Source organism: Lutra lutra, chromosome 8 (genome assembly GCF_902655055.1).
Source record: "Lutra lutra chromosome 8, mLutLut1.2, whole genome shotgun sequence".
NCBI classification, from domain to species: domain Eukaryota; kingdom Metazoa; phylum Chordata; class Mammalia; order Carnivora; family Mustelidae; genus Lutra; species Lutra lutra.
In genome coordinates this window covers 90546006-90618094 of record NC_062285.1, presented here as the reverse complement: position 1 = coordinate 90618094, position 72089 = coordinate 90546006, and the positions used below count along the sequence as shown (strand labels likewise).

The 72089-nt window shown below is 35.3% G+C and overlaps 3 protein-coding genes across 7 annotated transcripts in view; 1 reads left to right on the top strand and 2 right to left on the bottom strand.

Annotated features, from left to right (window-relative positions):
• The window catches only part of LOC125107465 (natural killer cells antigen CD94-like), a 12968-nt gene extending 8717 nt beyond the window's left edge, over nucleotides 1-4251 (top strand). Inside the window, exons 7-8 of the mRNA XM_047742581.1 lie at nucleotides 498-625; nucleotides 3752-4251. Of these exons, the coding sequence (XP_047598537.1) occupies nucleotides 498-625; nucleotides 3752-3872 (249 nt within the window). The 3' untranslated portion in view covers nucleotides 3873-4251. The remainder of the gene's footprint in view (nucleotides 1-497; nucleotides 626-3751) is intronic.
• Nucleotides 4252-13705: 9454 nt separating this feature from the next.
• KLRK1 (killer cell lectin like receptor K1) lies at nucleotides 13706-36229 on the bottom strand. 5 transcript variants are annotated; one of them, XM_047743261.1, is made up of 8 exons: nucleotides 36064-36225; nucleotides 34976-35085; nucleotides 33662-33769; nucleotides 28046-28138; nucleotides 27571-27606; nucleotides 27056-27207; nucleotides 19862-19965; nucleotides 13706-13866 (listed from the first exon to the last, which is right to left on the bottom strand). In XM_047743261.1, exons 2-8 carry the CDS (start codon nucleotides 35013-35015, stop codon nucleotides 13749-13751), a joined length of 651 nt encoding a protein of 216 aa, XP_047599217.1. In that variant the 5' UTR covers nucleotides 35016-35085; nucleotides 36064-36225; the 3' UTR covers nucleotides 13706-13748. The 5 variants fall into 5 exon arrangements, with proteins under 5 accessions (XP_047599217.1, XP_047599216.1, XP_047599219.1 ...); XM_047743260.1 differs by having other exon boundaries at nucleotides 34976-35082; XM_047743262.1 differs by lacking the exon at nucleotides 13706-13866 and adding an exon at nucleotides 14428-14496 and having other exon boundaries at nucleotides 34976-35082; nucleotides 36064-36229.
• Nucleotides 36230-54333: 18104 nt separating this feature from the next.
• Nucleotides 54334-69255, bottom strand: LOC125107356 (NKG2-A/NKG2-B type II integral membrane protein-like). The gene is made up of 6 exons (XM_047742344.1): nucleotides 69034-69255; nucleotides 68542-68619; nucleotides 68012-68065; nucleotides 67344-67489; nucleotides 54759-54862; nucleotides 54334-54487 (listed from the first exon to the last, which is right to left on the bottom strand). Exons 1-6 carry the CDS (start codon nucleotides 69236-69238, stop codon nucleotides 54367-54369), a joined length of 708 nt encoding a protein of 235 aa, XP_047598300.1. The 5' UTR covers nucleotides 69239-69255; the 3' UTR covers nucleotides 54334-54366.
• Between the last annotated feature and the right edge of the window lie 2834 nt (nucleotides 69256-72089).

The window sequence follows — 72089 nt, the reverse complement described above, 5'->3', positions numbered from 1 at the left end:
CCACCCAAACTGTCTTCTCTTGATTAATGCATCACATATTTAAGATTTTAACTTATTAGGTAATCCCCTCGGAAAAAGCCTTGGTTCATCAAGGCCTGTTAAAATCACCTGCTAATTTTCCTTCTTTGATCTTGTATTTTCATTCGTGTTGTACGGATCACTGTTTATTACATAGACTCAATGAAGGTTTTACTTTCAAGTATCTAATTCAAATGACTACATATATATGACTTTTGCTCACTTTTGCAGTCCATAGCTTAAGAAAATGCCTAGAACATAATGTTTACTGAAAAAAAAATTGCTTGGTGAACAAATGAGTCATTAACTACTGCATCCCTTTGTCTATGGATAAAAAATCTAGGGTTAATTCCTCCAAATTCCTTTGATACATTAGAGCAAAAAATCCACAGGGAAGTCTATAAATGAAACATTTTTGAACCATTATATTCTTACTCAGGGAATGTTCTGCTTTTTAATTTATTTTCCTCACTCCGCAGAATTTTGTAATAAAATTGTCAAAGATGCAATGTGGTCTATTTCAAGCAAAGTTTTGGATCAGTTTATACTACAACAATGAGCAACTAAAATGGGTCTGGCTAGATGGCACAGATGTTACCCTGTACAAGTAAGTTTCTTGCTGTTTTAAAATTTCAGTCCAGAATAATGTTTTTTTCTTTGAAATCTAAATATTCAGTGTGGATGTGGACAGATGTTAGATTTTGTAATAGCTATCTGTAATAAATCAACCAGGAAAAGACGGGACAGATGGACAGAAGGGAGTCAAAAAGGGAGACAGAAGGGAGTACTAAACAATTTTACTTTCATAACTTATTTCAATTGTTTATTAGTTCATGACTAAGGTATTATACTTTTGCATTTTGTTAAATGGTTATTAAATAAACAAACTTGTACAAGATTATATTAGATTTGTCACTTTAACTTTCATGTGGTTTGTTTGACTCTAATACATGTACATAATGAATTTTCTTACAGTGTACTTCCCACCTCTCTGGGACCCACCAAATGTATTTTCTACTTGTTTGCTACTTGCTTTCTACTTCTTTGCCATCGTAACAAATTATCACAAACTGAGTTGCTCAAAAGAACAGAAATTTATTCCCTCACAGGTTAGGTTGTCAGATGTCTGAAATCAGGGTATTGGTGGAGTTGGTTTTTTCTAGAAGCTTCATTCTCCTGAAGGAGCTAGCTAAACTTTTCCAGGGAGAAAATTATTTATTATAGATGATTAACAACAAATTTGTAGTATTGTATATACTGTAGAACTTGTTTACCAAAATGCTAATGTATAAAGAAAATATTGTAAATCTCAGTGAAAATGGAAGATATCCTTAAATCCCTGAGGCCACAGTGATGGCAGTTCTTGAACTAATTCAAATGTATACCTTCAGTTTCACATTGCTACCTTCGTTGCATTTCTGTGTTCCCATTTCTCTCTCATAATGATACTGTCATTGGATTTAGGGCCCAATCCAATATAATTTCATTGTAATTTTTAACTCAATTATACCTATAAAGAACCTATTTCCAAATAATGTCACATTCTGAGTTCTGGGTAGGCATGAATTTTAGGGACACACTATTCAGTCCATATACTATCTAAAAAAGATTTCTAGGCTTTAACTCAGAGGATTTTATTAGGTTATCTAGAAGTGGGAGGTATAAAATTACATTCTAAAGAAGAGTTCAATAAAATTTTAATACACTGAATATCACAAATATTTTGATCATGGCATGGAAGCTTCATCCAATGTGAAATCAAACCATCAACAATTGAATGGAGTGGTGGAGAGAAGAAACTTCACATCACTAGTGACAACATTAGCTAAAATAAGTGATTCAAATATTCAAATATTCAAAACAATAAAATTCTCCTACTGATATGTTTGAAAAAGCCAAACATTCTTATAAAACTCTCCTGAAAAAGTGGTAACAACTGTCTACAATTCTATATACAGTTAGCAATTTTATTATCAGATTATGGATGCAATAGTGGCTGAAGGTTTGAAACAATACAATGATTCTGAATCAACACATTGAATATCAGGTGTCCATACATCCACTCCATGCTGTACTCTATTGTATCATGAACACATTTTTGAAAAAACTAAAAAAAAACCAAACCCCACATTTATGAAACTTAGTGATAATTATGCAGCAGAAAGAATTAATTTTGAAAATCAGAAAAATTGTAATATGTTGCTTTGATGGATTGTATTTTTCAAGATCATGTCTTTCCAATCTACCATTCTAATTGAAATATTTATTTCAAACACCTGTATATATAATACATAGTCAAATATATTACAAAAAAAGTTCGTAGCCATCAAACTATGAAACTGGTGATAAAAATCTTAAAAAAAAAAAAACAAAAACGGAGGGGGGAGCCTGGGTGTCTCAGTCATTAGACATCTGCCTTTGGTTCAGGTCATGATCCCAGGGTCCTGGAATCGAGCCCCACATCAGGCTCTCTGGTCAGCAGGAAGCCTACTTCTCCCTCTCCCACTCCCCCTGCTTGTGTTCCTTCTCTTGCTGTGTCTCTCTGTCAAATAAATAAATAAAATCTTAAAAAACAAAAACAAAAACTGATGAAACTTCCCATCCTGTATTTTCCGATTAAGTATCTGATTCACTGTATTTATCATTACTCTTCATCACCATGTTTCCTTTTTTATGTTTCATGCTTCAGTAATTGATGCTTTCTGTCTCCAGCCTGGATCCCTATTTGTTGGTATTTCATTTCATTTCCTGTAAACACATCTCTACACGAGTCCCTATGTGATTCCTAATATGATCAGCTAGACCACTTTTGTGTGTTAAAGCCAGGTTAGCAAGATTTGGGGAAATACCAAAATTGTAATACCCTGGTTTCCCAGTTTTAACTTCCAGAGTTTAATATAGTAAGTAATTTATAGCACAGACTCTGAAGCTAAACTGCCTGGATTTACATCTTGGTTCTGCCACTTGGGTGGTCGTGGTCTTGTTATTCAAACATCCTGTTTGCTGCACTTACTATAGTAAATGTATGCTCCTCTTCAGGAATTACAGCACATATTTTGAATCGCTCTGATTCTCACTGATGTATTCATATACTTGATCTTCTGAAATTGTTGCTAATACTTGCTAACAATGAGGATTCTGGTCTTTACTCTGGAAGAAACAAACTAAATTTTTCCAGGAAAGAATGAACTTTTATTGATGATTAATGTTGTGTTGTATGTGCAACAGAAAGTATTTATCAGAATGCTAATGTACAAAAGAACCATGGTAAACCTCTGTGAAATTGCCTGAGGTCGCAGAGATGATTGCCAGAATTAAAGGCAGTGTTACCATCCCAATTCCAGATTTAATATTAAATTTTGATGATACTTAATATATTCCTTATTTGCATTGTTAGAGAACCGGAAAGCAACATTCTGCTTCTTTCTTTTTTTTAAAGATTTTATTTATTTATTTGACAGAGAGAGAGATCACAAGTAGGCAGAGGCAGGCAGAGAGAGAGGGGAAGCAGGCTCCCTGCTGAGCAGAGAGCCTAGATTCAGATTCTGGGCTCAATCTCAGGACCCTGAAACCGTGACCTGAACTGAAGGCAGAGGCTTAACCCACTGAGCCACCCAGGCACCTCGACATTTCTGTTTCTTTATAAGTATATTGGAACATTATGGATCTAAAAAAAATACAGTTGAAATGTAAAGCAAATGTAAGAATTAATGGAAGGTATTTTCTCTTCTAGGCTTAAAATTCAAGGACTTGAGAATGCTAACAATAAATGTGTACATATAAAATTTGGCCAGGTGATTGCTGAAGATTGCCAGAATAATGGTTATTGTATCTGCAAGAAGATAATATATTAGGATTAAATAAAATATACCAGAAAGAAAAAAAAAATGGAAAAGAAACACCTGAAATTCCCCAGTGTGATGACTTCAACCATGAAAAATACTTACTTAGCTGAAATTAGATATCATTAAATATTGAAGCCCACCTATTATTACTCACCTTTAATTCATAATACGTTGATAAGAAAAATCTATGTTCTGAGGTGGTTGACCAATCCAGCAGGGGAATCCCAGTCCTGGCCCCAGGGCCATTCCAGGTTTTCCCCTAGCCCCACTGGCTGAAGCCACAAGAGTGGCACAGATATGGAAGTAAAAGTGTATAAACTACCCCCTTTGTTTGTGCTCAGGGCTCAGACCTTGAGAGATTACTCTCCTCTGGGCCTGCTGGCTTAAAATTAACCTCCCACCCTTTAAGGTCTCGAGTGCCACTTGTTTTTTTTTTTTTGGCCAGGATCTGTGTTCCTGTCTGTATTCTATAACAATATAACAGGATAAATACAATTAACAATATATTTGTAACATGGAATAATAAGAAGAAAATAAGGAATGTGAAGGAACATTTTGGGACAGAGTTATTCAGTAAATCATATTTTTATGACACTCAAATCTTCCAGTACTTTCAAAATAAATATTGTCACTTCAGTGTTATATTCCTGTGTAGGTTTATATAACATGCCAGTCTTCCTTTGACTCCTTACAGTCATATTTTAGAGGAATAGATGGTCAGGGTAAGAAGATAAAATTGCCTGAAAAAATGAATACCAAGGAAAATTACAGTTTTGGTAAGATAGAAAATAATGACTTAAAAGTGGTTATAGAAAAAAATAATAAAAGCAGTGATAGAGAGCCAGAAAATGCTAACTTTGTTAGCCACACAAGTTACAGAGTGTGGAAATAGGTAGTCTCCACTGGAGTGAAATAAATGGACAGAATTTATTCATTCAAAAACTTCATTCAAAAACAAGGATATTTTTCCTGCCATTGGTCCGGCACTGAATTTTAAGTGCTGGAGATACCTACTTGTACAAATCAACGAATTACGTCTGCTTTCATGGAGCTTACAAATTAGAGGAGAAGAGAAACATTAATAAAATAACCACATTGATAAAACTACAATTCAAATAAGTTCTTAGAAAGGGATTATCAGATTTTAACAAAGAACTGGATCTAGACTAAAAATTTAGTGAAGACCTTTCTGATATTACTATGCTTCTATCTATACGGACAGATCTGAGAAATGAAAAATTTATTAGCAAATGAGGGAAGGAATCCAGAAGGAAAGAAGTATGTCAGAGAGAAAAACAAACAGCAGGTAGGAAGGCCTTGTGTTGGAATGAAGATCAGGGTGGCTGGATCCCAGAGCTGGAAGGGAAAATAGTCTGAGGCCACCCAGGAGGTGAAAGAAAGAAACAAGGAATCACAGAACTTTAAAAATTATAAGAAAAATGGACTTCCTCAAGGTACTCTCCATCCTTTAACTCATCCAAACTGCCAGAAGATGTAATAGAGCAGAGAACCCAAACCTGTATACATTCACAGAGTTGCTGAAACCACCAGATGACTTGAGCCATAGACAAAAATTATTAGATACCTAAGCAGTACAACTCTTCTAACAGTAGTGCAGAAAATTAATTTCTATTTTATGTGATAGAATAAATAAATAGAATAAATAAAGAGCACAAATTTAATAAAAATTTAAAATAAGCTTTTTAAGAAGTCCTCATGGGATAAAGGAGAATATCAGTAATATAAAGCAAAGGCTCAATAGATAACATTTTCGCTTCCAGATAAACTATAGTTGGTAAAGAAAAGTCAAAATGAGAAAAGAAGAAGGATTTTTTAAATAGGTTTTTGAAAATGCAGTTTTTTAGGCATCAAAGATCTATGGAATGATAACTAAATAAGCCCAAATTCCAGAGCAGAGTTCTGTCAGCAATCTGGTACTGTTGTTGTTTCTGTGTTTTTTGTGGATAAGATCTTGGCAAAGTCAGAGAACCTATGTCTGGGGAAAGAAACTGATAAAACGTGTAGTGGTTACGTGGATTAGCATGACAATACTGGAGATTTGACAGTCCTCAATCAAGTTTCTCACAGGCCATTTGGTATATATATATATATATTTTTTTTTTCATTTGGTAGATTTTGAGACAAAACAAAGAAGACTGTGAAGCAAAGTCAAAAGATTCAATGTTGTATGGAAGTGTGGAATCACTATATTTTACAAACAAAACTAACATTACCCTGTATGTTAACAAACTGAAACTTAAATAAGAACTTAAAAAATGATTCTAAGAAAAATAAACCTTACGAAGTTTTAGTTTTCAGGAAACAAGGACTAGACAGAAGGAGCTATAAACAGGGGTGCCTGGGTGGAAATAAGGACTAGACAGAAGGAGCTATAAACAGGGGTGCCTGGGTGCCTAAGCTATAAACAGTGGGTTAAAGCCTCTGCCTTCAGCTCAGGTCATGATCCCAGGGTCCTGGGATGAAGCCCTGCATCAGGCTCTCTGCTCAGCAGGGAGCCTGCTTCCCCCTCTCTCTCTCTGCCTGCCTCTCTGCCTACTTGTGATCTCTCTCTGTCAAATAAATAAATAAAAGCTTTAAAAAAAAAAAAAAAGAAGGAGCTATAAACAAACCAAAAACAGTGTATGAGAGTCAGTGAAGTCGGCAGCATAGTCATAACTGATGATGATAACTGTGTCTGAAAATAGCTAGAAGCTGAGAAACCAAGTGTGTCCCTTGGCAGAAGGTCATAGTTTCAGAATAGAAAAACCAGTGAGGATTTTACTGTTCACAAAGAAGCAAATGACAAAACTGAAGGATGATGAGATTTTTAAAAACATGGTTGGTATTAAAGAAGACATCCAGATGGCCAACAGACACACGAAAAAATGCTCAATATCATTCATCATCAGGGAAACGCAAATCGAAACCACAATGAGCTATCACCTGATACCTGTCAGAATGGCTAAAATTAACAATACAAGAAACAACAAGTGTTGGTGAGGATGTGAAGAAAATAACTATTGGTGGGAATGTAAGCTGGGGCAGCCACTGTGGCTACCAAAAAAGTAGAAATAGGGTTAATATATGATTCAATAATTTCACTACTGAGTATTTACCCAAAGAATAAAAAAAACACTACTTCAAAAAGATATGTGCACTCTTATGTTCATTGCAGATTTATTTATTTATTTATTTATTTATTTATTATTTCAAAAGATTTTATTTATTTATTTGACACAGAGAGAGATCACAAGTAGGTAGAGCAGCAGGCAGAGGGAGAGGGGGAGAAGCAGGCTCCTCACTGAGCAGAGAGCCTGATGTGGGGCTTGATCCCAGGACCTTGAGATCATGACCTGAGCTGAGGGCAGAGGCTCAACCCACTGAGCCACCCAGGTGCCCCATATTTATTATTAACATATAATGTATTATTTGCCCCAGGGGTACAGGTCTATGAATCATCAGGTTTACACATTTCACAGCACTCACCATAGCACATACCCTCCCCAATATCCATCACCCGGCCACCGTATCCCTACACCCCCACCCCCCAGCAACCCAGTGTGAGATTAAGAGTCTCTTATGATTTGTATCCCATTATGCTGAGCGAAACATCAATCAGAGAAAGACAATTATCATATGATCTCTCTGATATGAGGCATTTGAGAGGGAAGGCAGAAGGAGTCGTGGGGAGTAGGGAAGGAAAAAATGAAACAAGATGCAGCAATATTTATAATAGCCAGATTATGGAAGCAGCCCAAGTGTCCAGTAAGAGATGAATGGATAAAAAAGATGTGGTATATATACATGTATGTGACTATTTCTCACCCATAAGAAAGAATGAAATCTTGCCATTTGCAACAGTATGGATGGAGCTAGCTAGAGAGTATTACGATGCTAAAGGAAACAAGTCAGTCAGAGAAAGACAAATAAATACCACATAAGTTCACTCATATGTGGATTTTAAGAAGCAAAATAATTGAAATGAATAAAAAAAAAGAGAGACTGAAAAACAGATGCTTGACTATAGAGAACAACAAATTGATGGTTACCAGAGGGGAGGTGGAGTGGGGGATGGGTGAAATAGATGAAGGGTATTAACAGTACACTTATCAAGAGCACTGAGTAGTGAATAGAATTGTCGAATTGCCATGTTGTACACCGAAATTAATATAACACTGCACGTTAACTGTACTGGAATTTAAAAAAAGAAAAAAAAAAGCAAATATGCCTTGTATCATCTTCAAGACATTTGCCAAACTTTGATGCTGTGTGTAGTCAGATGCTGAATAACTAAAATAAGTCAGAGGAAGAACTAAATTTCTTGTAGATTGCAAGTTTGGGATAACTCAGTGTTACCAAAACTATTAATCCTTCTATTTCTCTCAATAAAGTGATCACATCGCTATCCCATCCATTTAAAAAATAAATAAATAAATAAATGAGGAAGCCCTTTCTGGTAGAAGAGAACTTCATCTGGACCTCTGTGGTTCTCTTAGACACAACATCTGATTTAAAATAGAAAAAAACCAGAAGACTGTGAAAAAGGCAAGAAAATATTGCCAATAATGAAATACAGCAGACAACACACACACACACACACACACACACACACACGAGATGCAGATACATAAACAATGCACATATGCAGTTACCAGACCAGGACTTTTTTTTTTTTTTTTCAGACTAGGACTTTAAAATAAGTATAATAAATGTGTTCAGCAATGATAGAAAAATGAAGACAAGCTCGATCTAATTAACATATGTTAAGAATTTCAGCAAAAAATTTGAATCTTTAAAAACAATCAAATGGACGTTCTAAAACTGAAAAGTAACAACTGACATGAAAAACTCACTGGACAGGTTAAATGGGAGATTGCAACAAATGATCTAATATTGGTAAACTCAAAGTCTGGTCAATGTAACCCAGGAACTGAAACACAGAGACAAACAAAAGTAGAAAAATAAAAACAGATAAATGGATGAACAAAATGTGTTATATGTGGAGCTGGGGCTGCAGGCTGAGAGGAGAGAAAGAATGGGACCCAACACCAACCCTCCCCCCACCACAAATTAAATGAAATGAAACCCAACAAACTAAGGACAGGATTAACAGAAATGAGTTCATACCATGTCACAGTCCAAATGCTGAAAGTGGAAATGAAGAAAAATATTCATAGTAGCTAGAAAAATAGAAGAAGCCCAAGCAGTTTACCTCTCTCTCTCTCTTTTAAAGATTTATTTATTTATTGGAGAGAGAGAAAGAGAGAGGGAGAGGAGGTGGGAGGGGCAGACAGGGAGAGAGTCCCAAGCAGATTCCATGTTAAACACAGAGCTGGACATGGGGCTGGATCTCAGGACCCTGAGATCACAACTTGAGCTGAAACCAAGAGTCAGTCGCTTAACTGACTGAGCCACCCCGGGCCCCCTCCCAAGCAATTAACTTAACAGAAATAGAGGAAGGCATAATTTTGTCACCTTGAAAGTGAGAAAAATAGTTGCCAAAACAATTTTACATATGCAGTGAAAGACCTTTTAAAGATTAAAGTAAAACGAAAGTATTTAAAAAAAATCAAGCTTTTGTGGGGCGCCTAAGTGGCTCAGTCGTTAAGCGCCTGCATTCAGCTCAGCTCATGATCCCAGGGTCCTGGGATGGAGTCCCGCATGGGCTCCCTGCTCAAAGGGAAGCCCGCTTCTTCCTCTCCTTCACCCGCTGCTTGTGTTCCCTCTCTCCCTGTGTCTCTCTCTGTCAAATAAATAAATAAAATCTTAAAAAAAAAATTTGTCAACAGCAATTTGTCAACAGCAGCAGCCTTGATAGTAATGGAGGTAAGAAATGGCAACTCTGATTATGTATTTATATATCTGCACTTTAAATATCCATATATATGTACACTTTAAGTAAATATATATATATATATATATATATATATATATATATATATATATATATTTGGTATATATATATGGTATATATATTTGGTATATATATATATATACATATATATATATACCAATTAGATTACAGACATATTAGAGGTTGTGTGTAAGAGAAAGAGAAACTTCAAGGATGACTCCAGATTTGTGTTTGTTTTAGATTTTTTTTGGACATAATTTTATACCTATAAAAACTCTGCAAAAGCGGTACAAAAGCTTATACTCTTCATCCAGAAACTACTTAAATGTTGAGGTACTATCGTATTTACTATAGTCTTTCCTCTCTCTATCTTCCTTGGTCTCCTCTTCCTCCTCCTCTCAATGTTTGTTTTTGTGTCTAACCGATTTGGAAGGTTAACTGTCCTTTCTTTCAAGAATGGGTTGAAGTTGCTTTCCTGCAAGAAATAACAATACTAATGGTATTGTTAATAGGCAGACCATTATTCACCTTGAACTACTTTATTTTTTTTAGTCTGAAAATGTCTTCATTTTGCCTACATGTTTAAAAATGTTTTCATGGGCATAGACTTTTAGAATTTACAGGGTTTTTTTTTCAGCAGTTTATTTAAAAAAATTAATTTTAAATTCAATTAGCCAGAGTTGAATGCAATTCTTTTGGACTTGGCTCTCAGTTTATATGAATTCAGCTTTTTTACATTCTACATATGAGATCACATGGTATTTTTTTCTATGTCTGCCTTATTTCACTTAGCATAATGTGCTCTAACTTCATTTCATATTGTCACAAATGTCAGGATCTCCTTCTCTTCTGTGCCTGAATAATTATTCCATTACTTACATGTATCACATTTTCTTTATCCATTCTTTTGTTGGTGGACACTTGGGTTTTTTCCATGTCTGAACTTTGTAAATAAGAATGCAATGAACATGAGATGCAGGTATCTTCGAGACAGTGATTTCAAGCTGCTTCTTAATTTTCCTGAGCTCAAAATAATTATGAGAAAGAGGCATATTTTAGGGTGACATATTCTGTTTTGCTTCACTAGAAAGGATCCTTGTTACTATTTCCTGAAATGTAGGTTTTATTTGTTACTTTTTATGTAAGAGTGTAGCCATAGAGTGTTCCAGTTTTAGAAAGATAACTTGTATTTAAACCTTTAGGAAAGGAGGGGTGCCTGGGTGGCTCAGTGGGTTAAGCCGCTGCCTTCGGCTCAGGTCATGATCTCAGAGTCCTGGGATCGAGCCCCGCATCAAGCCCCGCATCGGGCTCTCTGCTCAGCGGGGAGCCTGCTTCCTCCTCTCTCTCTGCCTGCCTCTCTGCCTGCTTGTGATCTCTCTCTGTCAAATAAATAAATAAAATCTTACAAAAAAAAAAAAAAAAAAAAACCTTTAGGAAAGGTGGCCCCTAAGCTTTATCTTGTATTTCCAGTGCTCCATGACAATCAAAACAGAAACTAAGGTTCTCTGAGTTTACCGTAGACCATCAGAATGGAAGTCAGTTTCTGTGGTCGCTTTTCTCTTGAGAATCCCATTTTCACTGAATTGTAAGATCCTAGTTTTTTTTTTTTACCATCTTGTTGTTGTAGCAGGGTTTTCCCTAAACTGTAATACATTACATAACAGTATTACAAAATGTTTTTTGCTATTTTCAGTGGGACCTAGTAGCAGGCTATTTTCCCTTCTTTAATTCCAGAAACGGTAACATAGTCCAATTTATATTGCTTTATTTTTTCAAAGCAAACATATGTGATTTTTGCACACTTTCTATGATTTAAATATTTAATAATAAAACCTTAAAACAAGTGTGACTAAGTGTTAAATTTTGTTAATTATGAGTGGTGCATATTACAACTTTACACAAGAATTTAAAAATTAATTTGGACTAACACATTCCTCAGCCCTTGATTGACTGAGAAAATAAGAAATTTTCTCCATGGCATTTTATATTAATTTCCCCCCCCCTGCAAAAATGCTCTTCAACCCCCTTCTTCATGCCCCTCACAAAACACACAAGTGGCAATTACACTTAGAAAAAAATAAAAAAAATATAATGGGGTACACAAAGCTCCACATGTTTTAGCCTCTGCTTTTCTCTCCTCCACTTTGTAGGCTCCTCATCTTCTTCATCATTCTGCTCTGCTCAAATTGGTTTTTTTTTTGGGGCGGGGAGGGGTAATTGTTTTGCTTTACAATTTTTAAAAAATTGAGTATAGTGCACAGACAAAATTACATTAGTTTCAGGTATGTAAGCAACCTAAGTGTCTGTCAACAGATGAATGGATAAGGAAGATATGGTGTGTATACATAATGGAATATTGCACAGCCATAAAAAGAGGATGAGATTGTGCCACATGAGATGACATGGATGGGTCTGAAAGGTATAATGCTAAGTGAAATAAGTCAGACTGAGGAAGACAAATACCATATGACTTCACTCATACATAGAACCTAAAACAAACAAATAAATGAATAAACGAACAAAAAGCAGAATTAGACGTGTAAGTACAAACTGGCTTTCTATCTTTTAAAAAAATTTTATTTATTTATTTATTTTTCCTTTTTTTTTTTTTTTAATTGTGTTATGTTAGTCACCATACAGTACATCATTAGTTTTTGATGCGGTGTTCCTTGATTCATTAGTTACGTATAACACCCAGTGCTCATCACAACATGTGCCTTTCTTGATTCCCATCACCCTGTTACCCCCTTCCCCAGTCCTTCTCCCCTCTGAAACCCTCACTTTGTTTCCTGGGGTCCACAGTCCCTCATGGTTCATCTCCCTGTCTGATTTCTCCCTCTTCAGATTTTCCTCCATTCCCCTAAGGTCCTCCGTGCTATTGCTTATGTTTCACATATGAGTGAAACCATATGATAGTTGTTTTTCTCTGGTTGACTAGCATCACTTAGCATAAGGAATATTATTCAGCTATCTGAAGGGATGAATACCACCATTTGCATCAACATAGATGGAACTGGAGGGGATTATGCTAAGTGAAGTAAGTAAAGCAAACTGGCTTTCCTTAGAGTCATACACTCTTCTAACATCTGCACATTTGCAAGTAGTATTCCATTTGCTAGGATTCTGTTATCCTTATGATTTGTCCAGACAACTTCTAATCACTCTGCCAGTTTCCATTCAGGTGTCTTTTTCCCACTGAAGCCTGGAAAGTCCTTTTCAAACTCAATTCTTTAATTTTCTGTATTTTGTAATACCTGGTGCCATAGTCTTACTGTGAGGAGTAATTCAATTTCTGCCACACATCTCATGTACTGCATTAAACTAGTAGTGGCATTTTGAAATTTTGAGGAGAAATTTGTTGATATTTCAACTTTCATTTCGAAAACTTTTAAATATAGCAAATGTAATGAACCATCATATACCCGTCACCCAGCTTTAAATTTATTTAATTTTCAAAATTTTTGAGTTTGAAGAACTCTAAAAGTCTTCTTAGTGTAATATTTGTGCACATTTAATAAAGTTGTAGCTTGAAGTTTAGTTTAACCCTCGGTTTCATCAACAGTTTATTAAATATAAAAATGAATTTGCTCATTACTAGAAATTTTACAAAAATTAAACAAAACATTTTTATAGAAGATAAATTCTTTAATTATCAGCCTTTATTCCCCTGCAAGATTATTTTTGTGTCAGGTCATAGATGGAAAAATAATTCAATAACTATAGGCAGAATTTTTTTCTGGAAGTTTTCTTCACAGAGAACATTCAGAGAAAGGCTTATTTTTAAAAAAGATTTTATTTTTATTTATTTGAGATAGCGCGACAGTGAGAGAGAGAGGGCACGCAGGAATGAGGAGGGGGCGGGGCAGAGGGAGAAGCAGGCTCCCTGCTGAGAGCTTGACTTGAGGCTCATCCCAGAACCCTGCAATCATGACCTGAGCTAAAGATAGAGCCTTAACCGACTGAGCCATACTGGCACCCCAAGAATGGCTTCTGTGCTCTTGAATTCTTTATTTTTTATAAATCATAAGCATTTATACAATCCTTTGCATGCAGATGTATGTGTTTGGAGTTGAACAGTTTTCAGTATAACCTTTAAAACTTGATCCATAAACTGCACAGGTTCCATTCTGCATTTCAACCATTGTTAATCTAGAAGGACAAATTATATTTGTGACTTTATTAACACATATTTAAAAATTTAATATGTAAATTAATTCAAACAATACATATTTATTAATGCATAAATATAAAAATGCAATACAACAAATCTAAATATAGGTATTGAAATAATATTGTTTCAGAAGGTTTTAGGACCATGCCTAGTCTTAGTTAAAGATATGCAAAATATAGCCAACTCAGTTATAAAAGCAAGAACTTCATTCTATTATAAATTATATGCCACTATTTTTTGCTACATTGGAAATTAGTCAATTTAGGAAGTCTGGAATCTCTTGATACATGTACCTGAGTGAAATGAAAGTTTTTAAATTTTTTTAAGCATATCAAATAGGTTAGAACTTAGAATTCAGTTTAGAAGTCAGCAGATGTCATGTTTTATGTAAAAATAAACAATCTTCTTTGGATATATGCAAATTTACTTGGTAAGGAAATAAAAATTCTTTTATATATGGAATGTCTGTGTATATATATATAATATATGTGTCTGTGTAGACATCCCACGTAGAGATAGTTACTTATTTATTTTTTCAAATGTAGAGATAGTTATATCTGTGTATCTATTTTGCTTCAGAGTCTGGTGATTTGTATTCTGCCAGGAACCTGTGGTAAATAGAAGGCCAAGGAGAGAGTGAGGATGCATCAGTGTAATTCTGAACAAAAAATTAGAGAAAGACCATGGTCCGATAGTTTGTATTCAAAAGGACAAGGGAAGAGACTCAGTCCATATAGAAACCATTAGCTACCATAGGAGAAAAAATTAAGATATTTTTAGTAACTGCTGTTAGTTGGTCTCAATCTATGTACATTAGAGTCTCATTTTAAAATCTCACTTTTTTTTTTTGATTCCTTCCATTTCTGTGTGTTTTCCCATACCATTTGTATTCCATGTCTGCCAGAGTACTGATTATTCTGGATGGTACTTATTTGCTTATACCCATATCTCTAACTGAAGTGTGAAACCCCTGAAGGAATTGTGTCTTATTCATCTCTGTCATTATCTCTGCAAAGTTCCTGGAAATTGAATAACACTCAAAAAATATCACATGCATAACTGAAATTTATCTTTCTAGTTGTTTTGCTTTTGCTTCTAAAACAAACATTTACACTTAAAGCATGGAAAATACTGAGATAAAGTGACACAAGTTTTATTAGTATTTCTGGAGAATAGACTGGTTTTCGTCAAAAATAAAATCGCAAGCCATACAGAAATGAGGTCATTCCACATCAAGTCTAAGGTGTACTGGGGCCTCCAAATTCCAAATATATAATGAAGGAGGAGCATAGGTAGTATCTGTTACAATGAATATAAGGGGAGATATGAAAGAAACAGATGGCAGTAAAAGGTTATTCATTGATTATCCATTAGGGAAGCAAACTGAACTTTAAAATCAAGGAGAAGTGATTTTTAAAAAAGATTTATTTATTTATTTTAGAGAGAGGGAGAGAAAGGGAGAGAGGGGCAGAGGGAGAGAATCTTCAAGCAGACTCCCCTCTGATGGTGGAGCCCAAAGTGGAGCTTAATCTCATGATCCATGAGATCATGACCAGAGCTGAAACCAAGATTGGGATGCCCAACCAACTGAACCACCCAGGTGCCTTGAGAAGGGATTTTTTTAAAGGTCATTCAATAGTAATTCTGGCTGTAGAATAATAAAGACATTTATTTGAATCCCTACCAGAACTATTACTCATTTTATAGTTTAGGTGAATTATTATATACTTTAAAACTCTGTTTCTTACGAGCAAAATTAAAAATGACCCCGTTATAGAGGTTTTTAAGACTGTTCAATGAAAAGATACATATGAAGAGCATAAAACTGTCTGTGACAGAAAGGAACCAGCTAATTAACCAGACATTAGCGTTAATGTTGTTGTGATGTTTTTATTATCTCTACAGAACTAGAGATTCAAATAAGTAAAATACACTTGAAATAAAGAATTAAAAACTTTTATAGTTTTGTATAAGAAAAAAGCACAAGTTAACTTCATTCCAATTTCAATTTGTTTAATGTATTTGTAACTGTAGTGTGTCTGAGGGAAGGGAAAGAGAAATGAAAGGGGGGGAAATTTGAAGAAATAATAGTAGTAAATTTTTTAATTTTTCTGAAAATTATAAACCCATAGATCTAAGAGTCTCAACAAAACACAAGCACAAGAAAAAAAAAAAAAAACTAACCTAAGGCATATTACAACCCAATTTCTCAAATCCAGTTATAAAGAAAAACTATTAAAGTAGCTAGAGGTGGGAAAGATATATTATAGGGTGGCTAACTGGATTAAATATGCTGCCTGCAAGAGACTTACTTTGAGGGCACACATAGGCCAAAAGTGAATGAATGGTGGGTGATATTCCAGGCAAATGATATGCCAAACCGAATAGGTGTGGGCATAGTTATATCAGTCAAAATAGACTTTAAGTCAAAATCAGTCACAGAAGACAAGAATGTCACTATATTGTAGTAAAGGGGTTGATTAATCAAGAGGATAAAACAATTTATTGTTTTACATTGAATATGTATTCACCCAACATTGGAACACCTAAATACATAAAGAACCTACTAACAGAACTGAAGGGAGAAAGAGATAGCAATACAGTAACATAGGGAATTTCAATATTGTACTTGTAACATTAAATAGACATGAGACAATTAATAAGGAAACAGTAAATTTGAATAATACTATAGACCAAATGGACCTAACAGACATATCCAGAACATTCAATCCAACAGAAGTAGATTACACATTCTTCTTAAGGACATATGAAATGTTCCCCAGGATAGATGATATATTGGGCCACAAAGCAAGCCCTAACAAATTTATGATTAAAAATCATATCAGGTGTTTTTTTAATGACCACAATGGTATGAAACTAGAAATTGATAGCAGGAAAAAAACAGAAAATTTCGCAAATACATGGAAATTGAGCGACCAATGGACCAATCCCAAACAACCAATGGATTAAAGAAGAAATCAAAAGAGACATCAAAAAGTATCTTGAGATGAACAAAAATGAAAATACAACATACCAAAACTTATGGAATATAGCAAAGCCATTAGTTCTAAGAGGGGATTTTATAGGAATAAATGCCTAAATGAAGAGAAAAGAAAGATCTCAGATGAGCAACCTAACATATACATGTAAATATGTTATATATATAACATATGTAGTACAATAATATGCATGTCATCTGATATTATATCTAGTATACAGCATGACTATAGTTAGCAATACTGTGTTATATACTTGAAAGTTGCCAACAGAGTTAATTTTAAATGTTCTCACCAAAATAAATAAATAAATAAATAAAAATTGTGGTCAAGTGAAGGTGATAAATGTGTTAACTAACCTTTATTGTGGTAATCACTGAACAATATATATATGTGTATCAAATCATCATATTGTGCACCTTAAACTTACACAATGTTATATGTTAATTATATCTTAACAAGCTAGAAAAAAAATAGTACAAAGTTTAAAAGGAAGAAATGGAAGGATACTATTGCAAGAATACTATACTAATACATAAGTGATATAATACCAGTTACTAAATAAGTCAGAGAAAGACAAATGCCATATGATTTCACTCATATGTGGAATGTAAGAAAAAGAAGATGAACATACAGGAAGGGAAGGAAAAAATAAAGTAAGATGAAAATAGAGAGGGAAGCAAACCATAAGAATTCTTAATTATTGGGAACAAACTGGGGTGCTGAAGGAAAATTGGGTGGGGGAATGGAGTACTTGGGTAGTTGGCATTAAGCAAGGTACTTGATGTAATGAACAATGGGTATTATATTCAACTGATGAATCACTGAACTTTATCTCTTAAACTAATAAACAGTGAATTGGGCAAATAATAGACAAATTGCAAGATAAAGACTTAAATTATATAAATAATCACACAGAAAGTGAATGTCTTAAACTTCCCATCAAAAGGGCAGAGATCATTAGATTTGATGATAAAATGACTCCAACTGTAGTCTGTCTATAAGAGTATTCTGTCCATAGAAGTTAGTTGTAATATAAATACAGAGATAGGTTAAAAAGAAAGGAATACAAAATAAATACCACATTAGCACTAATCAAAGAGAACCTGACATGGCTATATTTATAATAGACAAAGGAGGATTTCACAGCACAAAATGTCATTATGGAAAAAGAGATTACATAATGATAAGAGTCATAAATTCATCAGGAGTATACAACAACCCAAACATTTATCAATAGAACTTAAGAATATTTTGGTAAAAAAATTTTGAACTACAAGTAAAATACATAAATCCATAATTATACTCCAAGATTTCAATATCTGTCTCTCATTAATTAATAGAATAAATAGAAAATCAGAAAGTTTAAGACTGGAGCAACACTTCCAGCTAACTTGACCTAATTGAAATTATAATACACTCGTCCCAAGGATTGTGTAATACACAGTTTGTTCAACTTCACATGGAACGTTTTGGAAAACAGACCATAGTCAGGTCCATAAAACTAATCTCAATAAACTTAAGTGGATTCAAGTCATACAAAGTATGTTCTTTGATTAAGATGGAACTAAATTAGAACTCAGTAAAAGAAAAAATCTCTGGGAAATTCCAAATGTTGGAAACTAAATAACACACTTCTGAATAATCCACAGATCAAAGAAGAATGCAAATGGGAATTTAGAAGCTATTTTGAAGTGAATGAAAATGAAAACACAATATCTCAAAACATGTGAGGATATTGCAAAATTATCTTACATATTTGTAGCCTGAATGTTTCTATTAGGAAAAAAAATTCGAACCAATAGATCAGTTTTCACTACAAGAAACTATGGTGGTTTTCTTTCTCTTTTCTTTAGAGGATAGATAAATGGGAGTCCTTTAATACAGCTGAAGGTTGAACGAGGAGCCTGTGTGAGTGAATACTGAAAGAAATATAGTGGAAGTGGGGAGCAGAAATTAATGAAATAGAAAATTGAAAAATAAATGGTAAATGAGCACAAAAAAGATGTTCGTCATCATTAGTCATTAGTGAAATGCAAGTTAAAACCACAATGAGATACCACTACACACCTGTGATAATGGCTAAAATGTCAGAGATGTAACAAGTGTAGACCAGGATGGAGAGCAACTAGAACTCTCATACACTGCTAGTAGGAATGTAAAATGGCACAGTTACTTTGGAAAATAGTTTGGCAGGTTCTTAAAAAGTCAACACATACTTATTAATTACCCAACCATTCTACTCTTACCTTTCAATGTAAGAGAAAAGAAATGTATATGTTCTGTATATGTTCATACAGACTTGTACACAAATATTCATAGCAAGTAGCTTTATTGCTAATAGTCAACAACTGGAAACTACCTATCTATCCATCAACAGAGGAAAGGCAAAGCAAATTGAGTGACTCATAAATGGAATACCTCCAGGAACAAAAGTAAATTAATCCTTCATACATGCTATGAGGTGGCCGAATCCAAAATAATTGTGCTGGGTGAGAAAGCCAGACTTGAGAATGGCACATACGGCAGAAATCCATTTATATTAAATTCTATAAATTGCAAACTAATCTATAGTGACATAAAGTAGGTTAGTTGCCTGGGGTCAGAAAAAGGTGGGCAGAAAGGGGTAAGAAGGAGAGATTACAAGGGTGCAAAGGGTGCAAAAGTTTTGCAGGTGAAACTTCTAGAAAGAATATGTGTTTGATACTTAAACTCTCTGCTTTAGTCTCTTCCTCTGTAAAATGGGCATAGTATTAGATTTACCTTGTGCAGTACTTAGCACATAGCAAACAATGTTACTCATTATAATTGGTATTGGCTGCTCTGTCTATAATCTCCTAAATTTAGGCCCTCAGGGTGTTTTGCTGAATCTGTTAGGATATGGGAACATCCTGGCATTGTGTGAAGTAACATGATCTTGAATGACCATAGAGACAGCTTAGAGACAAAACCCACAAATAGACGCCTTAAGACTTACTGGTTCTGTAAGAGAGTGGTGCCATCTTCCCACTGCCAAGATCCATTTGCTGGAATTTGTATTAGTCCCATCCAATGGTATGATTTCACTAATTTAAAGAAGTCCTGTTTGAGAACACAAATAAATCAGTGCTCAGAATTTTAATTAATACAAAGCCATAATCATTTAATCATTTTTTCCCTACACTTGGGGAAATGCATTCTGTCCTCTAGCCTAATTCTCACTTAAACACTGTACATAATACCTAAAATTTCTCTGCTTTATTTTTATTTTTTTAAATTTTAAATTTTTATTTAAAAAAAAAAAGATTTTATTTATCTATTTGAGATGGGGGGAGCACACAAGTTGTGGGGCAGAAGAGGTGGAGGGAGAGGGAGAAGCAGGCTTTCCACTGAGCAGGGGGCCTGATGCAGGGCTCCATCCCAGGACCCTGGCATCATGACCTGAGCTGAAAGCATACGCTTAACCAACTGAGTCACCCCAATGTCCTGTGCTTTTATTTATTTATTTATTTATTTTTAATTTTTAAAAATTTTTTTAAGATTTTATTTATTTATTTGACAGAGAGAAATCACAAGCAAGCAGAGAGGCAGGCAGAGAGAGAGGAGGAAGCAGGCTCCCTGCTGAGCAGAAAGCCCGATGCGGGGCTCGAACCCAGGACCTGGGATCATGACCTGAGCTGAAGGCAGCGGCTCAACCCACTGAGCCACCCAGGTGCCCCATAATTTTTTTAATTTTTTATAAACATATAATATATTTTTATCCCCAAGGGTACAGGTCTGTGAATTGCCAGGTTTACACACTTCGCAGCACTCACCATAGCACATACCCTCCCCAATGTCCATAACCCCACCCCTCTTCTCCCAACTCCCCTCTCCCCAGCAACCCTCAGTTTGTTATGTGAGATTAAGAGTCACTTATGGTTTGTCTCCCTCCCAATCCCATCTGGTTTCATTTATTCTTCTCCTATCCCTTAACACCCCATGTTGCATCTCCACTTCCTCATATCAAGGAGATCATATGATAATTGTCTTTCTCTGATTGACTTATTTCGCTAAGCATGATACCCTCTAGTTCCATCCATGTCGTTGCAAATGGCAAGATTTCATTTCTTTTGATGTCCGCATACTATTCCATTGTGTATATATACCACATCTTCTTTATCCATTCATCTGTTGATGGACATCTAGGTTCTTTCCATAGTTTGGCTATTGTGGACATTGCTGCTATAAACATTCAGGTGCACGTGCCCCTTCAGATCACTATGTTTGTATCTTTAGGGTAAATACCCAGTAGTGCAATTGTTGGGTCATAGGGTAGTTCTATTTTCAAGACTTTGAGGAACCTCCATGCTGTTTTCCAGAGTGGTTGCACCAGCTTGCATTCCCACCAACATGTAGGAGGGCTCCCCTTTCTGCGCATCCTCGCCAGCATCTGTCATTTCCTGACTTGTTAATTTTAGCCATTCTGACTGGTGTGAGGTGGTATCTCATTGTGGTTTTGATTTGTATTTCCCTGATGCTGAATGATATGGAACACTTTTTCATGTGTCTGTTGGCCACCTGGATGTCTTCTTTGCAGAAATGTCTGTTCATGTCTTCTGCCCATTTCTTGATTGGATTATTTGTTCTTTGGGTGTTGAGTTTGCTAAGTTCTTTATAGATTTTGGACACTAGCCCTTTATCTGATATGTTGTTTGCAAATATCTTCTCCCATTCTGTCAGTTGTCTTTTGGTTTTGTTAACTGTTTCCTTTGCTGTGCAAAAGCTTTTGATCTTGATGAAATCCCAAAAGTTCATTTTTGCCCTTGCTTCCCTTGCCTTTGGCGATGTTCCTAGGAAGATGTTGCTGCAGCTGAAGTCAAAGAGGTTGCTGCCTGTGTTCTCTTCAAGGATTTTGATGGATTCCTTTCTCACATTGAGGTCTTTCATCCATTTTGAGTCTATTTTCGTGTGTGGTGTAAGGAAATGATCCAATTTCATTTTTCTGCATGTGGCTGTCCAATTTTCCCAACACCATTTATTGAAGAGGCTGTCTTTTTTCCATTGGACATTCTTTCCTGCTTTGTCGAAGATTAGTTGACCATAGAGTTGAGGGTCTATTTCTGGGCAATCTCTTCTGTTCCATCGATCTATGTGTCTATTTTTGTGCCAGTACCATGCTGTCTTGATGATGACAGCTTTGTAATAGAGCTTGAAATCCGGAATTGTGATGCCACCAACTTTGGCTTTCTTTTTCAATATTGCTTTGGCTATTCGAGGTCTTTTCTGGTTCCATATAAATTTTAGGATTATTTGTTCCATTTCTTTGAAAAAAATGGATGTTACTTTGATAGGAATTGCATTAAATGTGTAGATTGCTTTAGGTAACATAGACATTTTCACAATATTTATTCTTCCAATCCAGGAGCATGGAACATTTTTCCATTTCTTTGTGTCTTCCTCAATTTCTTTCATGAGTACTTTATAGTTTTCTGTGTATAGATTCTTAGCCTCTTGGGTGAGGTTTATTCCTAGGTATCTTATGGTTTTGGGTGCAATTGTAAATGGGATTGACTCCTTAATTTCTCTTTCTTCTGTCTTGTTGTTGGTATAGAGAAATGCAACTATTTTTTGTGCATTGATTTTATATCCTGACACTTTACTGAACTCCTGTACAAGTTCTAGCAGTTTTGGAGTGGAGTCTTTTGGGTTTTCCACATAGAGTATCATATCATCTGCGAAGAGTGATAGTTTGACTTCTTCTTTGCTGATTTGGATGCCTTTAATTTCCTTTTGTTGTCTGATTGGTGAGGCTAGGACTTCTAGTACTATGTTGAATAGCAGAGGTGATAATGGACATTCCTGCCGTGTTCCTGACCTTAGCGGAAAAGTTTTCGGTTTTTCTCCATTGAGAATGATATTTGTGGTGGGTTTCTCATAGATGGCTTTGATAATATTGAGGTATGTGCCCTCTATCCCTACACTTTGAAGTTTTGATCAGGAAGGGATGCTGTACTTTGTCAAATGCTTTTTCAGCATCTATGGAGAGTATCATATGGTTCTTGTTCTCTCTTTTATTAATGTGTTGTATCACATTGATTGATTTGCAGATGTTGAACCAACCTTGCAGCCCTGGAATAAATCCCACTTGGTCGTGGTGAATAATCCTTTTAATGTACTGTTGAATCCTATTGGCTAGTATTTTGGTGAGAATTTTCACATCTGTGTTCATCAAGGATATTGGTCTGTAGTTCTCTTTTTTTGATGGGATCCTTGTCTGGTTTTGGGATCAAGGTGATGCTGGCCTCATAAAATGAGTTTGGAAATTTTCCTTCCATTTCTATTTTTTGGAACAGTTTCAGGAGAATAGGAATTAGTTCTTTAAATGTTTGGTAGAATTCCCCCGGGAAGCCGTCTGGCCCTGGGCTTTTGTTTGTTTGGAGATTTTTGATGACTGTTTCAATCTCCTTACTGGTTATGGGTCTGTTCAAGTTTTCTATTTCTTCCTGGTTCAGTTGTGGTAGTTTATATGTCTCTAGGAATGCATCCATTTCTTCCAGATTGTACAATTTGTTGGCGTAGAGTTGCTCATAGTATGTTCTTATAATTGTCTGTATTTCCTTGGTGTTCATTGTGATCTCTCCTCTTTCATTCATGATTTTATTTATTTGGGTCCTTTCTCTTTTATTTTTGATAAGTCTGGCCAGGGGTTTATCAATCTTATTAATTCTTTCAAAGAACCAGCTCCTAGTTTCATTGATTTGTTCTATTGTTTTTTTTTTGGTTTCTATTTCATTGATTTCTGCTCTGATCTTTATGATTTCTCTTCTTCTGCTGGGTTTAGGGTTTCTTTCTCTAGTTCCTTTAGATGTAGGGTTAGGTTGTGTACCTGAGACCTTTCTTGTTTCTTGAGGAAGGCTTGTACCACTATATATTTTCCTCTCAGGACTGCCTAAGCTGTGTCCCACAGATTTTGAACCATTGTGTTTTCATTATCATTTGTTTTCATGAATTTTTTCAATTCTTCTTTAATTTCTTGGTTGACCCATTCATTCCTTAGAAGGATGCTGTTTAGTCTCCATGTATTTGGTTTCTTTCTAAATTTCCTCTTGTGATTGAGTTCTAGCTTCAGAGCATTGTGGTCTGAAAATATGCAGGGAATGATCCCAATCTTTTGATACCGGTTGAGACCTGATTTTGGACCGAGGATGTGATCTATTCTGGAAAATGTTCCATCTGCACTAGAGAAGAATGTGTATTCTGTTGCTTTGGGATGAAATGTTCTGAATATATCTGTGATGTCCATCTGGTCCAGTGTGTCATTCAAGGCCTTTATTTCTGTATTGATCTTTTGCTTGGATGATCTGTCCATTTCAGTGAGGGGAGTGTTAAAGTCCCCTACTATTATATTATTATTGTTGATGTGTTTCTTTGATTTTGTTATTAGTTGGTTTATATAGTTGGCTCTTCCCACGTTAGGGGCATAGATATTTAAAATTGTTAGATCTTCTTGTTGGACAGTTCCTTTGAGTACGATATAGTGTCCTTCCTCATCTCTTATTATAGTCTTTGGCTTAAAATCTAATTGATCTGATATAAGGATTGCCACCCCTGCTTTCTTCTGATGTCCATTAGCATGGTAAATCCTTTTCCACCCCCTCACTTTAAATCTGGAGGTGTCTTCGGGTTTAAAATGAGTTTCTTGTAGGCAACATATAGATGGGTTTTGTTTTTTTATCCATTCTGACACCCTGTGTCTTTTGAGTGGGGCATTTAGCCTATTAACATTCAGGGTAACTATTGAGAGATATGAATTTAGTGCCACTGTATTGCCTGTAAGGTGACTGTTACTGTATATTGTCTCTGTTCCTTTCTGATCTACTACTTTTAGAGTCTCTCTTTGCTTAGAGGACCCCTTTCAATATTTCCTGTAGAGCTGGTTTGGTGTTTGCAAATTCTTTCAGTTTTTGTTTGTCCTGGAAGCTTTTAATCTCTCCTTCTATTTTCAATGATAGCCTAGCTGGATATAGTATTCCTGGCGGCATGTTTTTCTCGTTTAGTGCTCTGAATATATCATGCCAGCTTTTTCTGGCCTGACAGGTCTCTGTGGATAAGTCTGCTGCCAATGTAATATTTTACCATTGTATGTTACAGACTTCTTTTCCCGGGCTGCTTTCAGGATCTTCTCTTTGTCACTAAGACTTGTAAATTTTACTATTAGGTGATGGGGTGTGGACCTATTCTTATTGATTTTGAGGGGGGTTCTCTGAACCTCTTGGGTTTTGATGTTTGTTCCCTTTGCCATATTGGGGAAATTCTCTCCAATAATTCTCTCCAATATACCTTCTGCCCCCCTCTCTCTTTCTTCTTCTTCTGGAATTCCAATTATTCTAATGTTGTTTTGTCTTATGGTGTCACTTATCTCTCTAATTCTGCCCTCGTGGTCCAGCAGCTGTTTGTCCCTCTTTTTCTCAGCTTCTTTATTCTCTGTCATTTGGTCTTCTATATCACTAATTTTTTCTTCTGCCTCATTTATCCTAGCAGTGAAAGCCTCCATTTTTGATTGCACCTCATTAATAGCTTTCTTGATTTCAACTTGGTTAGATTTTAGTTCTTTTATTTCTCCATAAAGGGCTTTTATATCTCCCAAGAGGGTTTCTCTAATATCTTCCATGCCTTTTTTGAGCCTGGCTAGAACCTTGAGAATCATCATTCTGAACTCTAGATCTGACATATTACCAATGTCTGTATTGATTAGGTCCCTAGCCTTCGGTACTGCCTCTTGTTCTTTTTTTTGTGGTAATTTTTCTGCCTTGTCATTTTGTCCAGATAAGAGTATATGAAAACGCAAATAAAATACTAAAGGGGTGGCAAAGACCCCAGCAAAATATGCTTTAACCAAGTAAGAAGAGATCCCAAATCGTGGGGGGGGTTGGAGAAAGGGGATAAAAGGAGGTTCAGAAAGAAAAAAAAAAAAGGAAACAATTAAAAAAAGAAAACGAATAAAGAAAAAATATGAAAAAGAAAATTATATATATATATATTAGATAAACTAGCTAAAAACGTTTAAAAAGAAAAGGGTAAAAGTTTAAAAATTAGCAGAAGAAGAGAGAAAAAAATTGAAAAAGAAAAAAAATCAAATTATCTGCAAGATAAAGAATCATGGGGAGAAAGCCATGAGTTCCGTGCTTTGCTTTCTTCTCCTCTGGAATTCCGCCGCTCTCCTTGGTATTAAAACTGCACTCCTTGGTAGTTGAACTTGGTCCTGGCTGGATTTCTTGTTGATCTTCTGGGGGAGGGGCCTGTTGTAGTGATTCTCAAGTGTCTTTGCCCCAGCCGGAATTGCACCGCCCTTACCCGGGGCCGGGCTGAGTAATCCACTCGAGTTTGCTTTCGGGAGCTTTTGTTCCCTGAGCACTTTCCGTAGAGTTCCAGAGGACAGGAATGAAGATGGCGGCCTCCCAGTCTCTGGCCCGGAGGAGCCAAGAGCTCGGGGCCCCACTCCTCAGTGCGCCCTCAGAGAACAGCACCCATTTACTCCCGTCTGCCTGGCCTCCGGCCGTGCTCCGAGCTGACCGTGCCTGCAACCGGTTCAAGTTAACCCCGAGGTGTGAGCTCACTCCTCGGCTCTGTCTCTGTATCCGGCTTCCCTGTTCTAATACCTGCAAGCTCTGCGACCCTCAGACACCCCCGATCCTTCTGTGACCCTGTGGGACCTGAGGCCACGCTGACCCCGTGTGGGCTTCACTCCGGTTTAGCCTCTGGAGTGATGTCCCTCAGCGGAACAGACTTTTAAAAGTCCTGATTTTGCACTCCGTTGCTCTGCTGCTTGCCGGGAGCTGGCCCCTCCCCCCACGGTCTATCTTCCAGTCGCTTTGGATTCACCTCTCCGCCAGTCCTACCTTTCAGAAAGTGGTTGATTTTCTGTTTCTAGAATTGCTGTTCTTCTTCTCTTCGATCTCCCGTTGGATTTGTAGGTGTTGCAGTCTTTAGATAAGCTATCTAGCTGATCTCCTGCTACCTGAAGTAGTCTCAGCCTGCTACTTCTCTGCCATCTTGATTCCCTTCTGCTTTCTTATTTTTGATGCAGAAAAATTTAGGATGGATATATCTGAGTCTTAGTGACTCTCTTATGTTTCAGGTTCATATTTCAGTGAGTTGCCTCCCATGTTAGGACTGAGTATAGTAAGGGAAATTAAAACAAATACTCAACCTGATCTTCTCTGCTGTATATCTTCAGGAGACTGGAATTTTGAGACATACAAGAAGCTTGGCTCTGGTACCAGTTTTTGCTCTCATTAAAAAATTGGTAACAGTTATTTTTATAACATATCCAGTTTTTAGGACATGGGCCACAATAACTTTCTAGAAAGAGAGAATATATTATTAATTCTGTACGAGTCTGAAGATTATAGCAGATTTTGTCTAGACAGTTTAAATACTCTTTTATTGTAACTTTAACATTCCAGATAACCAATTGGATCACCTCCAATGACATATCTTTACACATTTATAAAGAGAGACAGATGTCAAAACCAAGTGTCTTCTGCTTTTTTACAAGCACTCTTTCATTGTTAAAAAATAAAAATTGGGAGATGTTATGGATTACGGACAAGAATTAATCATTTTCTCACACACTCTCTTAATAACATTGGATGCATGCTTATGCTCAGTTATATAGAGATTCATGTAATCTGTGCTTCAAAACATTAGAAAACTTTCACTTACCTTGCAAAGAAATTGGAGCTTCTTGGTTGAATAATGCTATTAAAATAATTAAGAGGATTAAGAGGTACAAACTTCCAGTTATAAAATAAGTAAGTCATGAAGATGAAAAGTACAACATAGGGAATATAGTCAAAAATATTGTAATAGCATTGTATAATGACAGATGGTGATTACATTCATCATTGTGAGCACTGAGTAATGTATAGAATTGTTGAATCACTATATTGTACATCTAAAACTAATAAAACATTATTTGTAAAACACAGTTCAAGAATTAAAAAATAAAATTATTAAAAGGTTATTAGTAACATAGTCCTAGCAAAAGTAGTTGACACGTTTTTACACTAATAGCAAAAACATAAAGACACATACAATATTGCTTGTTTATGTCTCTGTATTTCTGAATACTAATCAAAGTAATGCATTACAATCATTAAGTCAAGAATATTCTATCTACTTCTCTACTATCACTTACAATGTATGAATATGGCACCGCATATCATTACCATTATAATGAAATGGATCCCCATAGCTATAGCAATGGCACGGGCTACAAAAAATGGACGTGCTGTCAAAAAAAAAAAAGAGAACGAATAGAAAATAAAGATTAAAAAGTTTGGTATGTTCATGTTTGATATAAATGTTATGAGTGCTTTTTAGGGGGGAGGGACATCAGTACTTTAACTTAAAACTAGTAAAATAAGTACTTTGCAAGTGATTTAAAAAAAAAAAAAGACTATAGAAATGCATACTCCCTACTGTTTCTCTCTAAAAGTTCTCCAGTTTCCTCCATAGAATAAATCATGGCTATAATTTAAAAAATATTTTTATGTAGATACAATAATAAACATAGACATTTCCCTTCAATCCCTTTTTAAAAACATGTTGAAGAAACTGCAGAAAATACTTCGTGATTTTTTTTTTCACTTAAGAATATTGGGACGCCTGGGTGGCTCAGTTGGTTAAGCAGCTGCCTTCGGCTCAGGTCATGATCCCAGCGTCCTGGGATCGAGTCCCGCATCGGGCTCCTTGCTTGGCAGGGAGCCTGCTTCTGCCTCTGCCTGCCATTCTGTCTGCCTGTGCTCGCTCGCTCTCCTCTCTCTCTGACAAATAAATAAAATCTTAAAAAAAAAAAAAAAAAAAGAATATATCTTAGTGATTATTCTATATCATGTCTTATAAAGTCAAAATTTTATAAATAGTTGCTTTCATTACATTTCATTGATACGTGGACAAAATCTATTGACAAACTTAATTTTTTCCAACATGTATTTAAATTGTTTCTGAGTTTTGCTATTAGATATAACAATATGAATAATATTTTATACACACTTGTATATATTTTTGAGTTCCTCTCTAAGAGAAATACCTGAGAGAGTAACTGCTGAGTCAAGGGCATTTGCATTTAAAATTTTTGTAGTGATTGAAATTTTCAGTCCAAAGAAGAAATACCAATTTATGTAGTACCAAAAATAAATTTAAAAGCCTGTTTGCTCACATCTTCTCTGCACTAAGTATTATTCACATTTTAAAATATCTAAACCTTATAAGCAATATTTTTAATTTAAATTCTGTTTTTCCTGTTATGAATAAGATTGGACATCTTTTACTATGGTTAAATAATGTTTTTATTTTATTTCTCTGATAATTCTCTTGTTTGTATTGAGTAGCTGGTTCCTTTTTTGCTTTTCGGGTTAAGGGTATTAGTTCATTTCTTACCATATGTTTTGCAAACACACATCTCAGATATTTCTGCTTTAACATTATGAAATTGTGGGAGTGTTGAATGTGTAATGGTTACCTTGATCAAATTTTCCTTTATAACTGATTTTTTTTGGATATGATAAAATGTCTTCATTATTCTTAGTTTATAAAGTATGTTGAACTCATGTGTCATCATGTTATATGGTTTCCTTTTTTATTTGACCTATTTGATATTTTTGCATGTGTGTGTGTGTGTGTGTGTGTGTGTGTGTGTAATAAATAAGGTAGGAACTTAAATTTAAAATTTTTTTTTCCAAATGGGCACTTAATTTTTCTAACATCATTTACTGAATAAATCAATGTGTTCTCATTGCTATGAAATACCACCTTTAGCATGTAATACATTCATAGTTATATTTTCATTTATTCCTATGTTCTTTATGCATTTTCCACTCACACTATATGTAAAATTCCCTTAGTTTTGCAATATGCTTGAGTTTTTCACAGTACCCACAGCTATATATTACATTTCTTTTTCAAAATATTTTGGTTATCATTACACTTTATATGTACCTTAAGAACTTTAAAATAAAAAGAACTTGGGTTATGTGGGTGGCTCAGTGGGTTAAGCTTCTGCCTTTGGCTCAGGTCATGATCCCAGCTACCTGGGATCGAGCCCCATATTGGGCTCCCTGCTTGGCAGGAAGCCTCCTTCTCCCTCTCCTACTCCCCCTGCTTGTATTCCCTCCCTCGCTGTGTCTCTCTCTGTCAAATAAATAAATAAAATCTTAAAAAAAAAGAAAAATAAAAAAATAAAAAGAACTTTAAGCTTTTCAAGAACCTGTATGTTTAAAATATTGTAATTAATCTTTCAATAGAGTCACATTAAATGCATAAATATATGGAGATAATTTACATCTTTAAAATGTCTTTTCCCATTATACATGTTTATTTTATGTTTGTCAATACAACTTTTTAATTTAAGATTTTATTTATTTATTTGACAGAGATCACAAGTAGGCAGAGAGGCAGGAAGAGAGAGGGGGAAGCAGACTCCCTGCTGAGCAGAAAGCCTTATGTGGGGCTCCATCCCAGGACCCTGGGATCACGACCTGAGCCAAAGGCAGAGGCTTTAACCCACTGAGCCACCCAGGTGCCCCTGTCAATACAACTTTAAATTGATAGTTTTACTTCTAGCGTTTTTAATTAAAAAGTTTATTTCTGTATTTAAAAAAAAATTTGGTCTTGTATATATGGAATTTTTGTTTCATCACATTTTTATTGTTTTTCTAGATAGTAAGGCAATTGATTTTATATCTTATCTTCAATTGAGTCCTCATATCAGATTTTCATATTGTTTGTCACATTTTTGAATGAAGTTTTTGAGGGTCTTTAAAAGGTTGCTGGGGGGGGGAGGGATGGGAGAGGGTGGTGGGGATATGGACATTGGGGAGGGTATGTGCTATGATGAGTGCTATGAAATGTGTAAACCTGGCGGTTCACAGACCTGTACCCCTGGGGATAAAAATACATTATATGTGTATTAAAAAATTTAAAAATTTAAAAAAAGTATTTTAAATTACAAATAATTGCAAGTAATGTTTATTTTGCCTTTTTATTCTAATGTCACATCATTTGCTTTTTTTCTTTTTCTTGGTTATTCATGTTGGCTAGCACCAGCAGAACAATTACTATTAGTCAACAACAATGACAGCAAAAATTCTTGTCTTTTCTAACTATAATAAAAATGCAGGGGCGCCTGGGTGACTCAGTGGGTTAAAGCCTCTGCCTTCGGCTCAGGTCATGATCCCAGCGTCCTGGGATCGAGCCCTGCATTGGGCTCTCTGCTTGGCAGGGAGTCTGCTTCCCCCTCTCTCTCTGCCTGCTTCTCTGCCTACTTGTGATCTCTGTCTGTGAAATAAATAAATAAAATCTGTAAAAAAAAAATGCAGCTAGCATTTATCAATAAGCATAATGATAACTTCTGAATAAATATATATTTTAAAAAAGTATTTATGTATTAGAGATTTTAAAAATTAAGTCCTTTTAAATTAAGAACTCAGAGTGATTTTTATCTAAAACCTTTTCAACATTATGCATATGATCATACAAACTTTCCCCTTTGATGACTGCATATGGCACATTTCCCTCCTTGTAATCCACTAATAAATAATCATTTATTTTTTAACACTTTATGAAGATTCATAAGTGAGAAGTCTGTTGTTTTCCTTTCTGTGTAAACCATTTCAGGCTCTATTTTCAATGGTATTCTGGCTTGATAAAAGACAGAGAGCTTATCTCTGTACATTCTGAAACATTTCTGTGAATGACAATCAAATTGTTGCTTCCACACCTTTAAGAACAGATCTCTGAAAGATATTTTGTATTTCCTTTCCCTTTTGTTTCCATTTCATTTACTTCTCCTTAAAGTTAGTTGTTCAGTGCTCCCTTAGAAACTGCGGTCTCACATTCAATGTAATCTCTAGCCAAATACCAAAAGCATTTTTCATGGAGCCAGAACAAACAATCCTAAACTTTGTATGGAACCATGAAAGACCCTGAATACCCAAAGCAACCTTGAGAAAGAAAAGCAAAACTAGAAGCTTTACAATTCCAGACTTCCAGTTATATTACAAACCTGTAGTAATCAAGACAGTATGGTCCTGGCACAAAAATAGACACATAGATTAATAGAATAGAATAGAAAATCCAGAAATGAACCCACAGCTCTATGGCCAACTAACCTTTGACAAAGCAAGAAAGAATATACAATGGAAAAAGGACAGTCTCTTTGACAAATGGTGTTGGGAAAATTGGAGAGCAACATGCAAAAGAATGAAACTGGATCACTTTCTTGGACTATACACAGAAATAAATTTAAAGTTGATGAAAGACCTAAATGTGAGACAGGAAACCATGAGAACTCTACAGGAGAACAGAGACAGTAAACTCTTTGACATTGGCCATAGCAACTTCTTACTAGTATGTCTCCTGAGGCAAGAGAAACAAAAGCATAAATAAACTATTGGAACTTATAAAAATAAAAATCTTCTTCATAGTGAAGGAAACACTCAACAGAACTAAAAGACAACCTATGGAATAGGAAAAGATACTTGCAAATGACATATCTAGTATCCAAAATATATGAAGAACTTATAAAACTCAACACCCAAAAAACAAATAACCCAGTTAAAATGGGCAGAAGGCATGAATAATCATTTTACAAAGAAGACATCTAGGTGGCCAACAGACATATGAAAAGATGTCCAACATTACTCATTATCAGGGAAATACAAATCAAAACTATGATGAGATATCAACTGACACCAGTCAAAATGGCTAAAATGAACACAGGAAACAACAGACATTTGTGAGGAATTGGAGAAAGCAGAACACTCATGCATTGTTGGTAAGAATGCAAACTGGTACAGCTACTGTGGGAAACAGTATGGTGGTTCCTCAAAAAGTTAAAAATAGAACTGTCCTACAATCCATCAGTTGTACTACCAGGTATTTACCCAAAGGATACAAAATACTAATTTAAAGGGATATATGCACCCTGTTGTTTACTGCAACATTATTAACATTAGCCAAATTATGGAAAGATCCCAAATGTCCATTGACTGATGAATGGACAAAATGAATGGATAAAAAATTTATATATATATATATATATATATATATATATATATATTCTAATATATATTAGAATATTTTATATATATTTTATATATAGAATATTAGAATATCACTCAACCATCATAAAGAATGAAATCTTGCCATTTGCAATGGTGTGGGTGGAGCTAGAGAGTATTATGCCAAACAAAATCAGTCAGTCAGAGAAAGACAAATACCATATGATTTCACTCATATGTGCAATTTGAGAAACAAAACAAATGAACCTAGGGGGAAAAAAGGCAAACCAAGGAACAGACTCTTACCTATAGAGAACAAACTGATGGTTACCAGAGGGTAGGTGGGTGGGAGATGGGCTAGATAGGTGTTAGGGATTAAGGAGAGCACTTGTAATGAGCACCAGGTGTTATATGTAAGTACTGAATCACTAAATTCTAAACCTTAAACTATTATTACACCATATATTAACTAACTGGAATTTAAATAAAAACTTGAAAAAAAATCAAGAAACTGCTGTCCTGGTTGTCATTATTATGTTAATGATAGTATCATTTATGGGGCATGAAAAAATTCTAAGCTGAACAATATCTGCTAATTGTATTATATATTCCAATATTATACTAGAGTTAATTTCATTTCTGCTTTTCTCATTAAGGTAAAACAAACTGACTGTTAATCACTGATCTAATCATACAGATTCCAAGACTCACCTCAGTATAGTGAGAAAAGACAAATGGAGTATTGAACTTACGATTTTCTCCACATTTGCTTGTGATTAATGTAGACTTTCTCTTTTGCCATCGTGGAGACGTACCATGCTTTACCAGTTCCAAGTTATAATTATGAACTTCATTCATTTCTAGAGAAAAGCAGTTCAGGTCAATAGGAGTCATAGCCTTTCGGCCCCTTTGGTCATAGTTTTTCATATTTAACTTGACATACTGTTCATATCCTTTTTAAAGTATAACATCAAGTTACTTTTGTTTTATATTACTTCATTATTATGATTTTTATACTTGTAATATGAATAAAATTATATTTATTCTATGGCAAAAGGTCTTTAGCAGATCTGTGCTATAAAATAAGATAATTCTTAGTGTGTGATAAAATCTAACATTAAAATAAAGACAGTGTATAGTAAAACAGGGACCTAGGGAGATAGACATGTGTTTAATTCATAGAGCCATATTTGCTAAATTAATAACTTCACAAATTATACGCAAAAAAAAGAAAAGGGAAAAAAGGAACAAAACACCAAAGGATATTAACACAACTTGTCATGAGTGGTTTAAAAAGTGAAATTAAAATAACATTCATTTAGAATCAATAATGTTAATCATGTAGTAAGCAGTAATTGCCTTTTTTTCAAGTGAAGGACATACAAATAATGTGTAAAATTTTAAGATAAAGACAAATAAGCTGCCTCTGAACAAAACAAGTAAAAAGCCACTTTGCTCTCTTCCTGAAATAGTTATCATTACTAAATACATAAAAACTTTACATAATGAAATGTTAATATTAATTATCTTTTATACCTAAAACTAAACTAAAGCATTGTTTGTACATACCATATGTAACATAATTATCAAACATGTGAAGAGGGTAGGTATTATTTTATGGATGAAAAAATTGAATGTTACAGGAGGCCAAAATCATATTTGTATTTAATATAATGCTAGAAATAGAAATTGACTAATGTACATATAACATGTTTTATATCTCTATTTGATAGAGAAAGGAAACTCAAGTGCAGAGAAGATGTGGGTTGTCCAGATCTCAAAGCTACAGACTAGTAAAAGTTTGATTAAAATTCTTCTAATTCCAAATCCTCATGCTGTCACTATTTCAGGTTACCTCAAATTGTGAAAGATTTTACTTTAGTTAATGAAACAAAGGAGGAAAAAAGCTTTCAAGTTTTTGAAAACTCCATTTAAAATATAACATGAAATGAACATAAATGAATTAGAGTAGCTTGCTTTCTTATGCCTTGTACACTTGTATCAAATTCTGGGAATCTTAAAATTATACACAGGCTAAATTGCACATCTATGTGGAAAACACATACCCATGTTGGGACGAGCCCACCGATCTCGGATCAGGTTCATTGTCAGATTATGACTATTTATTTACTCCAGAGATGAATCCAAAATCTTCATATTGAAGATGACATATCTTCCTTAGAAAAATAAGAATACAAAAATATCTCTCCCATTCATATATATAAAGAGGAAAATGAAAATAGGAGTTCATACAAGCCAGGCAAAATTAAAGTTTTGCATTTCTTTTAGTTATAAAATAAAAAATAAATATTTAAAAAATGCAATAGGTGTTTTTCATTCACCTACATTAAGCTACTTAATCAAAAATATTTTCCATTACTGATCTTGAATGACAACATCTATAGTTTTCTATTTATAGTTATCTTACTTGGTGACAATTTTTTTTGGCAAGGCAAATTTGGGTAAGACATATGAATTCTTTGGATGTTTGTTTCTATTACATATTAATTCAACTTCTGTCCATAGTATCATCATTAGTATCATCATCATCACCACCATCATCATCTATAAGTTATCATCACCATCTTTATTAGCAAAAATAATCTCATGTTTATTTATATAGTAACATCTTACAGTGTCTAGAAGAGCTTTCAGAGAGAAAATGGCTATTAACTAAATATACATAGTGCATAGATTTTAAAAAAGCTGTTTCATATTTGATCATCATAGTAGGAAGTAACAATATGTTTTTTTCATTTTGCAAATAAAGTCGTGTATCACAGAAGGTAAGTGCCCTGCATAAGAGCAGAAAATTCCCATGTGTGAATTCAATTTGAAATTCAATCTTTTAATCCCAAATGTAGATTGATTCCTCTAGTTTTGTTTAATGACAAGACTCCATCTTCTAGCAACATCATAACATCTTATTCTTCAGTAAATATATCCTGCCTACTCACCACTGAATGTAGTGTAAACCAGTATATACCTCAGAAGTAAGAAGAATTCCTTGACCTCCGTAATTCTATTCAAAGAAGCAATTATAGTTACCTTACAGTGTAAATATTTTTGGAAACTTTCTCGAGTTTGAAACCTCAAGAATTTCTCATTTCCTGAAAAACAGTTTTTAGAAACACAGACACACACAGAAACACACCTGATCAAAGAAGGAAGGTCTTGATTCGTGTGGATAAAAGTCTCCTATACAACTGAAAAATTAAGACACGTCCTGAGCTATCACTTTAGAACTAAAAGTAGAGCATCAAGTCTGATTCCTAAGAAAGATACGGCAAGTGTTACTGTAATCTCATATTGTGAAGAAGCATAGCACAAACCACACTACTTCCACTTCATCACAGCACAGAAAATTCCACTACGTAGTGAAATAAATGGTAGGCGTTAACATGATTTTATGACTTAAATGATGAATTCAGTGATAAGAAGGTACCCAGAGTTTTGAGAAACACATGGTGTTATTAGATAATTTCTTTCTGAATTTTAAGTGAAAAATTGTTCTAAAATATGGTTATAAGTACTGTGTGGGGGAAAAAAGATGAAAATTAAGTTAACTTCATAATCATTTTGTGAACATGCTGTTATAAATTTGAATGGAATCAAGTATGCTATATCATATAAGTTGGAACTATAGAAAGATATCTTCCATATGTGTACACCTATATATCAGTATATGCACACACACAAGTGCATACAAGTATATAGACATATATGTGTATTCACATGACCTTTTAATTATAAAAATATATGCATACAAAATAAAAGTTCCATAATGAAAAAGTGCATACAAAAATAAAAGTTCCATAATGAACCCTCATATGCATAGCTTCAACAATTATCAGTTTGTGGTTAATGACTTCATTTATGATATATGTGGTATCTTACACCATCTCTGCTTCTATTAAACAGGACCTTTACTTTCTTTGTGAACATTGCTCATTATATTACTTTCTATTTCTCAGAACATTAGCACCAAATCTTATGCCAAAATACCATATAATCAACTAATGTCTTAGAGTTCTGGTTTTTAGCTACTCATAATTTTTTTTACCTTAAAAAATGATAAAGAGGACTACCACACCCAAAAGGAGCCTGTGGAGGAAGGGGACCAGTCTTACACTATTGGTGGGAATGCAAACTGGTACAGCCATTCTGGAAAACATATTTATATATATATGTATATATATATGTACATATATATATATGTATATGTATATACACACACACATATATATAGGACATTAGGTGCTGGAATTGTGGAAAGTGTTGGCAAAGAAGTTACTAAGCTGAAGGCAGGTGATACTGTCATCCTACTTTATACATCTCACAGTGTGAAGAATGCAGATTTTTTTCTTTTTTCTTTCTTATTTTTTTAAAGATTTTATTTATTTATTTATGTGACAGAAAGGGAGGGAGAGATCACAAGTAGGCAGAGAGGCAGGCAGAGAGAGTGGAAGCAGGCTCCCTGCTGAGCAGAGAGACTGATTCAGGGCTCGATTCCAGGACCCTGAGATCATGACCTGAGCCAAAGGCAGACACTTAACCAACTGAGCCAGCCAGGTGCCCCTGAAGAAAGGAATCTTAAAGAGGCATATTCTAGTGTGAGGTCAGGATGGTGAATTAAAAAAAAAAAATTAAAAGGGAGAGGAAGAGTTAAAAAACCTTAGTTGTATCAAGAAACAATATGTAAACAGATATTCTAATTTCTTCCTTGATGCTGAGCACATATTTTGCATCTGTCATGTTGGAACATCTATAGAGGATTTGCTGAACATTAGTGATGCTTTGGTGACACATAAAATTACAAAAGGATGTGATATAACTTTCAGAAAATATACTTTCTGATACATGAAATAAAGCCAATAAAAATTATGCAGAAATGGTAATTTGGCTACAAAAATATATGCATGGGCTTCACCTGGGCATATTTATCTGACTTCTTGAAACTATTGGGGAAAGAAAGTGACAAAGCTATGCAAACAGCCTGGGTTCAAGTCATTTAAAAATACCCACCACCACTTCAACAAACTATTCAGAAATTACTTTTGTTAAATGAGAATAACCACCCACCAACACCTCATCCACTGGCCTTCTTGGCCAGTTGGCTACAATTTTGCAGGTTTACATGGCCTGAGGGGGTATTAAGCTCTTCCTGTGTACCCCAAAGGGAGGAGGTGTTGAGGCTAAGGTGCAACTTTGTGGTGAGAAAAAGTCCTCTGGGGCAGGATGCTCACTTGAAGCTGTGACATTGAACCTGGATGTGGTCAGAGGTATATAGTGGGCAGTTGCCCAGAAATGAAAGTAAAAGGTCTGTGGTTAAGACCCAATGGAACTTGTGTAGCCTTCACTCTTTGGTAAATATGTTTGAATTCATAAGAAACATGTCCAAAGACCACTTCTAAAATTTACAAGAGCAAGAACGTAAATAATAAAGACAGAAATAGATCCGAGTCTGGGTGTGGATGGGCATATTGAAGCAAAATAGATAACAATATAGAGAACAAACAGATGGTTACCAGAGGGGAGCTGCGTGGAGTTAATGAATCACTATATTGTACGCTTGAAACTAATAGAACACTATGCTGACAGTACTGGAGTTGTTTTTTTTTTTTTTTAAAGTAAGAAATCTGCAAACATACTTATTCAAAAACTAAATATTTATGCAGAACATTCAGCTAGGGATTATGTAGTGGGCAAAGCACATATAACGTCACACTAATGTCACTAGAACATTGTAATAGGGTGAATACAAGGCAGAGATTCGAAAAATCTTAAATGTATGCTTTGGCGAGAAGGGAGGGAGAATAGGTCGCCATCTTGGCAACTAACTAATGTTGTTTGGCATAGTTTCTTGAGCTCTTAATGGATAAATAATTTCTTGGTCCCATCTCAAATAAAACTTTCTGTAATTCTAAAAATAAGCAATACTACTCAGATGCCATTTTATTCACAAATATTTTCACCATGTTAACTTCTCATCCTCTCCCTCCGAGACTTCATTTTTTGTTTAATATCAATTTATATGCTATAATGGGACAGAAAAAATTTTTCCCTGTGCTATTACTTAGAATTTGTGAATAAACAGCTATATAAGTAACAACTCTTTTCAAAATTGTTCTCAAATAAATCACAAGCATGACTTACAAGTCGGATGATTTCAAATTTCTGTCAGCATCCTACTTATTTTTCTTTGATTGGTTGTTTGTGTGCCATTTAACCTTACATTTCCTGCCACAGTGGTAATCTCCACATTCACTAAAAAACAAAAACAAAAACAAAAACCAAAAAAACCCAATAAGATGATATTTGTAACTTCTGCATCTTGCATCTGAATAGGTTTTGTGTTTATTTCAGAACTCTAAACATGAAAGGATACTAAAATTTTGTAGATGACATAAAATTTGGATATTACTTATCCCAAGTGCCTAAGGACATAGGCCTACAAATAAAACAGCACAGAAAACTGAGACAGTAAAATCAGGAAAATCAAATGAAGTTCATTATTGTCGGTTTATTAGGTGAGGTTACGAATAGGTGGAGATCAGGATAGAGTCTGGAACAGTCTGGAATGACAAGAAGCAAGTGCGAGAAGGAAAAGTCATAATCTTTTTTTTTTATTAAAGATTTTTATTTATTTATTTGACAGAGAGAGACATAGCGAGAGAGAGAACAAAAGCAGGGAGAGTGAGAGAGGGAGAAGCAGCCTTCCCATGGAGCAGGGAGCCTGATGTGGGGCTCAATCCCAGGACCCTGGGATCATGACCTGAGCTGAAGGCAGATTCCCAAAGCCTGAGCCACTCAGGCACCCCAAGAGTCATAATCTAAGATATGTTTTTTGAATAGTAACATGTAGTAGTAAAAATCCTTTGAGGAGTTTTAAGCAAGGACTAACAAAGTCAGATTTCTATGTTTTGGGTAGACAATCTGCCCAGAGGACAATGGATTTGATAATGGGAATAAAGAACAAACAAGAACAGCAGTTATGGGTCACAAACTGTAGAAGTAAATATGTATTTTACCGAAAATTGTCATGTTAGGAATGGTGAGTATGATACTGATTAGTGAACTAAACTGACACAGTGGAGGACTTTAAATCCAACAATTGGTGAAGAGAAGAGTGGAGAGAGAAAAAGTACAGGAATGATGTATATGTGTCTAGATTTTGCCAAGTGAAATGTTGGCGTCACTAATCTGAAGATCTAGAATAATCAGTTTAGGGAAGGGGATAATGATGGCTGAACTTATGGACATAAAGTGTATGTCCAATAGTGATGAGATGGGAATTAAAAAAAAAAACAAGAAAATGCGTTGCCCTGGGTGCCAAGTGAAGAAAACGTTTCCAGAAGGAATTAATGAACTACTGTGTGTAATACTGCTGCTAATTCAAGTAAGATGACAGTTTATTACTGAACTTAAAAAATAGAGAATAGTTCCAGTGTACTGTTGGGGAAAAATATAATTTGTGAAATCTTTAAAGGAAAATGGAAAGACAGGAATTAGAAATAGATTTACTGTGATGCAGCTGGGTGTTCATTAAACTATCTTTTCTGGTAGTGATGAATTGTGTTTCTTGAATGTGTGTGCTGTCAGGTGCACCAATACTGACTACAATCACGTGTGCTCTCTTTCATTATCACTTATCTGAATTTTTCCTATTGTTATGATCTAATCTTCAAATGCTATCCTTCATATTTGAGAATCTTTCATAGTTTCTACCTTGTTTTCTCATCTTCAATTATTCTTTCAATTCACTTACTTTCTCCCTAAATGTTTCTTTTTGTTTGTTTGAAAAAGAAAAGGTATTTAAATCTCAATTGCCAAGTATAGCTATAAATGTCATCACTAGAAATATACTTTCAGTTGGAAGAAAAGGCTTAATCAAGTCTTTATTTTTTCTAAATTTAAATTCAGTTAATTAACATATAATGTATTATTTGTTCCAGAAGTGGAGGTTAGTGATTCATTGGTCTTTTATTTTTTTTTTAACTTCTGTTTAATGCTAAGTTATCCCCAAATATAACAGTCACAAAAAATCAGATTATAAAATGCAGATTTAAAGACCTGTGGAAATTTAGACCATAAAGTTTCTCTTCTCACTGTGGGAGTCTTTACATAGACCATTTACATACGTTTGAAACTGGATCTTTTGCACTGTAACCTCATCTTAACTGCCTATTTTTCTACTGTCCTCTCTCAAAATTTCTAATTTTAACAGGTCTTTTCATAAGCTATCACATTCACAGACCCTTCTGAAATCAGAAGATTCATATTCATTTTTCCTTTTTTGTTGTTGTTGTTTTCTTAATTTTATTTATTTATTTATTTACTTATTTGTTTATTTATTTATTTTATTAACATATAATGTATTATTTGTCATAGGGGTACATGTTTGTGAATCGTCAGGCTTAAACACTTCACAGCACTCACCATAGCACATACCCTCCCCAATGCCCATAACCCAACCACTCTCTCCACATACCCCCCCTCAGAAACCCTTAGTTTGTTTTGTGATATTAAGAGTCTCTTATGGTTTGTCTCTCTCCTGATACCATCTTGTTTTATTTTTTCCTTCCCTACCTCCCAAACCCCCCCACTCTGCCTCTCAGGGAGGTCATATGATAATTGACTTTCTCTGATTGACTTTTTACCCTCAACATAATACCCTCTATATCCATCCACATCATTGCAAATGGCAATATTTTATTTCTTTTGATGACTATATATATATATATATATATATATATATATATATACCACATCTTCTTTAACTACTCATCTGTTGATGGAAATCTAGGCTCTTTCCATAGTTTGGCTCTTGTGGACATTGCTGCTATAAATTTTGGGGTGCACATGCCCCTTTGGATCACTACATTTGTATCTTTAGGGTAAACACCCAATAGTGTGATTACTGGTCATAGGGTAGCTCTATTTTCAAATTTTTGAGGAACCTCCATGCTGTTTTCCAGAGTGGAGGCCCTAACTTACATTCCCACCAACATTGTAGGAGGGTTCCCCTTTCTCTGCATCCTCTCCAACATTTATCATTTCCTGACTTGTTAATTTTAGCCATTCTGACTGGTGTGAGGTGGTATCTCACTGTGGTTTTGATTTGTATTTCCCTGATGTCAAGTGATTTTGAGCACTTTTTCATGTGTCTGTTGGCCATCTGGATGTCTTCTTTGCAGAAATGTTTGTTCATGTCCTCTGCCCATTTCTTGATTGGATTATTTGTTTTTTGGGTGTTGAGTTTGATAAATTCTTTAAGGATTTTAGATCTTACTAGCAGTAAGAGCCTCCATTTTTTATTACTCCTCATTTATAGCTTTTTGATTTCAACTTGGTTAGATTTTAGTTCTTTTATTTCTCCAGAAAGGGATTTTATTTCTCCACACAGGATATCTCTAATATCTTCCATGCCTTTTTCAAGCCCAGCTAGCACCTTGAGAATCATTGTTCTGAGCTCTAGTTCTGACATATTACCAATGACTGTATTGATTAGGTCCCTAGCCACCAGTACTGACTCTTGTTCTTTTTTTTTTTTTTTTGGTGAGTTTTTCCACCTGGTCATTTTATCCAGATAAGAATATATGAATGAGAGAATAAAATACTGAAAGGGTGGCAAAGACCCCAGAAAAATGTATGCTAACCAAATCAGAAGAGATCCAAAACTGGGGGGAGAAGCTAGGGGGAAAAAAGAAATAAGAATTAAAAAAAAAAATTAGATAAATACATAGATATATTAGACTGGTGAATAGAACAGAGCCACCCCACTTGATGTTGAGTGTATTTTGGTCTCTGAGAAGAAACTACCTCCCAAAATTTTAAAGAAAGAAAATCATATATATATATATGGATAAACACAATGAGGGGATGGAATATGACTGTAAAGATGAAAATTAAAAAAAAATTCTAAAAAAGGAATTGATAAGTTGGTTGGAAAAAGAAAAAAAAAAAGAGGAGAGAATGTGCTTAGGCTGGAGACTAGAACAAAGCCATGTGCTAGTTTAGGGTATATTTTGGTCTCTTAGAAGAAATTGTATCCCAAAATTTTTTAGAAAAAAAAACCTATATGTATACAAAAAAATAAGATTAAATACACTGAAGGGGTTAAAATATGACTATAACAATGAAGGTTTATAAAGATTTTTTTTAGAAAGGTATTAAGGTTAAGATAAACTAGTTAAAAAACTTTAAAAGAGGAAAGAAGAAAAGTTAAAAAAATAGAATAAGAAAAAAAAATAAAATTAAAAAAAATTAAACTTTGCAAGACTAAAGGGTCATGGGCCATGAATTCTAAGCGTCGATTTCCCCTAGCTCTGGAGTTCCACTGTTCTCCTTGATCGGTAACTTGGTCTTGGCAGGATGTTCTTGCTGATCTTCTACAGGAGGGGCCTGTTGCAGTGATTCTCAAATGTTTTTGGTCAAGGCAGAATTGCACTACGCTTGCCAGGGACTGGGCTAAGTAATCTGCTCGGGTTCACTCTCCAAGCTTTTGTTCCCTGAATGCTTTTCATACCGTTTTGGAGGATGGGAATGAAAATGGAGACCTCCCAATCTCGTGCCCGTAGGAGCCAAGAGCTCATGGCCCCACTCCTCAGTACATCCTCAGAGATAAGCAGTCAATCATTCCTGTCTCCCTGGTTTCCTGCTGCGCTCCGAGCTCACCCGGCCTATGACTGAGCATTTCTATCTCTGGTACACAGCCCTGTTTGGAGTCTCCAAATGCATCAGATTCCTGCTGCACTGCTCCTCCTGGAGGAGGAAGATGAGTCTCCCCCAATCTGCCACTTGTAGAGTCGTTGCTCAAAGCACAGTGGTCTGACTATGCCTTGGATCACAGTTTAAGGTAACCTGATCTGCAAATTCAGTCGTCTGCTCTGTCTCTGTAGTCAGCTTCCCCGCTCTGATACCTGGGAGATCTGCCACACTCAGACGTTCCCAATCTTTCTGTGACCCCCTGGGTGCTGAGACCACACTGTCCCTGCAAGGGCTCCACCCCTGCTTAGCCTCTGTAGCGATGTCCTTCAGTGGAGCAGACTTCTAAACATTCTAATTTTGTGCTCCACTGCTTCACCACTTGCTGGGAGCTTCCCCCCTACCCCACAGTCTATCTTCCCATTGCTTAGGATTCACTTCTCAGTACGTTCCTATCTTACAGAAAGTGGCTGATTTTATGTTCCTAGAATTGCTGCTCTTCTTCTCTTCTATCTCCTGTTGAGTTTGTAGGTGTTCAGAATGGTTTGATAACTATCCAGCTGAACTCCTGGGATCTGATGTCATTTCAGTCTGCTACTCCTTCGCCATCTTGCCTCTCACCTCCCATCCGTCTTACATAGTACCGAGTGCTCATTATATCACGTGCCTTCCTTAATGTCCCTAAATGTTTCTAGTTTGTTAATTAGCCCATTGATTTTTCATTTAAATGTCTTTTTTTTCATTTCTAGAATTCTTTTTTAAATTAATTTATTTTTATTTTTTTAAGATTCTATTTATTTATTTAATACAGAGAGAGAGAGAGAGAGAGAGAGCACAAGCAGGGGGAGCAGCAGGCAGAGGGAGAGGGAGAAGTAGGCTACCCACTGAATTGAGAGCCCAATGTGGGACTCAATCCCAGGACCCTGGGACCATGACCTGAGCTGAAGGCAGATGCTTAACCGACTGAGTCACACAGATGATCCCCCCCCTTTTTTTTTAATTTGAGTATTGTTGACAGACAATGTTGCATTAGTTTCAGGCATATGACTTAGTGATTTAACATGTTTATACATTATGCTATGTCTTGACTTTTTCAAATTTCATACAGTCATCGTAAAATATCAATCTTTCTGATGGTTTTAAGGACATTTCCCTTCCCCCATACCTTATTTCTTATTTTCTGTTTCTTATTTATACTGAATATTTCTTTTTTATATATACATATTTATTTGACAGAGATCACAAGTAGGCAGAGAGGCAGGCAGAGAGAGAGAGGAGGAAGCAGGCTCTCTGCTATTTGTCTATCTATATCGATGATCAATACATTAAAATTGAACAATATTTTTGCCATAAATTAGTATTTGTATTACTTTTTTAATCAATTCAGATAACATACAAAGAAGTTTACTTCTGGCAATATTGAAACTGTGGGAGGAACAATATTGCTGGACAAAGTATGAAGATACTGTATATTCTGTCTTATGGGATTTCCATTCCTCCTGCAGCTAATCATTCTGGGGGCACATAACACTTTTCAGCACACTTAGCATACAGTCTGGTATCTCCTATGCTAATTCCTGAGTGCCTTTCTCTTAAAGTCATAATAACAGGGCAAAATCGATTGATTTTATTTTGTTAAGTTTCAAAAAAGGCCACATAGCCTAGATCATCTTAAAGTAAAATTAAAGAATTTAATGAAAGTATTTAAATTCTTACTCTGGCAATGGTCCTAAGCATATTAGTACTCATTATCTGTTACCTTTAAGCTAATAAGAGGATTATATACCTTCACCCTGTTGAGCTCAAGTTGGGCACTTCTGAGATGAAATACTAGGAGGCAAGTTCATGGCTTTCTTTCTTTTTTTTTTTTTTTAAAGATTTTATTTATTTATTTGACAGAGAGAAATCACAAGTAGGCAGAGAGGCAGGCAGAGAGAGAGGAGGAAGCAGGCTCCCTGCTGAGCAGAAAGCCTGATGTGGGGCTCGAACCCAGGACCTGGGATCATGACCTGAGCCGAAGGCAGCGGCTTAACCCACTGAGCCACCCAGGTGCCCAAGTTCATGGCTTTCTGTAGCTCTTTTCTCTCTGACACAAGAACCAGTGATGTTCCAGATAGAGGTTACTTAATAAACCTTCATCCAGGGGTGAAGGTATCTGGGTGAGAGGCATATGGTTTAAGTAAGAAATAAAGTTCTCTTGCTACAGATATAATTTTTGTTGGTGTAATAAAACCCAATATTTGGAAATTACTTGTTACTACATGATAACCTCACCTTTCTTGACTGATATAATGTTTATAGTTTTCTTAATAACATTTTCTTTTTCTAGCTTAATTTTTTTATAATAATGTAATATGTAATACATATAACATATACAATATGTGTTGACTGTTTATGTTATTGGTAAAGCTACCAGTTGACAGTAAACTATTATTAGTTAATTTAGGGGGTAATCCAAAGTTCCATAAGGAATTTTGACTGCATGGTATTTAGCACCCCTAATGCTAGTGAAGAAATAAATGCCAGTGAAGCCTAGATAGTTGAAAAACTGTGAAAAGATGTTGTCAGGAATACATGGAGGAGTTGTCATGTCTCTAGACTACACTGTAAGTATCAGTATTTTTTTTTAAAAGGCTTAATTTATTTATTTAAGAGAGAGGGAGAACAAGCGGAGGGGTAGAGGGAGAAGCAGACTCCCTGGTAGTCAGGGAATTCGACTACACAGGACTTGATTCCAGGACCCTAGGATCATGAACTGAACTAAAGTCAGACACTTAACCAACTGAGCCACCCAGGCGTCTCTATAAGCATCAGTATTGCTTTCAGTTGAGGGATTTGCTGAAGATGACTATTCCAGTTACAAAACTTGTGGAAGTGCTACAAAAATCTTCCTTAGGTCACAGATTTCTTAGATCCAAGTATTTCCCAAACCAAAAACAATCAAAGCAGCTAGTGTCAGAACTGACATTGTAAATCCAGAGGAATGTAGAAGTCATGTCATCAGAAATGCCGCATATTCAATGTATTATCAGGGGTCCCAACATACAGAGATCAAGAGGAAAAGGACAATCCATGGGCTCTGAATGTGCAAGTACAGTACTTCATGTTAAGTTGAAAACATTTTACATTTCTAAACTTTCTGAAAAAGGGCAACATATCTAAGAGGAGATAATATTAGAGGTTTATTTTATCCCTGATATGTAAATATACTTATCACATTTAACTGTATAAAGAAGATTGCTTCCAAAAATGTAACAATTGTATATCTAGCAAAATGAACAATTAGTATTTTAAAATAGCAGTCACCCCAGAAAGATTAAGTCAGGATATTTTCCTTTTTTCAGATATCTTTAGGTCTGTCATTGTCTTTGAAGACAATGATCCCTGAGCTCTGAGAAAATAATTTTGCATATAATAAAGCCTAAGGGTGAGGAATCTTGTTTTATTATGAAGATGATGATTATGACAATGATGATGATGGTGGCTATCTGGATGAAAGGTTAGTGTTTTTATGCACTACTACACACATTTGGAGATTTTAAAATAACAAGCATAAGATTTTTGTTTTTGTTATTTGAGTAGAGCTGACACACAATGTTACATTAATTTTGGGTGTAAAACAGTGATTTGGCAAGTTTGTACATAACACTGTGCTCACCACAACTGTGGTTACCATCTGTCCTGTTTCTAAGCCCATTTTTTTGTGGTCGGAAAATATTATATCTATAGCAGGGGAAGGCAATCTAAGCTTAATCTCCCTAAGAATACTAACTCAATCCAGGCCACATACTTTATGTTGAGAATAAACAAAGTAAGAATTTGGGGTAGATGATTTATTTTCTTAATTATTTTTAATCTTTCATATTACATAGTGTTAATTTCAAAATTAAATTATTCTAGATCCATAATTTGTTCTGTTTTTGTGCCTTCTATGCCTGTCTTCTTCAGGATTATTTGAATATTTTTTAGAATTTCATTCCAGTTAATATACTGGCTTCTAGGCTACCTCTGTTTACCTTATATTGTGATTGTTCTAAAGATTACAGTATACACTCTTAACTTCTCATAGTCTTGTTAGAGTTAATTTTCTACAACTTAAGAAATTTTGTATAAAACAGATTTATTGATCATCTCCCCTAGACATTATGGCGTAGTTATCATATGTATTATATCTACATACATTGCAAACACTGGAAGTCACCGTTGCACACTCTGCTTTGAATAGTCATGCATACAGAAAGAAATTAACAGAATATTGGCTTTTAATATTTACATAGATATTTATAATTTCTCATGCTCTTCTTACCTTCCTAAATACCCAATTTTCTATCTGATACTATTACTCATAACCCTGAAGAATTTCCTTTTTTCATCACCTCTTGAAATGCAGGCATGCTGGTGATGGATGTTCCCACTAGTGTTTGAAAAGGTCTTAATTTATCTTCATCTTGGGACACTATCAATGATATTGAATTCTGGGTTGGCAGATTTTTTTTCTTGAGATGACTATTCCATTATTTCTTATTTTCCTTACTCATACAAGTATCTGGGCATATAGGTGTTATTATTCTCTGGTTGCATTCAAGATTTTTTTTTTAATCTCTTTCAGAAGTTTGAGTTTAATGCATCCACTCATGACTTCGTTTTTATCTATCTTATTTGGGTTTTGTTGGGCTTCCTGAATTTGACTTTGAGTTTTTCAAATTTGGAATAGTTTCAGCCATTATTTCTTCAAATATTTCTCTGCCAACTGTTTCCCTCTTCTTATATGGTCCTAAGTACAGGTGTCCTAACTTTTGATGTTATCACATTAGTCTCTTTTAAAAATTATTTTTGGTCTCTTCTGAGATTGCATTATTATTATCTAATTCAGACCATTGACGGGGACAAGAGCTGGATAGTTACATGTTGCCTTAGGAGGAGTCACAAAGAAACACAGGTTGTAATTAAGGGAAGAACCTCATAAAACGTATGGCAGAGCAACACTTTCTAAATGCTGAAGTCTTATTTTATCTATAAGTTTACACTCATTTATTGCCATGAAATAAAATTTTTACATTAGTAAATTTGGTACATGAGATTGGAAAGACACAGCTCTGTACTTTTTGCATTCTCTCTGGAATTGAGTGCCTGCAAAGAAAACACTTTCTGGTCTGTTCCAATAACAGTAAATTTTAAAAAGTCACCATCTTCCTCTGAATTTAGTACTGAAATGAGTACAGTTTAACTCTGGGATCCAGAAAAACAAGCCCATTCATTATGTTGAACACCTAATGTATATTCTCAGAAGGTTAGACACAGGAAATTACCATTTCCCTGACTTCTCCACAACTCTTTCTATTCTGAATTCACTCTTCATTAACATTCTCCTAACTTTGTTCCATATTTAAATAACTCCAGTGGTTTTGGTGGCTCCCCTAACCCAAGCTCACTCTACCAAATAAATCCCATGGCTTCTCATGGCTACGTGTAAGACTTTAGGCACCTTTTTATGAATGTTTAGATATGTAGTAAGTACTTTGGGAGAAAATTGGGAGGTGTTCCACATCAGGATGTATTAAGCATCTTCTCTCTTATTTTCAATAATAAAAGTTCATACGTGTGGATGGGATGCTCCAGCATTGGAAAGAAGAGAGCATTTTGGTGTCTTCTTCCCCTAGGATCCTGTAGGATCCCCAAATCTAGGAATCAAACAGGTTATCTTGTCAAACCTTGATAGTACCTTTCAAATTTCTTCAATTCCAAAAAAAAGAAAAGATAGCCTTTAAATATGTCCAAAACAACATATTGTGGAAGGACACAGGGGTTCTTCTTCACTGAGAAAAAGAACAGTAATCATGACTTGATTTTCAAAATGAGAATGCATGTCCAGTAAAAAATTACTCTTGTTTAGTGTCCATACATGATGTGTTGAATTTCTCGAAAATCATGTTTAAAATGCAATATCTTTGTTGTATATGAATGAATTGGTTAAATCGATGATATTTTTGATGCCACATTATACCAATATATTGAAACAATAGAGATTTGGATAGGTGAAAAGAGGAAGACAAAGTTTTAGACTTCGAGTTTTCTTGAAACCAGAGTTTACTAAATATTAAGGAAACAAAATAAGAAAAGAGGACATATAGCAAGACCTGAATGTGGTTACACATTATTTTAAGGATCTTTGGGGATTATGTTATATATTCTTCAGATCAGCCCTAGTCAGTGGCTACAATTATGGTCCTCATGTCAGATGATGAAACTGAAGCATGAAGTTTTTAACTAAAAACAACTGAGATATAGTGAATACTTTTGTGCCAAGAGGTGTTCTTCAAATAATCTTCAAGTAACTCTATGAATCAAACATGATTTCCATTGTATTTTCCAGGAGAGGAGCCTGAGTCTAAGTCAGTCACGGGGCTAAGACTGTGCATTGAGAAAGTACATTGAAATGACCTGGTTTCATTGGCGATGTCCTTAAACTTTACCCCATACTGGTTACTCCCATTTTTATATTGATTAGGGACCCTGGTGAAAGCATCTATAAGATGATGTTTACCACTAAACAAAACTACCTTCTGAGAATATTTGGCATAGAGGACACACACACACACAAACTAGATGGGAAGTAAAAAAGTAACTAATCTTTTTTCTATTTTCCAATATATTTTTTTCAAACAGACTTATCTCATAAAATATAATGAGAAAAATATTCCTGTGACTATTGTAGTAGATTAGGTATATTTCAGTGATCTATATTTCTTCCATCTGACCACTTTGAAAAGAGTAATTTTGCAGACAATTAAAGGCAAGTTGGGTCATGTGACTTCTTTTCGCAATATAATGTGAGTAAGAAAGTGACATCTTACAAGTTCAGGGCCCAGGCATTAAGAACCACATATCTCCCTTCCCCTATGGTCTCACAGAACATAATAAATAAAAATAAAATAAAATAAATCTTAAAAAAATAAAATGATAATTAAAATATTAACTTAAATATTAACACATCTTCTTGCTCCTCTGAGAGGTACTAATCTGTTATAAAAGGTCTCTTACCTTTTATCTCACTCCTCTAAGAATAAAATGCATAAGAAAGATCTGAACTGAATCTGTAGTCTGGGGTCAAGTTCATACATGCTCAGCCTACATCAGCTGAAACACCGCCAAACTATAAGTGGTTGAATGAGGAATAAATTTAAATTATTTTTAAAGAATTTTTAAAAGATTTTATTTATTTATAAATGAAAGAGAGAGAAAGCATGCACAGACAGGGGGAGGGGCAGAGAGAGAAGCAGGCTACCTGCTGAGCAGGGAACCCTCCATGGGACTGACCCTGGGACCCTGGGATCATGATCTGAAACAAAGGCAGCCACTTAGCCAACTGACAACCCCCCCCCCCCGGAACCTTTAAATTATTTTTAAATGTCAATGCAATCTTGGGCAGTTTGTAATACCACTTTAGCAGTTAGTTAACAGTTGTTATTTAAATATTATATGAAATTAATTTTGAATATTCGTATAATTTCTCTATATGAGTGTAGGGAATAAATATAGAGAATATAAAGAACAAGGCTATATTCAAAGAGATAATGTATATGAAATACTAACTCATTTTGCAAGTTATAATCAAATGTAAGCTTTTTCCCTCTTGTGAATGAACTAGGGTAGAAATGTCTCTGAATAATTATCAGATTACTAAAGGCTTTCCCAAATTCTGTCGATACTCAACTCTTTGACCCACAAGTATCATGATGTTTTTAATTCTTGTTTTCTTTTTTATTTAACATTTTTTCCCATTAAAGTATTTTTCTAAGCATTGCAGTGAAGAGTGGCAAAAGTAGGGATGTGGAGAATTTAATAAAACAGGGTTATCTTCCAAACTATCTGCAACCCAGGTGAAAAAAAACAAACAAACAAGAAGATGTATAAAAACCCTGTTTATTATCCAAGGAAAATACCAATCTTGGTCAAAAAACCAAACCTAATCATTAATAATGCTGCACTAAAACAGATTCAGAAGACAGATGGTTCAATTCTCTGAGGATGTGGGACAGATATGAATGGCTCTTATATAGCAACCCTGTTGTAGGATAAACTTGAGTGCCTGCTTTTTTCTGATTTGTTGTTGTTGTTACTTATAAAAATTTATTACAATTGAAGATATGATCTTCTATCCCATGAGCATCCATTCAGGTGCCTTTCAACCGGTAAGCTGCTTTCATAACTGGATTGCTGCTCTCAAATATGCCCTCTAAATCTTCAGGTTGATGAGTCTGCCTTGGCTTAAAACTTGTTCCAGGCTTTGTAAGCTACCCCAGCTCTTCATACCTTTATAAGAGAAGGTCTTCAAACTCAGCATCCCAGCAAGCCATCCATGATAGTGGCCTGTAAGCCCCAAAAATGTTGGTGCAGACCTATCAGAGACTAAAGTCCACCCTTTCAACTTCCAGCTAATTAAGTTTAGTGCCTGTTTGCCCATGGCTGGGGTGTGAAACTTGAACTTTAGGATCTTAGCACCTACTTCCACCCCTTTGGCCCTGAACTGTCCATCAGAAGCCATTAAAAGCCACAGTGCATTCATGCCCAACACCATTCCTAGGAAAAAGATTAGGATTTTTTTTTTTTAAGATTTTGTTTATTTATTTATTTGACAGACAGAGATCACAAGTAGGCAGAGAGGCAGGCAGAGAGAGAGAGGAGGAAGCAGGCTCCCCGCGGAGCAGAGAGCCCGATGCGGGGCTCGATCCCAGGACCCTGGGATCATGACCCAAGCTGAAGGTAGAGGCTTTAACCCACTGAGCAACCCAGGTGCCCCAAAGATTAGGATTTTTGAGATAGCATTTTGTTCTAAAGTAAGTCTAAGTGTGTCATTTTTCCATCATCTATACTGGTCATTTACATCAGCCATAATTTCACGACTATAAAAGGTGCACTTCAGGGGCACCTGGGTGGCTCAGAGGGTTAAAGCCTCTGCCTTCAGCTCAGGTCATGATCCCAGGGTCCTGGGATAGAGCCCCGCATCAGGCTCTCTGCTCCGCGAGGAGCCTGCTTCCTCCCGTCTCTCTCTCTGCCTGCCTCTCTGCCTACCTGTGATCTCTGTCTGTTAAATAAATAAATAAAATCTTAGGGAAAAAAAAAGGTGCACTTCATAAATTAGAAAAAGGGCATGGAACAAAGGTTGGGAACCCCTGATGTAAATGATGCACTGCTGAATGCAGCCATTGAGAGAACCACATGGGCAACCCCAACCACTGGCCTTTCTGAGCAAGAGGCCAAAGGAGGGCCGGGCCATGGTCATTAACAAAGGCCCACTCAGGTGACTCAGCATGCACATACCCTGAGTGCCTGTTAACCATTTAGTCCTCTCAGCTCCACTTGATCTTAGCCAAAAGGCCGAGAAGCAATTAGTCCTCTCAGCATCATATGGATCCCTCAATGCCCTGTTCTCAGGTAATGGAGCAAGGTGCTATCAACTTCTCTTCCTTGCCAGCTCACATGAAGTTGAGTTCTGTTGGTAAAAAGCAACAGAGAGATGCAGCAGAATGGGCTCTTCTTCCTGGTTTCATGGTGTTTGGCTGCTATGGCTTCGTTACCAACAGCACGCATGCAGGAAGTCCTGGTATTCAGCCTCCAGCAAATTTTGTGGCCAGTCCCAGTCACAGTTTCCTTCCCTCTGCTCTGTGCTTCCTAACAGGGGTTCTTCCTTCCTGCCAGTCACAGCCTGAGATCCAACCTTACCTCGTTCAGCCTGTGGACTGTGAGCTGTTCTGTCCCAGGTCAATGTCTGCCATGAAGCTGTTTGTGGCCGCATTGTCTTCAATAACATCTAAATCCCATCTTCAGAGAGTAGATCTGTCTTTCTCAGTGTTCACTATTTTGGGTACTCTCCTTTTACTCAAAGGTATCTTATAATTTTCCTTATCTTAGCAGGCTTTCCTCTTAGTAGGCTTTCCCTTACAAATAATTAATAATTGTTTATATCAATCTTCCTCTGGTTTCTGTCTCCTGGCTCAGTTCTGACTTATAACATTGCCACCGTAGGTTGTCATATGCAGTCCCTTTAAGGGCTATGAGAAATCAACTCATTTGGAAATACGAGTGGAATTATTTACCTTGGTGAGAGCTTTATAGTAACAGTAGTTGATATTATAATTTGTAATTTATGATTTAACAAATACCAAAAACTTAAGAAATGTATAATTTGTCCATGACTATTTATATTATTTACATTAATAAAATTAAGACGGAAAAACAGTTCTATGACACCAAGGGGGAAACCTCAGGTACACTTTGGGCTTTGCGTGATTATGATGCAGGTTCCTCCTTGGTAACGAACCATTCTAGTGAGTGATGCTGATAATGAGAGAAGCCAGGCACATGTGCATACAGGGACATTGTAAGCTAGCTCTGTACTTTCCTCTTAATTTTGTTGTCAATCTAAAATTGCTCCAAAAATAATATCAGAAATATTTCTGAGAAAATAATTGGCTTTTAAAGAAATGAGATATATATATATATATATATATATATTTAAAGATTTTTATTTATTTGACAGAGAGAGAGATCACAAGTAGGCAGTGAGACAGTCAGAGAGAGAGAGGAGGAAGCAGGCTCCCCCTGAGCAGAGAGCCCGATGCGGGCCTCGATCCCAGGACCCTGGGACCATGACCTGAGCCGAAGGCAGAGGCTTTAATCCACTGAGCCACCCAGGTGCCCTATATAATTTTTTAAGATGGTGAGACAGCATTATACCAAAATTAAGGGGCTAATATGCCTGGTGCTTACAAACATATGTTTTCCTTTCTAAACAGGAGTCAAAAGAACATTTTCTTGAGTCAAAATAAAAAAATGGGCAATTCTTGTCACTCTCTGAGGATACCGACAACCTGAAATACAGAGAATTAGATGGTATTAATCTTAGCAATACATAACAAAATATTCTGTTGAATAAACAATTTATTTAGACAAATAGTTATATCTCTAAATCTGCCCCATATAATTTTTCTATAGAAACACCTCAACAATTGTATTTATATAGTTGTTCACTATATAAACTATATATAGTTTATATATATATATATGGTTTGCTATTGCTATTTTTCTTTGTAAAAGCAATTCTTTTAAGTCATGAAATATAAATGTTCTCAAGAAACTTACCCTTTGGAAAAGAAAGGTGAGCCTTTTGGCCACACAGGTGAATTATAGTGGCTTCTCTGGGAGACTTTAATCCATGAAGAATGAATGAAGACATCCAACAAACACTATGAGAAAGCAAATTTTATTAGAAATCAAATAAAAGCTCATAGTCATTTGAATTTTGTAGTAACAAATTTAACTCTTTCTTACTTTATAGAATCTTTTAAACTATCATATAATGTTCTATCATTAGATATTCTTTCAAACTATCATAAATGTTACACACCGGACATATTATAAGAGTATCATAGTAGGAGTGAGCGAAGAGGACAAACTTACAAAGGCAACAATTTCTGGGTCCTAAAAACTGATCAAAGGTTAACAATATTTTATGAAATATCTATCATTGAAAATCACTCCTAGTGATTCAAGCAAGAAAAAGCACATCCGTAGTCTTCTTGTCCAGCACTGCTCCCTTGCCTCCCTGCCTGCCCACTGTATCTCAGTGATCCAGAAACTTGTAGTTCCACAATTTGGAAAAGCTGCAGAAAGCAATGGTGTTGGTGCCACAGACTCAATTAGCAGTAGATAAGGGACTGAAATAGCCCATTGACTTTTCAGCTCAAAGTGATGATTTCTTTTGGTACAAATGAAGAAAACCCATATGTTTACTAGTCAGATGTTGTGGTCAAACACTGTGACCCCCATAAATACTTAAGATTCTGTTACTGAGAGTACAATGAAAGAGTTGACAAGAACTCTCTACACACTCTTGGTGGATGGAAAAAAAAAAAATATATATATAAGCATATAGGAAGAGGATACCAAGATGAACCCAGTAGAAAATAGAACTGCTAGTAAAGTTATGAGCAATCCCCCCCTTCTCTCTCTCTCTCTCTCTCTCACACACACACACACATATACACACACATGTGCACACACACACATGCACACATATCACATGGCAGATGGTGGAAGCTCTACTGACTTGCAGTCTTTCCACACAGTCTTTGGAAAAAATTAGTGTTTGACATCTAAACTACAAAGTCACAAGGGCAAGCCCTAGGAATGTTGGCTCAAAAATAAAAATAAACAATAAGAATTTGGAAAAACTGAGCAGACCTATCAGCAGGCAGACAGAAAATTTTGCAGTAAAACTTTTTGCAAGTTTCAAAAATAATAAATCAAAGAAAAATGAAATAGAATGCATACTTACTAAACTATATTATCGAAAATTCTACCTAAAAATTTTAAAAAGAATGAACTGGGAGGGGTGCCTGGGTGTCTCAGTCAGTTAAGTGTCTGACTCCTGGTTTTATTTATTTTTTATTTTTTTTTAAGATTTTTTTTTTTTATTTGACAGAGAGAGATAGATCATAAGTAGATGGAGAGGCAGGCAGAGAGAGAGAGAGAGAGAAGCAGGCTTCTTTCTGAGCAGAGAGCCCGATGTGGGACTCAATCCCAGGACCCTGAGATCATGACCTGAGCCGAAGGCAGTGGCTTAACCCACTGAGCCACCCAGGCGCCCTCCTGGTTTTATTTAATCATGATCTTGTGGTTGTGGGATTGAGCCCCTGTCAGGCTCCACAGTCAGTGCAATCTGCTTCAGATTCATTCTCCCTCGCACTCCACACCTCCCTGCTTGCATGTGTTCACTCTCTCTTTCTCTAAAATAGATAAATAAAATCTTCAAGAAAAAAAAAGAGTGGAAAGGAACTGGAAAATGTCTTCCATACTAAGGGAAAATAAGGTCTATAGAAACTTGTATGGAGATAAGATGTTAAATTTATTTGAAAAAAAAAAAGTATTTTAAAGTAATATTTAAAAATCTATGTAAATTATAAAGAAAACTGTGTTCAAATAATTAAATGAAAATATTATGGCAGCAATAGTTCAAGTAGGAATTATCAACAGAGAAATAAAACTATGCAACTAGAGCTCAGAAATCCTGTTTATAAATACATACCTCAAATGAAAAATTCACGTATTGGCAATACAGAAAAATTTGTGATGCAGTAGAAAAAAAATTGATCAGGTTGTCAAAGGAGTAACATAATTTATTCATCCCATAGGATGAGAAAGAAAAAAGAAAAAATAACAATGTTCAGGACATTCCAAATAGTATCAGGAAAACCTGCATAGGTCGAAATTCAAACTGAGAAGGACAACAGGGCAGAAAAAAAGAAAAAAGACAACAGAAAAAAAAAAATCCTAGGGCAGAATGTATGAACAACTTCTCAAATATTTAAAAAATAGTCCTGGACACCAGGGGCTTAGCAAACTACTAGTAGAGCACATAGAAATCCACAACAAAGAATTCATAATGAAATGGCTGAAGCACACTTCCAAACCACAGACAAAAAAAATATTCCCGAGGGAACAGAATAGATCATGAAGGGACCGGAATCAGTGTGAAGATCAGGGAATGGGTGATAATATCTTCCACCTCCAGCAGCATTAGAACCCATTATCTAACCACAGAATCCCTATCTGCCTGGCATAGTATTTCAGATTGCAGGGGGATAACATCAACAAGATGAAGATACACGAAACCCTAAATTCCCCATGTAAACAATAATTTAAAAATATACCCAGACACAAAACTATGTGTATTTGGTCTAATCATTTTTGGTCATAATCATATTTGGTCTAATCATTTTTGATGAGTGTGCCAAAACTATGGGTATTTGGTCTAATCATTTTTGATGAGTGTGCCGAGACCATTCAGTAGGGAAGGGACTGTATCTTTCACAAACGGTGTTGGGAAACTGATTATCTGATATAAGAGAATAAAATTGGAGGCCAATATTTACAGCATATACTGAAGCTAACTCAAACCAGGTTAAAGACCTAAACACAAGATATAAAACTGTAAAATTCCTTGAAGAAAATATGAGGGGAAAGGGAAAACATTGTATTTGGCAATAATTTCTTGATATGACACCAAAGGCAAAGACCACAAAGGAAAAGTCTATTGTAGACAAATGGGCTACATTAAACTAAAATGTTTCTCTGACTCAAAGGGCATGATTAAGAGAATGAAATGACAGAGTATGAAAAAAAAAATGCTTATAAATTGTATATCAAACAAAGGATTCATATCCAAAATATATAAGGAATCATATGAGTTAGTAACAACAACAACAAAAACCAAATAACCCAATTTAAAAATGGGCAAAGGAATTAAATGGAGATTTTTCCAGAGAAAATATACAAATGGTTAAAAACATATGAAAGGATGCTCAATATCACTAGTTATCAGAGAGATGCAAATCAAATTCTCTAAGACATATTTCCTCATACTCCTTAAGATGTATACTATTAAAAAAAAAAAGTGTTGTCTTACCAATACACTATTGTTGGGAATATATATTGGTGAGCTATTATGAAAATATGAAAAACAGTATGGTGTTTCTTCAAAAAATTGAAACTAGAATTGCCATATGAATGAGTAACTCCACATATAGGAAATATATAAAAGAATTGAAAGCAAGATCTAAAATAGATATCTGTTCACCCACACTGACTACAGCATTATTCACAGGAGCCAAGAGATTGAAGCAGCCCAAAAGTCCACTGACGGATGAATGGATCAAGAAAACATAGTATACACATACCAATATAATATTATTCAGCCTTGGAAAGGAAGGAAATCCTGTCACATGCTACAACATGGATGAAATGCCACGATGTTCTGCCCCACCTATCGGGTTCCATGTTATGGCTCTGGGTCTTACTGTAAATGGTGCTCTGCTCTGAACCGCAACCCCATCCCAGGCCTGGACTCTGAGCTGCCATTGCTAACACCAGGTTGCTGCTGCTTGGACCTTTTCCTCCACCTATGGAAGCTCAAGGCTCTGACCCGTCATTGCTAGGGCCAAGCTCTCACTGCCTTGAGCCCCATTTTGTAGGTTCCTTGACAGGGTCCTGAGTACTTATTGGGGGTACTGTACTGCTACATCCCAAGACAAATTTTCAGCTCCCAGGTCACGGCTTTGAATTGTTATTGGGGGTTAGACTGCTAGAGCTCTATGCTCAGCTCCTTGGGTCCTGACACATGATTTGAAAAAACCACCACTGGTTCATGCTGCTGCTATCTTATGACTGCTACTTGGGACAGAATTGAAACTTCGACTTATTGTCCTCAGACTATGCTGCTACCACACCCTGCCCCACAGCCTCACGTCTCAAATGAATCTTGTCATCCAAGAGCCCATGTCACTGCTACATTCTTCCCTCCAGCCAGCCAGAGTCACATGGTGAGCCCCTGAGACCCAAGTACAGTTTCCAGGGAATACGTGCACATGTCTGCACCCCAGACCCGAGTGCCACAGCCACAGCAAGTGCACCTGTGCACCAACACGCAGTTGCTATGGTGTTTCCATTGGTACCTGATCCTGGATGATAGTTCCAATAATGCTTTGAAAGCTCTGAGGTCAGCATGCCAAACTAGACACCAAAAAGGATCCTCTCAGCAAGAACTTCTTCCCATGGATGACACAGGAGAGAGTGGGATGATATGTTTAATGTGATCAATGGGAAAATGACCTGTCAACCAAGAATACCTTACTCAACAAAGCTGTCATTCAGAATTGAAGAAGAGATAAAGACTTTTCCAGCATCTCCGAGGATAGCATGTCAAAGTGTTAACTCTCACCCAAGATGGCAGTCAGAGGAGAGGAGAAGCAAGATCCTAGTGATGGTTGGTTAATGCCATGTGTCAGAAGAAATGTTAACTATTCGATCTGCCCTATGGAAATGTTAAAGTGAATTCTTTTTTTTTTTTTTTTGGTAAAGATTTTATTTATTTATTTGACAGAGAGAGAAACCACAAGGAGGCAGAGAGGCGGGCAGAGCGGGAGGGGGAAGCAGGCTCCCCACCTAGCAAGGAGCCCAATGCAGGACTGGATCCCAGGATCCTGGGATCATGACCTGAGCTGAGGCAGAGGCTTAACCAACTGAGCCACCCAGGTGCCCATTAAAGTGAGTTCTTAAAGCTGAAAAAAAGACAAAAATAAGTAACATAAAAACATATAAAAATATAAAATCACTAGTAGAGGCCGAAGGATAAGGATATTGGATGTTGGTAGAGGCAATGATTTTGTGGATAAGTCACCAAAAGCATAGGCAACAAAAACTAAAATAAAAAACTAGGACTGCATTAAACTAAGGAGCTTCTGAACAGCAAAGGAAACAATAAAAAAAGAATTGAAAGAACAATGCACAGAACAGGAGAGAATATCAACTATAAATCAGATAAGGGACTAATATCCAAAATATATAAAGAACTCACACAATGTGGTAAAAACAAAGAAAATAATGCAATTTTAAAAATGGGCAAAAAAAAAAAATGGGCAAGAGACCTGAGAAGACATTTTTCTGAAGACATACAAAAGGTCAAAAGATATGTGAAAGGTGCTCTAAATCACTAATCATCAGGTAAATGCCAATAAACCACAATAAAATATCTCCTCACCCTGGTTAGGATGTTTTTTTAAAAAAGATAAGAATTATCTAATTTTGGTGAGCATGTCAAGAAAAGGAAGTCCTTTGAAGGAAATGTAAATTTGTACTGCCAAATGGATAATAATGTGGTGGTTTTTAAGAAATTAAAATAAAACTGCCATAAGAATCAGTAATGCCACTCTTATGTATATATTTAAAAGAACTGAAATCATCTCAAAGTTATATCTGCATATCCATTCTCATTGCAACATTAGTCACAGTAGCCAGTTATGGAAGGAACCTAAGCATCTGTCAACAGATAAATAATTAAAGAATGTACAATATATATACACATACACAAACATGCACAAATATATTTATGCATATTGAAATATTATTCAGACATGAGGAAGTAGAAAATCATGCCATTTGTGGCAAATTGATAGATCTTGAAGACATTATAGTAAGTGACAAAAGTCTGACGGAGATAGATAAACACTGTCGTCTCACTTATGTGGAGATTCTAAAAAAATGAACTTGTAAAAGCAAAGAACAGAATGTTGTTTAGCAAAGGCTGTGAAGTAGGGGGAATTTGGGAGATGTTTAAGAATACAAAGTAGCTAGTAGATAATAAGTTCTGGAAGTCTAAGCACAATGTAGTGATTATAGTCAGCATTACTGTATTATAAACATCAAAGTTGGTAAAACTAAATCTTTGCTGCTCTCAATAGCCACAAAAATGATAAATACATGACATGATAAAAGTGTTATCTAGCATTATCTTAGTAATCATATTCTAATACATAAGTGTATCAAATGAACACATTGTATGGTTAAATTTATACAATGCTATATGTCTATTTTAGCTATTAAAAACAAACAACAGATATATTTGTAATACCTACAGCTTCTACAAAGGAAATAACTTAAGAATATAGCTAAGACAAAAATAGAGGAATTAAAATGGAATTAACACATTTAATACAAAAGTTGTCGGGCAACATGGAAAAAGAAATAAAGACACAGACATAGAATAAGTAGCAAAATAACAGATCCAACCCCAACTATTCCATTAAAGATATTCAAGTGAATTAAATAAATATTTCAATCAAAAGATAGAAATTGTCTCCCAAGTGAAAAGGTAAGATCTACATGCTTTCTGTAACAGACACACATTAGACTCAAAAGCACAAATAGGTGTAAAAAATGGATAACAAAAGATCTACCCTGCAACAATCAGCCCATAAATGAGCAGAAATAGCTATTCTAGTGTCAGACAAGGTAACTGTAAAAATAAGATATATTATTAGAAATTAAAAGAAACATTTCAACATGTTAAGGCTCTCAATATAAGAGGAAAATAAAACAATTAAAAAAATATATTATTCACTTTGCAACAGAACCTTCAAACACCATGAAACAGAAAATGATGGATTTGGAAGGATAAATAAACAATTTAATGGTATAGTTGGAGATTTAAAAGCTGTTCCATTAGTAGGGAGAGAACAGCTAGTCACAAAATCAGGAGGCCTATGGAAGACTATCCAAGCAGTAGGAACAAGCCTGACAACTGATATATGGAGAAAGAGGTCTAGGTCATAAATAGGGATCACATTTTTGAAGAATGGAGATATTCAAAGTAATAGACAAAGGATTAAATTATAAGCAACAATGGAAAGACATGTGGACAATTTTCAAACTTGTGGAAAAGTGGTATACTTCTGAAAAATGTATAGTTCCAAGATGAAATCTGTGAATATACCTTGTAGTGGATGATACTAAACTGAGGCTATATTGAAACTTTTAGAGTGGAACTAAAGTGGCGTTTAGAGACAATGTGAAGCTTTGTCACTTATACTCAAAAGGAAGAATGTTATAAAATGCATGACCTGATAACCTTCTCAAGAAGCTATGCAGAGGGACGTCTGGGTGGCTCAGGTCATGATCCCAGCGTCCTGGGATCGAGTCCCACATCGGGCTCCTTGCTTGGTGGGGAGCCTGCTTCTCCCTCTGCCTCTGCCTGCCATTCTGTCCGCCTGTGCTCGCTCTCTCTCCCTCTCTCTCTGACAAATAAATTTAAAAAAAAATCTTAAAAAAAAAAGAAGCTCTGCAGAGAAGAGCCAATTAGAGTTAGAGAACAAGGAAATGATAAACATATATTTAGCCGAAAGCTGATTCTGAATTATGTATAGTAGAATAACTCACAGTAGCCCCAAATGGATCAATTCCCAAATATCCAAGAGCATCAGCAGTAGTATGGATAAATAAATTTAAGTAGAAGCAGACAATGGAACAGAAATGAGTTTGGAGGGATGCCTGGGTGGCTCAGTCGGTTGAGCCGCTGCCTTTGGCTCAGGTCGCAATCCCAGGGTCATTGGATCGAGTCCCGCATTGGGCTCCTTGCTCGGCGGGGAGCCTGCTTCTCTCTCCGCCTCTGCCTGCCACTCTGCCCGCTTATGTGCACGTTCTCTCTCTCTCTCTCTCTCTCTGACAAATAAATAAATAAATAAAATCTTAAAAAAAAAAAAAAAGAAATGAGTTTGGACAATTGAACACCTCATGCAAGTAATAGGTGCATTGCACAAGTTTTGCTTTCCCTGAAAGAGCCAAGAAAGAAAGAATACATACTGTATGATTCCATTTACATAAAGTGTTTTTTAAATGCAGATTAGAACATGAAAGGGGCATTTTGTAGTGATGGCAATATTTGTATTCTCATTCCACATGATGGTGAGTCTTGAAAATGCACCCATCTATTGGCATCTTTTGGCATGTAAAATTGCATCCATCTGTATGTACATTATACCACAGTAAAATTATCATAAGAGACTATTTTGAAAATATGCAAACATATTTAAAACTAGACATAAAATTGAAAAAATCCTACCAAATTCAACTTTGTGAAAACAAAAACAAAAAGAAATGAAAAGAAGGGCCATCTGTACCCCAATGTTTATAGCAGCAATGGCCACGGTCGCCAAACTGTGGAAAGAACCAAGATGCCCTTCAACAGACGAATGGATAAGGAAGATGTGGTCCATATACACTATAGAGTATTATGCCTCCATCAGAAAGGATGAATACCCAACTTTTGTAGCAACATGGATGGGACTGGAAGAGATTATGCTGAGTGAAATAAGTCAAGCAGAGAGAGTCAATTATCATACGGTTTCACTTATTTGTGGAGCATACCAAATAGCATGGAGGACAAGGGGAGATGGAGAAGAGAAGGGAGTTGAGGGAAATTGGAAGGGGAGGTGAACCATGAGAGACTATGGACTCTGAAAAACAATCTGAAGGGTTTGAAGAGGTGGGGGGGGTGGGAGGTTGGGGGAAAATGGGGTGGGTATTAGAGAGGGCATGGACTGAATGGAGCACTGGGTGTGGTACAAAAACAATGAATACTGTTATGCTGAAAATAAATAAAAAAAATAAAATTTGAGATCCTTATACAAAAAAAAAAAAAAAAAAAAAAAAAAAAAGAGGGGCTCCTGGGTGGCTCAGTGGGTTAAGCTTCTGCCTTCGGCTCAGGTCATGATCCCAGAGTCGTGGGATCGAGCCCCACATCGGGCTCTCTGCTCGGTAGGGAGCCTGCTTCCCCCGCCCTCTCTCTGCCTGCCTCTCTGCCTGCTTGTGATCTCTCTCTCTCTCTCTGTCAAATAAATAAATTAAATCTTTGAAAAAAAAAAAGAAATGAAAATATCAGAAGTGTTGTTACAACTTCTAATACAATTTAATCTGTCATTCAGAAAGCTTTTCACACTCAGTTACAGAATATTTAGATGTTTATGAATAAGGAAAAATGTAATGCTAATTGAACAGTAAATACAAACCCTTGAGGGTAGAAAAAGGGGCTAATAAAATATGTGTTATGTGCATTTTGATGGGAATGCTAAAAAAAAAAGGAAATTACATGTTTGTGGCATTCATAAATAGATTTGGACAATGTGTAAAAATAAAGGACTATGACATAAGTAGATTTATTGGAACAATACAATGTTGGATTTACGTTTGAAATTCCGTAGTCATACTTCATCATATTAGCAGAGTAAATAAGATCAAATGATATGATTTCCCTGATACAGAAGGCAATTAATAAAATTAACATTCACTCTTATTTTAAAAAATATCTTTAGCAAGATAGAAATAAGTAGGAAACATTCATGCAAAGATCTAGAATAGATATAACTCTGGAAAGAACGAGTATAAACTCAATGTTTAAAAAAGGATGGTTTTTAAAGTATGAAATTGACATAAAAATACATGAGGAGGTTAATGAAATAGAAGTGCAAAGTTTATATCCACACATACGGAATGTAGATTTCAACAAAGATACGAATAATTCAGTGGAGGAAGTATAGTCTTTTTAAAAAATATTGTGGAAAGAATGGAGTATCAAATATTTTTAATAAATATATACTTTATACTATGTACAAAACTGCTAAAATTGATCATACATAAATGTAAATAATAAGATTTCAGGAAGATGTATTAGAAAAAAATGCATGACCTAATGTTGGCAGACAATAGAACAAGAAAAACATGATCCATAAAAGAAAAAATTGGTGAAGTGTAGTTTGACAGGATAATTTCTACTCTTTGAAGAGAAAAGAGAGGTAAATCATAGACTTCAGAGGAAATATTTACAAATCATAATCTCATAAATGACCGGCTGCCAGGATACATAAAGAATTCTCAAAGTATAATTACAAAAATTAAAAATGTAACCAAAACATTTCAATAGTCAACTTCTTCAAAAAACATTATATGAATGGTAAATGAGTATAGGAAAAGATGTTCAACACTATTAGTCTTAGGAACATACAAAATAAAACCACTACAAATCAGACTTCTGGTTCTGGAAAGATAGAGAAGAAAAACTTTTCACTATTTCTCCCACCAAATACAGCTAAAACCCTGGACAGTATATAAAGACAACATAAGAAGATTCAGATAGGTGATAAGAAAGCTGACAGAACCAGGTACTCTAGACCCGAGGAATGACATAGTGGTGAGTTCCCTGGAATTTCTCTTTCCCTCACCTGTCCCAGACTGGTGACAGAGAGGCTGCCAACCCACGGCCACCAATGGGGACAGATAAAAGCCCCAAGATGTTTTTTGTCTCCAGTCAAAATAGTGGAAAAAAGGCATGCTAGAAAGAGAAAATTTTTAGACACTAACTGCGTTATTCATCAAAAATCTATTATCTCACAGTATGACAAACACAGCATCACAAAAAATAAATTCCCAATGGGTTATAAACCCTATTTAAGAATGAAAAAGAAATAAAACTGTAAATCCTGGAAAATAACATAGGCAATTATATTAATTAATTTAGACTAATTTCTGAAATAAGTCCAAAACAATCACTAACACCCAAATGATAAGTTGAACTAGAGTTACATTAATAAATTTTTGTACTTGGGGCATGTGGGTGGTTCAGTTGGTTAAGTGGCTGCCTTCAATTCAGTTCATGATCAGGGTCCTGGGATCTAGCACCCTGTTAGGCTCCCTGCTCAGCCCAGGAGTCTGCTTCTCCCTCTCCTCCTGCCCCTCCCCCTGCTCATGCTTGCTCCCACTGTCTGTGTGTGTCTCTCTCAAATAAATAAATAAAATATTAAATAAATAAATAATAAACAAACAAATAAATAAATATTGGTGATTAAAAACTCCAATATGATAGTAAAAATGTAAGACACTGCATCAAAATGTATTTGTATCTTATAAACTCAAAAAAGAGCTCATTTCTAAAATATGACAAGGACTTCTAAGACGGGAAAAGAAGACATCATCTAGGAGAAATGGGCAAGAGACACACTAGAGGACTTCTCATCCTCACAAAAGATAACATCCTAATGATTCATGGCCCAGAAAAATAGTACTGTTATAGAACCACCAGATCTTATTGAATTATTTTTTCTGAGACTACTGAATTAATTTTTCTTTTTTTTTTTAAAGATTTTATTTATTTATTTGACAGAGAGAGATCACAAGTAGACGGAGAGGGAGAGAGAGAGAGAGAGGGAAGCAGGCTTCTCGCTGAGCAGAGAGCCCGATGCGGGACTCGATTCCAGGACCCTGAGATCATGACCTGAGCCGAAGGCAGCGGCCCAACCCACTGAGCCACCCAGGCGCCCCTGAATTAATTTTTCTAAGACTACAGAATTTTGGACCAAGGTTCTATTTGATAAAGTATATATTTACACAATACATTAGCAAAAACATTGGAATAATTTAATAAATTGAAAACACATAACTATGACCATGCAATTTCATTCTAATCCTTAAATAAAAAGGTATTATAATTAAACATAAATACAATTATAATGTTATAGTTCTATGTTTGTGTTTTATGATGATAAATGTAATATTTATATACCTAAATATTTACTACTATACTTATATGCCTAAATATATTACTACTATTTTTATAGGCTTTTTATATTTATATGCCTAAGTATATGACTACTACATAGTCATGCATAAATTACTATACATACAATGTGTGAAAATAGACAAGGAAAGGTTTTCCATAAAATAATTGTTAATGATACCCACATACTAAAAGGACTAAATTTCTAAGAATAGATTTTAAAAGGTCATATTCATGTAAGACAGGGCAGTGAACATTCACAAACAATAGACTAATTGATAATAGAGACGGATTACAAATATGTGAGAGTGAAAGGTGACACATTTAAATTGCACACTGCATGAGTCCATTGATATGAAGTCCAAAAATAAGCAAAGATATTTCACAATATGAAAATTAGCAGGGCTAATAAAGGCTCTAAGCTTCTATTTCAGGATCTGATTTGTAATTATGTGGTTCTAGCTCCTTTGTGATCAATTTCACAATCATAGACAATTTCTTTGATGTGTGGTAAGATTAAATAGTAAAGGTTAATTTAGGCAAAATGGCATATATAGAAGCACAGTTTTCTATGAAAAGCTAGACTGAAATTTATCAAATGTACATTAACAGTATAAAATATAAATAAAATATTTAGAGTCAAACTATGGAACATTAGCAGACTTTAAAACAATAACAATTAACTATAAATACAAACACAAACATAAAACTATGGATGAACTCTACAAGTATAATATTATAATATTAACTGATAAGATCTTATTAAAATGGAAACATTTGAATCTTACCATTTCCTCTTCATCATCTATGGAAAGTAGGTTAGAGTTCTTAGAAGCACAGGATGCTGAACTCTCATTCCATGATTTTCTTTCAGTGCTAATATAATAGCAATTGTTAGAATATGTAAGCCACTCTTTCGGACAACAGTGATAAGCTGGAGAAAGGTTATGAGATGTCATCCAAAAGAATTTTGAATGCTAACAAATTCAAATTAATTTACATGATCACCTATGTGTACATATATGTGTGCATAACATATCCATGTATACCTAGGAAGGTATAAATAGGACAAAATATGCTTATGCACACTCAACAGAGAATGATTAGCCAATCATTCCCTAACTTATGTGTTTATATAGAGCAAACACCCCAAAATTTCCATCTCTCCATGTCATGAGAGTCACTGGAGGAAACCATTATTTTAGATTTATCCCTTATCCCTGGTATAGCAGGAGGAAATTTGAGGTAATGGGTAACAATGGATATGGGAATTTGAGTATTTCTTCAGATTGTTACATTAGAAGTAATACTCTCCTATAGTCATTATTTCTGAAACTTTATTACATGATTTTCTAATTTATTTTCCCCAAAAGAAGCTACTATCATCTTTTCCTTGTTTAAAATAGAGATAAAATAGAAAACTATGTTAATATCAGAGTTCGGAAAATGATTGTACCTTTTTGGATCCTTGTTTCCAGGAGTGTTTTGTTCTGCTCTGTTCCTTCAGTAACTAGAAAAATTAAAGTAATCCTCACAAAAACTTATTAAAGTAAATAAATCATAATGATGTGAGTTTCTTAATTTGAAACTTGGTCTATTATTTAGAATGAGAAAGTTGTGCAATAAAGTTGACTTACCAAAAAAAGTTAATAAAATAATGAAGGTGTGGAGGAAAATATTTCAAAAACATAAAGAACAAACCTCTCTATATCTTACAGTATTTGATTTAACCAGTCTCATGAATTAACTTGTATATCTCCATAAGGTCTCTCCTATAACTTGTCTTTGAGCTATGAAATCTGAATATGTGTGTAATACTCTCTACAATTATTGTTATTTATATTTTGACAAATTCAGAATAGCCATTCCGCAGAGAGCATACATGCATTAAAATGAGATAATACAATTCCATAATATTATGCAGTATTTCAAGGCACTGATAATCATTAAAGTGAAAAATTCCCTTGTAGTCATTCAAACACTTACAGGGAATAACAGCTATTGTGACCACAGTGGACATCAAGACAAGGCAAATGATTCCCAGGATCCCAGCAATGAGCTTTCCTGGACATAAAAGTAAATAGTTGGAAGAGAAATGAAAACACTGAGAAAGGATGGGCAAAAATAATCCTTAGGAAATTTACATACAGTAGAACCAACAAAGCACAGGGAGTCACATATAAAAATTTGGACCCCAAGCTTGTATCTATTGTTATAATCATTTTTCAGAATATACCATCACATTTACAGTAAATTTATTACCCCAGGAGATGTTGGTAAAGATTACAAATTATAGCAAGGCTGGAACAAAGTTAGTCATCAGATATCAATTACACTATATTGCAACTTCAAGCTCTGATCTTCAGAAATGAGAAATACGGAAGATCATTTACTATTCATTCTCTGCATTCTGCAGCCCAACTGCACATCATAGTACATCATACAACAGATATACTGTATGTGTATTACATGTTTTACCTTTACAGTAGGAGTTCTTGCTGTTCCTTTGAGGATCCTGAGAAGCATTTTGAAGATTTGAAGCATCTTGAAGATTTAATTCTACATAGGTTATTTCCTGCTCAGTTTCTGAAATGGGACTTTTAGTGCTCTTAGCTTTCACTTGCTGTCTTTTTGAACCCTTAATCTGACTGAGTTCTGCATAGGTAACTCCATGGTTATTCATCTCTGCAGCTGCATGGTGTCAGGCACAGGGCTGAATCAGACTGTACTGAAGGACTTGATGAGTGGTGTAGGCGATGACAAGATTGCTGGGACAGTCACAGTGGGTGGAGTGTGTGGTGAGTGATAGCATTCATTTGCTGTTGAACAATGTAAAATTTGGTACTAATTTCCTTAGAGCTTTAAAGCAGCATTTCATGATAGAATACATTGTTATTACGATGGTATTCTATGTTTGAGAGAATAGTACTGGTTGGAGTAATGTCAAGCAATAAATTAGGGAAGAAGAAAGGAATTCAGAAATAATATTGTCCTTATCAATGTAAGGTCAGATTCAATAGAACTTTTCAATGATAGTGGAACAACTGGGTTAAAATTAAAAACTTGTACAAAAAATGCTGTACCAACTTTTTTGACAACTTTTAAATCCATGTTGGTTAAAAATTGAGTGGTCTAAGGTTGAGAGTACTAGTGTTAGCACATACAGGATTTTCTTGTAGTATATGTCTGTTATTGGGGGATTTACATTTCCTTACTAAAAGGTAGTGCAGTGTTATCAAGTGAATTTTTACTTTGAATAACTGTGGAGTTCTAGAAATCATTTAATTTTAAAAGAAAGATTTTATATGTTGAAAAATATTACATGACATCCTAAACTTACTGGAAATCTGAACATTGAAAGCAAAGACCAAAATATATTTTTAAAAGTGCTTATATAATACTAGAAGTTGACAATTGATTTAATGATAAAGATATGAAATCATAAATGATAAATAAAAGTGTAGATCATTTATGGAAGACCACTGGTGGTGCAAACCACAGAAAGATCTATGAATGTCAAAGGCAATGTGGACAGGTTTACTTGTATAAAGAATTCTAATAAATCAAAGAAGTATAATTTCATAATTTAATCAATGAGCTCTGTAATAAGTGAAATCTGAAATTACTCCTGGATCTCAAAACTTACAAAGTATGATATTTATAAAGTTACTTCATGTCTAACTACACAGTTTCTACTAATCTAAAATGTGAATTAAAATAAAATATAATGCATATAGAGCATTCATACCTTTTAGACTATGTAACATAATTCATTAGACAGGAGTATCTTTCAGTATTGAATATCTTTTTTTTTTTTTTTTTTTGCCAAGTTTGGGTATGTTTTTAAAAAAGTCTTTTGAATGTTTGTAGTTAAGTTTAAATTAACATTTGCAGAAGGTACATCATTTTGCTTTTTATGAAAAATCAAATTGCTTTCATTCATCTAAGCAAATGTATGAGGAATTCTGCTTGACCATTATGATTTAATGGATTCATATTAATAATCTATTTTTTAAGACTGGGCTAAATATAAAATAATATGTATAACTATAAGTGATGACAAATCCAAGTCAAGTGTTCCTTTTTATGATGCTTATGGCTTTCACCTGAAATTACATTGATCTGCAAACACAATTATGTATATATTGTTATGCATAACAATGCATATATTATTAATTGCATCTCTACAGGTAAGAATTCAAATATTTTAGGAAATTCTCCAAGATATTTCATATCCATTCTTGTTTGTCACCCTGAATTGTTGGAATAAATATACCAATGTTCTCTGTGATTTGATTGTATATTGATTGTACCTCAGATATATCTTATTCAGCATTTGTAATCTACCAGCAAAAGAGGCGGCTAAGAGAGAGACAGCAGAGGAGTGACACATACCTTCTGTTGACCAGAGAGTTGGGCATCTTCCAGTGGGAGACCAGGTTACTCTTGTAAACAGACAGTATCTGTGGTCTTCACAGACTTCTGGCCCTGTGAGAGCTGAGTGAGGCAATAGTGGAAAAAGTAGATTTCTCATCAATGTGTCACTTAAAATTTGAACAGGAAATTCTTACACTTGGGCTATTTTGAAGTCAGTGCATCTCATACACACCTCCAGAATGTAAAGGCTTTGAGTTTGTAGTGTGTCATTTAGTTTGTTTGTACCAAGAAATTTTTATGTTCCAGAAGATACTGGGGTCAGACTTGACCACCAGGCTGTTAACTGAATCACAAACACTGAGTACCTAGACCTTATGAAAAATATCTTAGATGTTTAAGTTTTACTTTTAGAGAAGGTTGCTAAATCTTGGCATTACGTATTTTTTCTTATGCCTTTGCTATGTCATTTCTATTATACTGAAAATATTCTAAAATCATCATCCTCTTAACAGGTATTTAATGATATTTGGCACTAATTCTGAAGACTTACTATATTTTCAAATTTATTGCTACTGTCACAAAAACACCAATTTCCAAACTTATCTTTTTTTTCTTAAGATTTTATTTATTTATTTGACACACAGAGAGAGATCACAAGTAGGCAGAGAGGCAGGCAGAGAGAGAGGGGGAAGCAGGTTCCCTGCTGAGCAGAAAGCCCGATGCAGGGCTCCATCCTAGGACCCTGGATCATGACCTGAGCCGAAGGCAGAGGCTTTAACCCACTGAGCCACCCAGGCGCCCCTAAACTTACCTTTTTTAAAAAAATCATATTTATTTACTTGAGAGAGAGAGAGGGAATGAGCACAAGTTGGGGGGGGAGGGGCAAGGGAGAGGAAGAAGTGATCTCCCCACCTAGCAAGGAACTGGAAGCAAAGCTCAAATCCAGGACCCTGGGATCATGACCGGAGCTGAAGGCAGATGCTTAACCCCCCCAGATTGAGCTAACCAGGCATCCCTCCAAACTTATCTTCTCAATTTTTCTGCCTTAGTTTTTAAAATACTTGCAATCAATTTTGTTATTTGTAAATAAGATATTTAGGTTTCTGCTGAAAAAACTAAATACAACAGTGAACAATATTGAACAATAACACCATGCC

What these genes read in the sequence shown, in the direction of transcription:
- KLRK1 (XM_047743261.1), bottom strand. Translation starts at nt 35,015, where the DNA reads ATGAACCTGATCCGAGATCGGTGGGCTCGTCCCAACATGG. An exon ending in AAGCAAATGTGGAGAAAATC is followed by an intron (nt 28,139 to 33,661) that starts GTAAGTTCAATA and finishes TTTTTTTGACAG; the next exon opens with CACGTCCATTTTTTGTAGCC. An exon ending in ACCACTCTCTTACAGAACCA is followed by an intron (nt 13,867 to 19,861) that starts GTAAGTCTTAAG and finishes TTGTCCTTCTAG; the next exon opens with ATTAACAATGGTTGAAATGC.
- LOC125107356 (XM_047742344.1), bottom strand. Translation starts at nt 69,238, where the DNA reads ATGAATAACCATGGAGTTACCTATGCAGAACTCAGTCAGATTAAGGGT. An exon ending in TAGATGATGAAGAGGAAATG is followed by an intron (nt 54,863 to 67,343) that starts GTAAGATTCAAA and finishes GCTTTCTCATAG; the next exon opens with TGTTTGTTGGATGTCTTCAT. An exon ending in TCACCTTTCTTTTCCAAAGG is followed by an intron (nt 54,488 to 54,758) that starts GTAAGTTTCTTG and finishes TCTGTATTTCAG; the next exon opens with GTTGTCGGTATCCTCAGAGA.